At 43.2% G+C, this 68,977-nt stretch overlaps 7 protein-coding genes across 9 annotated transcripts in view; 4 read left to right on the forward strand and 3 right to left on the reverse strand.

Annotated features, from left to right (window-relative positions):
* Positions 1-200: 200 nt before the first annotated feature.
* Positions 201-11,415, reverse strand: LOC114427510 (SLIT and NTRK-like protein 3). Its single transcript, XM_028395609.1, has 6 exons — positions 11,200-11,415; positions 10,771-11,022; positions 10,430-10,545; positions 9,251-10,180; positions 7,887-8,106; positions 201-1,496 (listed from the first exon to the last, which is right to left on the reverse strand). The coding sequence occupies exons 1-6, from the start codon at positions 11,413-11,415 to the stop codon at positions 348-350; spliced, it is 2,883 nt and encodes a 960-aa protein (XP_028251410.1). The 3' UTR covers positions 201-347.
* An 8,036-nt stretch (positions 11,416-19,451) lies between these two features.
* Positions 19,452-35,280, forward strand: LOC114427633 (nardilysin-like). 2 transcript variants are annotated; one of them, XM_028395802.1, is made up of 31 exons: positions 19,452-20,226; positions 20,730-20,976; positions 21,067-21,148; positions 21,740-21,893; positions 22,107-22,180; positions 22,285-22,380; positions 22,545-22,667; positions 23,434-23,491; positions 24,561-24,634; positions 24,814-24,883; positions 25,077-25,154; positions 26,449-26,569; positions 28,172-28,230; positions 28,448-28,502; positions 28,595-28,699; positions 29,129-29,252; positions 29,554-29,640; positions 30,758-30,877; positions 30,981-31,032; positions 31,158-31,308; positions 31,385-31,512; positions 31,634-31,796; positions 31,981-32,012; positions 32,206-32,344; positions 32,433-32,480; positions 32,546-32,598; positions 33,532-33,615; positions 33,852-33,942; positions 34,052-34,168; positions 34,462-34,548; positions 34,630-35,280. In XM_028395802.1, the coding sequence occupies exons 1-31, from the start codon at positions 20,027-20,029 to the stop codon at positions 34,852-34,854; spliced, it is 3,297 nt and encodes a 1,098-aa protein (XP_028251603.1). In that variant the 5' UTR covers positions 19,452-20,026; the 3' UTR covers positions 34,855-35,280. The 2 variants fall into 2 exon arrangements, with proteins under 2 accessions (XP_028251603.1, XP_028251602.1); XM_028395801.1 differs by having other exon boundaries at positions 20,730-21,148.
* An 11,729-nt stretch (positions 35,281-47,009) lies between these two features.
* Positions 47,010-47,639, forward strand: LOC114427942 (protein FAM163A-like). The gene is made up of 2 exons (XM_028396188.1): positions 47,010-47,102; positions 47,262-47,639. The coding sequence occupies exons 1-2, from the start codon at positions 47,010-47,012 to the stop codon at positions 47,637-47,639; spliced, it is 471 nt and encodes a 156-aa protein (XP_028251989.1).
* Positions 47,640-51,028: 3,389 nt separating this feature from the next.
* Positions 51,029-54,093, forward strand: LOC114427576 (rab GTPase-activating protein 1-like). Its single transcript, XM_028395719.1, has 8 exons — positions 51,029-51,482; positions 51,952-52,026; positions 52,129-52,239; positions 52,654-52,758; positions 52,846-52,929; positions 53,020-53,091; positions 53,261-53,530; positions 53,647-54,093. Exons 1-8 carry the CDS (start codon positions 51,372-51,374, stop codon positions 53,875-53,877), a joined length of 1,059 nt encoding a protein of 352 aa, XP_028251520.1. The 5' UTR covers positions 51,029-51,371; the 3' UTR covers positions 53,878-54,093.
* A 174-nt stretch (positions 54,094-54,267) lies between these two features.
* ebi3 (Epstein-Barr virus induced 3) lies at positions 54,268-56,832 on the forward strand. Its single transcript, XM_028395833.1, has 6 exons — positions 54,268-54,583; positions 55,171-55,285; positions 55,537-55,636; positions 55,966-56,083; positions 56,161-56,324; positions 56,554-56,832. Exons 1-6 carry the CDS (start codon positions 54,481-54,483, stop codon positions 56,707-56,709), a joined length of 756 nt encoding a protein of 251 aa, XP_028251634.1. The 5' UTR covers positions 54,268-54,480; the 3' UTR covers positions 56,710-56,832.
* Positions 56,833-56,932: 100 nt separating this feature from the next.
* Positions 56,933-58,475, reverse strand: odf3l2a (outer dense fiber of sperm tails 3-like 2a). The gene is made up of 5 exons (XM_028396168.1): positions 58,427-58,475; positions 57,995-58,105; positions 57,790-57,912; positions 57,577-57,718; positions 56,933-57,278 (listed from the first exon to the last, which is right to left on the reverse strand). Exons 1-5 carry the CDS (start codon positions 58,473-58,475, stop codon positions 56,933-56,935), a joined length of 771 nt encoding a protein of 256 aa, XP_028251969.1.
* A 2,817-nt stretch (positions 58,476-61,292) lies between these two features.
* The window catches only part of crlf1a (cytokine receptor-like factor 1a), an 11,934-nt gene continuing 4,249 nt past the window's right edge, over positions 61,293-68,977 (reverse strand). The window contains exons 3-9 of one of the 2 annotated variants that reach the window (XM_028395590.1): positions 68,309-68,438; positions 67,710-67,879; positions 64,379-64,536; positions 63,249-63,323; positions 63,032-63,125; positions 62,104-62,288; positions 61,293-62,005 (exon numbers count right to left, since the gene is read on the reverse strand). In XM_028395590.1, coding sequence (XP_028251391.1) covers positions 61,982-62,005; positions 62,104-62,288; positions 63,032-63,125; positions 63,249-63,323; positions 64,379-64,536; positions 67,710-67,879; positions 68,309-68,438 — 836 coding nt within the window. In that variant the 3' untranslated portion in view covers positions 61,293-61,981. Of the gene's footprint in view, positions 62,006-62,099; positions 62,289-63,031; positions 63,126-63,248; positions 63,324-64,378; positions 64,537-67,709; positions 67,880-68,308; positions 68,439-68,977 lie in introns of both variants that reach the window. The other variant, XM_028395591.1, reaches the window with a different exon arrangement.

The raw sequence follows: 68,977 nt of genomic DNA on the forward strand, positions 1-68,977 counted from the left end.
ACAGAGCCATGGTAACGTTACGACTGAGGAGGAGAAAAATAAATTCTGTAGTAGCTGCAGCTGAAGTTTTGCCTCCAGGCAGAGATCTGGGATCAGCTATTCCTTGCCAAATACCAACCTATATGCCAGTTGTTGGGAAAATACAAAAAACTGACCTCAGCTCGTTATCCAGGAATAAACATAGTGTGTAGTGTGTAGTCGCGCTCTCCCACAGGCTCCTCTCAAAGCAAACCTCTGTACAGGAGTCATTGTTACAGGATGATTCATCACCAGAGAGGGAGATGATGAGGAGACAGGAGAAGAGGGGCAGCAGAGAAAGTGGAGAAGGGGGAGGAAGAGAAGGACTGTTAAAACTGGTAAGAGCGGTCCAGCACCTCCATGTAGTCTGGCGTGGTCCTCAGTCTGGCTCTCTGCTCTCCACCTTGCTCACCCTGGCTGCTATTGCCACCACCTGCTGTGGAGCTGGCAGTGGTGACTACGAGCGTTTGGTCGGGTCTACTGTCCTGTTTGGGGTCCTGTGGGTACGGGTAGCGGGGTGGCGGCCTCGCGTACTTGTCTGGCAGGTCTCGGAACTCAGGGGTGGGGAGTCTGAAGAGGCAGTCAACCAATTCCACCTTTGGGGTGGGGCCCTGGCTGTCGATGACTGTGGGGCACAGGATGCCGTTCCCATGGAGGCCTGCGAGCGGCCCGATCGCTCCTGTGACAGTGTTGATGGGTGACGAGGTCACCTCCAGAGCCCACTCCCTCTCCTTCTCTGCTGCGGAGCAGTATTCCCCATCGCCCTCTTTTGCAGCTGCAAATGTCTGTTGTTGCGGCGGCCTCTGCTTCACCGCCGTGTCCTGCTCCTCTTTGTAGATGGAGTTGCTACACATGTGTGCCGCCGCAGTAGGGTCAGGACCTTTAGGTGCAGCCTCCGCAGGTGGCAGGATGGTGTCATAGACATGATTGTGTTCTGGTGGAGGTAAAGGCGGTGTCTCTGGGAGGCCGTGGTGATGGTGGTGGTGGTGGTGGTGGTGTGTCTGCTCAGTGAATATTCCACACTCCATCTGGATGCCAGCCAAGTCTACCTCTCCCTGGCGACGGAACGGCAGCTTGTCCCTCCTCCTCAGGGCGTAGGCGATTAGTGCCGCTGCCGCAAAGAATGCAGAGACAAACAACACCAGCAGGCTGAGCACTAACACCGACAGCGGGATTGAATCCTTCCCCGGGGGGATCAGGGGTCCCAGCCCTGTGCCGGGGTAGCCAGCCGATACACCTCTGTCTGCAGCCGTGGAGGTGGCCGTCTGCTCCTCCTCCTCCTGCTCCTGGTCCTCCTGGGGCTCCAGCTCAGGGCAAAGCAGCTCCATAGAGAGGGAGCGGAGGTCTACGCCTTTGGTCTTTTCTGGGGAATGGCACACCACCTCTCCCACCACGACCACAGCGCTGAGGCCCTCCAACCAACGCTTCAGTGAGGCTGCTTCACAGTTGCACTCCCACGGGTTCTGCTGCAGGTCCACCTGGAGAAATACATCACACCACAGTGTAATACCACACTAATTACTGGTCTGCCATGCAATGCAAATTCATGAATCACTTTGTGGAATCTAAACAAAAACAGACCATTTTGCTGACACTTTTGTAAATACATGTTGAAGAATAAGGCAGCAGCTCGCACCCTAATAGTGATGACAACAAGACAAATTATGTTATATCTGTTACCTTTCAGCAGCAGGAGTGTATGGACAATTAGTTTTTCAGTGTTTGCATAGAACATAGATCTCCACAATGACCAGTGGCTCTAAATGATTTTTTAAAATACACAGGCGCTGATTAATGTAAATAAAGCCTCTCTGAGGTTATTAAAGTGCTTACATTTCCTGAATGGCTGTGCACAGGCTTGATATATTCTCAGTTGAACTTGTACCATCCACAAGTGCTCTCTCATAAAAACCTGTTCACGCACGCAGTACAGCGGGTTGTAGGAAAATTTTAGTTTACAATAAAGACCACTCAGAGTTTGCATAAGTGGTTATTCACAAAACGCAGCTGCAGTTTTTTTTGTGCGACGAGCATGTGAGAGTATCACACTTTAACAATAGATGAAATGACTCTCCTCCTGTGCTATAATCCAATAAGAGTGTGCGTAAATCCATTTTCTCATTGCCAGCTATTGATTGCATGTCCCAAAACAAACTGAAATATTCACTTTGTCGCACTCTGGGGAAAAAAAAAAAACACACACAAAACACAAAAGCAGATTATGCACAAAGGGAATCACTTCCATCACATCCTATTGTCTGTGCAACTGATCTCTTCCGGATCTTTAGCAATGACACTGGCAGCAAGAGCTGATATTCTCCACTCTGTCACACTTCCAAGGAGCTTGCATAAATGTTGTCATGCTAATTCAGTTAGGCCATCTCCCTGGCTTGCAGAAAAAGATGGATGCTTTTCCAGATGATTCAGCACTGCTGCTGTGGGAGCCACAGTGCGGCTGCCTCCCCTCATACCTCAACCCAAGAACAACCGGATCCTCTGCTGTGGGAGCTTTATGTGTGGCTTTCATAATGACATAATTGCAACTTGACGAGCAGAAAACAACACTCAGGTGCAGATTTTGAACACTATATTAAAGTTTTAAAGGCTTCTATGTATAAAAAGTGACATTTAAAGCCAACACTGCGTGACCAAAAAATGTCAGCTTGCTTTTTAGTTGTTTTCATAACAACAATTTTACATCTGGCTGAAACTCTTGAAGCATTTTATTGTTTGCGTTCATGCAGATCCCAGGGGCTCTTTCCTCCTCCTCTTTTGCAAGCATCTGTCCAACACATCCAGCACTGTTTACATTTTATACGCCTGGTCACCTAGTGTGTGATTTGCTGTCAACTTGTCCATCAAAACTATGTGGTGATGGGAAATTATGGGCCTTCCTTTGGGCCGACAGGTGCTAGTTGAGAGCAAAAGAAGGAGAGCATGAACCCATTATATCACTTTTCTCTGTGCCTTCTGCACATACAGTATATTAATTCAGTTAGAGAGGGGTGCACTGACCAAAACCAGTTATGCGTGCAAACGTCAAATATATTCATCCCGGCTTAAATAAAGGTGTCAGTTTTAATAAAAAACGGCCGCAGAAAAAGTATATTTGCTCTTGTGGGTTTTTATCATTACGACTAAATGACTAAAGATCAAGCAATAATCGTCTAAAATTTACTCGAGGGCTATAAAAATCTCACATCAGGGGAGAAATTCGGAAAGGTCCTCAGTGAGCCCCTGTGTGTCTTTTAATTGATCACTTTGCCCCAACAGCAATATCTCGTCAGTCATTAGAACTGCTCGTCAGTTCACAGATATAGAGTCAATATGAGCAGGTTTTGGGGAGTTCTGCCGTGCTCTCTTGTTAATGAGACGCCCCTCAGCATCAGCTCGGTGGTGCCTATCCATACTGATGAATCTGAAAATGCATGTATTGAAAATCTGTCTATACAAACAGCACAAAGCCGAAAGAATCACATCAAAGCACTTCATATGTGAACGCTCTGGTTACATATCATCAGTTTATGATGCAGAATCCATTCAAGGAGCTTCTTTTTCTTTTTTGAAGTGTTGTAATTTACTTTCACAAAGCCTACTTGTGCTCTCTTTGCCTGCATCGTACACTCAGGTAGCGATTTCCCATATTTCCCAGAGCGCCTTCAACAACCCCTTGAGAAGGGGCATGAACTTGTTCTATCCAGCAGTTCGTGTTTCATGTAGGTGGCGAGAGAGCTGCGGTAATAGCAAAGAGCAAGAGTTTCTGCTCCATTGAGGCCATTGTCAATGAACAAAATTGGCATCTCGGCCCCTGTGTGTGATCGCGGAACATCAGTGCAACATGGCGAGTGTAGAAAGCAGCCCTTGATCTTTCATTCTGTAGAAAAACAAACACTGACTTTGATGGATATCTGGATTTTCTGTGGACGAAATGAGCTGCAAACTCTCAGTGTGAAGACGTAATGATGTAATAATGTTCACCTGGAGGAAAATACAGTATTAAACAACAGAAGGCACGAGTTCATTCAGGGTTAGAAGGAATCCACAGACTGATAATCAATACTTATGTTATTATCTCTCATTATGTGGCTGCAGAAACATCCCTGTTTTCCATTACATTACATATTAACAAATTATTATCCAGATTCTCTGTCTCATTCTGGTTTTTATTCTGTGTTTATATAAAAAAAAACCTGCTTACACGCACAGAACTTCAACTATATATGATTATAACCACAGGACTTTGTAAACACATACTCAAATATAAAGTCTAATAATACTAATTATGTCATGCCATACTATTATCCACCCCCACACACAATTAAATACAAGAGGCTATCTGGAAATATGCTGTTTATAATGCAAGAAATTCATCTTACAGTGCAGCGGCAGAGCTTAAACTGGGTTTATTGACATGTAAAAAGCTAAATCAGAAGTTCTGAGACAGACGATCAATGAGATCCAAAGTCCATCTTCCATCCTGAGAGATTAGAAATATTTCTGTGCATGCCAGAGGACTGGTCAAACTCCTCAACTACTAAAAGCCTCGTCATTTCAAAAGGGCTTTTACTGAGATACCGTATTTATGCATAAAACACCTGTGGTGACTGTGTTTTTGCTGCACTGTGCAATTTCGGCTAAAATACTGGTTTATGTTACGAGAAAAAAACAACTTGTGTTTGCTGCATAAATATATCGACCACCGCTTTATTGTGTTGCAGGATGTGTGCAGCCAGCTGGAAACAATAACTATTACCACTCAGTGGCACAACAATGCTATATTAGCACAACTTAGCATCATTTGGCTCATTACCACAACGTCGCTTCATAAAGTGCAGTCAACAGTGTTAGTGATGGAAATCAACACTTTTTGCTAGCTAGAATTAGTCTGTGTAGCTTAGCGTGCTAGCAATCACTGTATTGCATTCCTGCCATTGATGGAGTTTGATGAAAAACATCATATCTCATATCTTTGTTGTAAATATGAAGCTCATTAACTTTATAGTTGTTAGCTTCATAAAAATAATGAGGTCCAGGAGGATAAGATAAGGTCTATTATCTATGTGTAAGACAGTCATGGAGCTTTAATATTTAATAGAAAATCATAATTATCTACAGCGTCATATAACATAGGTCATAGATATGAAGGGTAGCTAACATAACCTTGATTTTTATAGCCAGCTAATACACTTAGCTATAAAAATACTTGACACCATTAGAAGCTAATGTCTGTTATATGCAAATTAGGCTGTGAAACGTTGTGGTATTGATACTGTTGCTGGTCTTTAATCAAAGTAGAGGCTGCTCATTAAACTAACTTTGACCTCTGGGGCCACATGTGCATCTTTAACCTGTTTACACACAGCTGTCTTTCTCCTCCAGAAGCCATCCCATGACTCCGTTTGGATCCATGCAGACCTCGCTGACCTCATAGCTGGCAACAAATGTGGTTATCTTTGGACAGAGCCAGGCTAACTGTTTGCTTCAATTTCCAGACTTTATGTTGGAACCAGCACTAACCAGATGCTGGCTGGCTACGTATGATGAACAGATATGAGAGTGGCATCAATTTTCTCTCTTCCTCTAATAGCTCGCCAACTGCTGTTTTGTAACGGGGTTATCACATCATGACTGTTTCTGCAGCGTTCACTGTCTTTCAATAAGCTTTTAACCAGGAAGTACCATACAGGGTTTATCATGACGGAGCTAAAAACGGTGCTGGAAGCTGGCTTGGTCAATGACAGTGATAATTCAGGGAGTCGTGCTCTTGGCCATGAAATAGTCTGGCACGTAACATTGCGACAGGCCATTTTTTTAAATACTGCAACAAACCAAATATAATGTGTGAGCTTAAGAGTGCGGCACTACGGAGAGAAATTAGTCTCAAAATCCTCAACTGGTTCTGTCAAATTTTGGGTATACTCACAAATATGCGCCTGTGTACAATGAATAAATTTATATGCTTATATGTTTTATTTTCAGTTTCACCTTTATAACACGCTGTATGTGCACAGATTGCCTGAAAACATTGATATTTTAAGACTCACGGTCATGATTTCGGCTCCACGCGGCGAGCACACATGATGAGGTGGAACTCTGTTGGGCTTCCTGTCCCTGTTGTATTGGCCCCTGGTGAATACAGCTCTACTCATTCTTTCCTGACTGAATCTTGTTTTTCTATCTGATCACATAATAGCCATGGGCAAGTTTCTTCATTACAGCTGCCAATGACAGGAAACAGCACTCTAATACACAGTATGCTCTCATAACGTAGATTTGACGTGTGCACGCATGTGTTTCTGGGAGACGCTGAGTCACCTAAGTAGATTTTTTTTTATAATAAAATATAAGAAAATTACATTTTCCTTTTAATGTCACACTAACAAACACTTACTGATATTTACATATCAGTGTATGTTAGTGGGTGTAACTGTATAATCCTGTTCTTGATGGTGACACTGACTCTATAAGCTATACATGCTGCTGCTTTATGATTATCACAATGATTCCTTTTTTATTTTATTTTATTACAGCAGCCATAAGCTCAGCCCTGCCTCCACCTGCTTTACCCTTTGATTTTACCCGTGCAAAAACTGGCTCCAAAACCACACACTGGCGCCGAGAGATCCCACTACTTGAGCTTCAAAGAGGCCAGCGGTAAGTCAACAGGTGATATTATTGTCACATTGTTTTCTGCAGTCCACGGGCAGCACTAATGTGGCTTTGTCAGAGTAATAACAACCCTGAATGAATTCAATTACTGTGGCACAGATTTTTAAGCAGCACAATGGAATACGGCCCTCTGTGTGTTTCCTATTTGGTGAATGCTTTAATGCTCTCGGACATCAGAGGTGTATAATAGCCACAGAAACATAATACATTGCTACATGGTTCCTGCAGCTCCATAAAGCACTGTCGTCCTTCCCCCTGAGCGAACAATTAGAAACAGCCTCTGAACTGCCAGCCTCACCCACACTACCTTAGATTGGGAATTTTTCACAGAGCCAAAGTAAAGCGGAAATTCACAATGACATTCAGGCTAATCTACACCCACCTCTGCTCATTCTACTCCAGCTGTCTAAGAAAAGCCTGGTACACTAAATTTGTGAGAGGAGGCAGGATGGGAAAAAAAAATAATCTGTGCATTGCGTACAGCAACCAGTCAGTCACAAAAAAACCCACAAACCCCACAGCGCTGTAGTTTACTGTACTATCGTCTGTTTGCTGCATTAAAAAAACGACAATGCTCCAAAACTTGAGGGGTTCAGCTTTCTCCAGTTTAGCTCCTGATTTATTAAGACCACTTATGCAAATTAAGTCAATTGCAATTTTCCAATTAGAATACCTGAGGCGCAACCGTAGTCCCACATGCCACCGCAGCAGCAGAGCTCTCCAAACAACAGACGACATCGGAAAAACGCAGCTGTTCCAGAGGCCAGGAGATGGAGGACTGCCCGAAGTTTCCAATCAATCCAAAGATTTCAGCCTCTTTTGTTTATTTCATCAAGCTGTGATGCCATAATATGTCTGGGCAATCTATTAGTTCTTTCAATCTCATTGTCTGACATTTGAAATAAATATACTCTGTGTAATTATTCACGATTTGTTTTAGTAAATCAACGGGGGTGATACAATTCAATAATCTCCATGTTTTTTTCCATCTTGCTACTGTCACTCAACACAAATCATGTTATTTGGCCAGAATGTGCTGAAAGCCTCATGCCAGGTATCTGACTCATTTACACACACACACACACACACACACACACACACAAACACAGGTTAGAAGATCACAGTTGTTGTTTTTATGCATCCACCTAACACTGACACCATTATTCAGTAAATACATAGTAACACAGGCTCGCACCAACCTGCACCAGTCCCGTGAGGTGTTCCAGCACGCCCTCCATTGGCAGCTGCAGAAGGTGATTGTTCCGTAGATTGAGGCGAGCCAAATTAACTCTGGAGAACACACCGAGAGGGAGGCTCCGCAGGAGGTTGGCGTTGAGAAACAGCAGCTGGAGGGATGGCATGGAGTCAAAGGTGCCAGGGTCAACTTCATGGATCTCGTTGTACTCAAAATACAGGTACCTGAAGGCAAGAGAGGAGGAGGCAGTGTCACAGTTAAAACTCCCACTGCATCTCATCGCAGTTCTTGTGCATTCAAATCTTTTCATCCAGAAGGTAATTTAACTCTCCTACACCCACAGAATCACAATTACATCAATGAACATTCAGGCTACAAAGTCAAACAGAAATGTGATTGAATCTCATCATTCACGGCTCATAAACTGATCAGTATCAAATCATTGTGAAATTTTACACTGATGACTACTTACACTGGCCTCAGCATGCCTGATTATCAAGTTAAATCACATTAAAGACGCTTTGATCTTTCTTTTTTAATAATAGAGAGAGGCCGGTGTGATGTATAACCAGAGCCTTCCCCCTGCATGCTGGTCATCCAATATAGCTCCACTGCTGAAACAGATCTGGTTCAAATTGCTTCAACTGCTCTCCTACAATTTAGTCGCTAAAAAAGGCTAACGAGAGGTTAAGAGGTAGACGTTTTCAATGTCCAGAGAGGATCTTTATTATTGATTAATAGTCAGATTAATGGCTCTGAAGCCTATCTTAAGATATAGAGACAGCAAAGCTGAAAACCAAGCACTGAATATGAAGGTATCATGACTCAGAGCATGACTGTTTATCTGCTGGCTTCATCAGTGTTTAGCTCACTGAATAAATACAATCACCGTCTGTAGACATACATTATTTGCACAGGAATTATCTGAAGCTTAATCTGACAGCGATACACATATGCGTCACTCTGACAACGCACTTTCATAACAGGCCTTTTTTTTCCGTCCAAAACACAAATTCCAGGCATCATCCCGACGTCTCAGCACATTATCAACACCTCTGTATGCAAATACGAAAAAAGACACATTAATTTTCACGTTGTCACTCATACCAGGCTTACACCTCAACTGAAGCATGCCATCAGGCAGCGTGACTAACAAATGACATTCCTGGGAGAATGGGCACCTTTCATTTTAATCAAACTCCAGCATAATGGTAATCAAAGCGTTCTGCTCTACGTTATACCAGCATTACAGTGAAATGAATTCTCACATACTTATAAACAAATCCCTAAAAATCTCAAAGCTGACATGTGGTTCCAGTTTGTGAATTTGTCTGAAGTGTGATTAATCCAAAAGAAAAATGACCCTACCTCAGATTCTGCAGCCCCAGAAACATGTGCGGGCTGAGTCTCTCCAGGTTGTTCCCATTCAGGTAGAGGGTTCTCAGGCTGTTGAGGCTGGAAAAGGCCCCCTCCTGGAGGTATGAGATACGGTTGTTCCCCAGGTGAAGCAAGTCAAGGCTGGAGAAATTCCAGAAGTCTGTGCGATAGATCCTCTGGATTAAATTTCCACTCAGGTAGAGCTTGCGGCCGTTGAGGGGCCGCGGTGTGAGCTGGGACACATTGAGGAAGCTGCTCTCCTTGCAGTTAACGGTGAGGCCCAGGTCTGTGATGTGCAGGTTGCAAGTGCAGCCCAGTGGACAGATGATGGGGATGGGAGGGCGTGTTTGGTAACCAGCCACTGGGGGATTCTGGTTGGGCATCAGACTGCGAGGTGTTGGCGATGTTCTGGAGGGTCGAGGCCTTTTAGTCGGCCTCAGGTGCCTCTCCCTGTCTTTGCGCTCTGCTGAGGAAGAGGATGATGAAGTGGAGGAAGTGTGAGTGTTCTGGCGGGAGCCGTGCACCATGGAGGAAGGTTTAGTCGGCCTGACTCGACCGGGATGGGAGTTGGGTTTAGAGTTCGGGGGCAAATGCTGAGGCTGTGATCCTGTTGATGGACTGCCGCCCTCTCCTTGCAGCTCTTTATCGGGCAGGTCAGCGCACAGCTCTTTGCGGGGGATTTCCCTCAGGTCCTTGCCATGAAGGTGGAAGGGATATTCACAGGTAACATCCCCGACAACAGCCGTGTAGGGGATCTGACCCAGCCACTGCTGTAGCTGCACTGCCTCGCAGCCGCAGTTCCAGGGATTCTCCTCCAGCTGTAGCTCCATCAGGGAACGGCCAACGTACTCCAGGGTCCCAGCATATGCCAGGCTCTTCAGACGGTTTCCCCGCAGGTCCAAGTGAGTCAGAGACACAGATCTGGTGTGGGAGGAAGAGGAGGGGGGTGGTTAGCTAGGTTAGATGAAAGGACAAAGTGATAGTAGGAGAAAATAAAGCTTCACACATTTATTTTCAGAGAAACTTGCTTTTTTATCTGATTAATCCATCTTTTGTGCTATTAAATATTACACCATAGAAACATGAATTCAATGGTACAGAGACTAACTTTGTCTGATCTACAGATTTGTCCTGACATAACTCAAAAGCTACACTGCAAAATAATGTAACCTGAAGAGATGAGGAGGCAGGACAGGGATCAGGTTGTCATTCAGGATGAGAACCCGCAGCTTGTAAAGGAACCTCAGAGAGCCGCTGTCAATTCGTTTGATCACGTTGTAGTCAGCCTGCAGGTAGGAAAGAGAAAATGTGATGATCATGTAATTGCTTAAATTGGAAAATTGACTGAACCGAAAGCTTCGCAGTCTCCACTTGAAAAAAATGCACAGAGCTGCTGAGAAGATTCTTTCACTCCGGCCACGTGCTCGCTGCTGACTCTGTCTGTCAGAGATGCCTATTGTGATCCTCGCCAGTCTTGCATAATCAACCACAGATTACCTCCTCAAACCTACCTGGAGGTATTCCAGAGCCTCTAAGCCAGCGAAGGTGTCATTCCTAAAGACCTCCAGCTTGTTCTCGTGGAGGTACAGGCGTCTCAGTTTGGCCAGCCCGTTGAAGGATCCCACTTTGATGTCCTGGAGTGCATTGTTGCCAAGGTTTATCGACACTGCGTTGCCAAGGTGCTGAAACCCGTTGCTATAGAGACGCCTCAGAGAGTTCCTCTGGAGGTTGAGTTTAAAAGGGCGGACCCATGACTGTGACACCTGAATGATTAATTAGAGGTCTGATTAGTTATCTTATTAATTACATGAAAGGAACAGTTAGAAACACCCACAAGCCACATTAGAGGGAGGATATTAGAGGGAGGACATAAATAAGATAAATGACAGTGCTGGAAAGTGCTCCACATGCTCATCCACATAAATGAAGAAGAGTGATACCTGGCTGACATTAGTGAAGCCACGCCCATCGCAGTGCACGTGCAGCACGCCTTCTTTGACCTCACACGTGCACGGCTCGAAGCACGGCTCATCCACTTCCTCCTCAGAGTTGTCCACAAGAGGGGTGTGTGTGGAGGTGGGGGTGGGGGTGGGGCTGTGTGATGCCCGGGACAGGCACACACACCCCAGGGCCACTACCAGAGTGACCCACTGCATCCTCCTGCTTCTCCCTCTCAGCTCAACAGCCTGGGGCTACAGCCCGGCATCGGCCCTTTGCCGCACTGCACAGCGAGGCGCAGCGGGAAACACGCATACATTCAGACACAAACACACACACACACACACATACACGCATGGTTAAAAGAGGGCAAACAGCCAGCAGAAGCAGCAGCAAAAGTCGGTTCAGGATGAATCAGATTGATGATACATCAGAAGCATACTGAAGCAGTCAGAAAATAAATGTTAAATCACACAGACTGTAGTGCCACGAGGAAAGCACTACATTATACAGGGATAATGATGTATAGGCCAACTTGAGGCCACTATATGAGCCATATCAACATGTAAACATGTGCATGGTGCACTGGATTCAAGCAGGAAAACAAAGCTTACGATGCAGCGTGTTTACAAAAGAACATGCTAATTTAAAACAAGCTGGACAATCTCTCAGCTGCTACCATTCAAAATTAAAAATTCTAATTCTGACATTGAAAATGCTAAACAAAGGCACGCACATGGGCTATTTCACCTGTGAATCGCATTTTATCTGTTTCAGAGTGGCTTTTTGTTTTGTTGGGGGGGGGGTTAAAAAAAAGAAGCTTGTGATGAATATATTCATCTGTATTCTCAAATGCCCAGTGAAGCTGAAATGTCATGCATGTGTTGTTTTTTAATGTATGCAATATGAATATGGGTGCAATGCAAATCAGATTCATAATGCTTCTGTCTAATGAACTGCTCCTTTTAATAAGATGAATGGCAATCAAGAGAACAGGAGGATGTGGTGCAAAAAAATACCCCATATTATAAATCAGCAAAAAAATATGTTAGGTTATCATCAGCCATCAAGTCCTGTCATAATCATGGTGGTAATGACAGTGGAGCTGCAAATCAAAACTCTTCAAATTGCTCAAAAGGGCTGATGTGAAGGCAGTGCGATGACGAGCAGGAACATGAAGTGAGGGTGATAGTGATGGTGGTGGTGGTGGTGAGAATGGCATCGTAATAACTGAGTTGCAGAGAAAAAGAAGAATTAGAAAAACAGCTGAGATTGTGAGTCTTGCATGGAGATATTTCCTCTTCACTCTTAATGAGATCTAAATTGGATAAAGCGTCTCGATCTGCTCGTACAGTGTTGAACACTGCCATGCGAAATGCAATAATGATCATGATGGTATGGTAGCTGTAATCATACAGCCACAATCTAGCATCAGCGAGTTAGACAAGGAGGCAGCAGTGAAAACACCAAGGCCCGGGAGAGGAAGAGCAATCACAGAGATGATTATGATGGGGAAAGATGAAGGGAGAGGTGGAAACGAGAGGAGGAAGAGGAAGAGGAGGAGGAGGAGGAAGAGGGGAAAAATGAGAACAAGGTGAAGGAATGGAGTAAAGGAGAGACACACAGACAAAGGAAGAGTAATGGGCCGAGAGAGCAACAGAGGAGGAAATCGGTGAGGTGGGAGAGAGAGAGGAGTGGGATTGCATAAGCAGTGAGAAGTCAGTCAAGGCTGCCACTCAGGATGAGAGCTCACAGTGAAACAGCTGAAATCTGATATTGATTACATCAAAGCCCTCCTCTTGCCCTGCACACAATGTACGCCTGCCTCACTGAGAAGCAGCACAGGAGCCAAGTTTCATGCGTGTGCGTTGTGCTGAAAAAAAAACAATGTGAGAAAGGTCAAACCATATCCAAAAAGTGTGCTTTTATAGCCTGCCAAGTACAGAAACAGGTAGACACGTGTGGATGAGTGTGAGCTTTTATAACAAACCCCGTGTACTGCTGCAATACTTGTTGGACAATCTCACAGAAAGCATGTGGTTGGATGAGAAGAGAAATGTTCACAGGACCATCTAGCTCAATGGTGTTTAGCAGATTGGAAAACAATACTGAATACAACCCATTCACATTCCCAGTAGGTCTTCATTTTCCTCCAAGAATTCTATTGTTTATCGCTGGGCCTGAAGCCCCCCTGTATAGAGGCGATCAATACTGAGTCCAGATAGACCACTGGGATCCCTCCTGTTAGATTCTGCTTTGGTGGATGGCCATCTCTCCTTAATAAGAAGAAACACAGTCAACACTCAAGCCTCTTTCTCCAATCAGCCGAGTGGACTAGTCAGCAGTCGGCATAGCTCTGCATCATTATGGTAACAAGAAAGGAAAAGGACTTGAGCGTTGACTTGTGACAGCACAGCAGAAAACTCTGTCTGTGTACGTTTGATTGTCTTCATGTACATTTGTAAACAGGCCTGACACTGACACAGGTGTGGCAGGTTTTCTTCTCTACCCTCCTCTCTCCTCCAGACCTGCACACTGACGCAAGCAAACCTGAGACGACGGTCACTGCTTATTCTTCACCATATTATTCATGTCACATAATTCCAGTGTCTACCTCTCTGTCCTCTCTCTGTCCGTCAGAACACACTCTCACTGAGCAAGCTTTTACATGGGCCCCTGCTCCCAGCACAGACCCGCACTATCAGGCGAGCAGCAGCATCACTGATCAAATGTATAGGGCTATCAGCCTGGATAGCTCACAGCCCTCCAAGAAAATCAATTAGTCCCAAACATTACAGCGCACAAATTGTAATAGTTAGCAGAATTAAAGCATGACCAATTAAACAGCCTAGTCATTAACAGAACCTATTAAGACATTTACCAGGCTATGTATGAAAATCCTTGGCAGAGTAACGAAATCCAATTGCATTCCTCATTGTCTGTCTCTCCCCACCAGCCTCTCTGATCCACACAGCGACGCTTAGCAGAGCAGGGATGCGGGTAATACTCACTCAGTCCACCGCCAAAGAATTAGGGAACGACCGAGAAAACACTTTAGAGGCTGACTGTCGACATGTCGTTCACATTCAGCCGCACTCTTCTCCCTCTCTCCTCTCCTGTAGCGGGCTGAGGCGGATGGGGAGGGAGGGGGACCAGAGCAAGGAGGGAGGGGGGGACGTGATAAGACTGCAATAAGGTGGAGGATAAAAACCGGGAGAGAGAGAGAGAGAGAGGGAGAGAGAGAGGAGAAAAAACCGGTTGGCTTTAGGATGCAGGTCCGCTTCTCCACAGTGCAGCCCGTGGGAGCTGCGGCACTGGACCGCTGAACAGGCGTGCAATGCGCGGAGTTGTAGCCTGCGTAATGATGGAGAATCCTCTCTTGATCTCAAACACAACTGGGTAATTCATAGAGGAGAAAAAAAGGGGGACGCAGGCACCGGAATTAATCATGCAATAAGGCGGCGCGCAACTGCTAGTTTGTATATGAGGCACAAAGCGCACAGGGTGGGTTCCTCCTCACCAGAGGAGCCACTTCAGTTCTTCATCATAAACAGATTACAGAAGACACAACAGAGTCACAGACAATGGGCCCCATAAACTTTCTCCTCACGTTGCCCGCGTGTACAGACTGGTAAAAATACCCCGACTGTTCAGCTATACCGACAATAATTTATAATCTCATTAGTTTATTCATCTCTCCTCTTGCCCTTAAGCACCGACGGATTTCGTGAAACCGGTGTGTGTTACCATGGCGACTCGTGCCAGCTGGCTTTCGTCGCGCACACACATACTGACACGCGCGCGAGAGCGTGCGAGAGGAAGAGAGAGAGAGAAAGAGAGAGAGATAGCACGCACGCAGCATCAGTCAGGAAAACTGTGGTGACTTTTATGAGGGGAACAGCGGAGATTACAGCGAGGCCTGGAAGTCTGCGCGGCCTGCGTCAAAACACCTGTCTTGCCAAATGGAGGTGGTGGGCGCAACAGATGCCGCGGGGACAGCAGTGGAGTCCTCCCACCACTGCTGAATTTAGCTTCCCACACTGGCTAATCAGAGCCTGCTATGAAGCTGCTGCTCCATCGATATTGGCTTTAAGTGGCAGCTATGAGGCCCTTGTGAAGCCAAAGGATCCCCAGTGGACAAGTGGCAGGGCCTCAATCAAGGACACCATGGTAGTGGTGGTGGTGCTGTTGGAAACATGCATTCAATAGCGTTCAAATATCAGTCAGCTGGTTTCACGGCTATAGGAATAGATTTAATAACAACATGTCTTCCGCATTACTAAGCTGAAAGTTCAATTTTCAGTTCAATTTCACATTGATTTCAGTGTGTATTAAGGTGAATCACCTTGAGGAAATGGAGAGGTGCATCTCTCGCATGCTTACCCTCTCCTTTCACTCCCTCCACATACCTCTCCCTACAGCAGTGGAGGGGGGAAACTCTCCCTGGAGATTCCTATCAGAAACAGTAACAGAGACGGTTCCAGTAATATCAGAGAGATGTAGATGATGGTTATAGATTTCAGGGCTCTCAGGTGCATTAGTCTGTATTACAGCTTCCCCACAAGGCTACTTAATGCTTGCATGCAATGGAAACAGGCTGGCAGATGCAGGGCATGAATGCATGCATACAGCCACATGAACTCATGCATTCGTGGAGATTGCTTACAGGCACATACACACATTTTGAATGGCCTGGCAGGGATGCTGGTGTGTTTATAAATAAGCTTCAGTGACGCATGGATTGTTGGTTTAGAGATATTATTTCCATCTTTGTGATTGGTAATGCCATATTTGTGGCAGAGGTGATGTGATCCCAGACGTGAGGTTATAGAGCCAACCTCAGGGTGCAACAATAACCGTGACGGAGAACCTGGGACAAAAACACTCAGTTTTCTCACCATAGCGCTGTCAGTGAACCGTGGAGGCTCCCTAAATTAAGAAAACAAACGGAGAGGAACTGAGAGACGATGGTTATCAGGTGCCATCAGATACCTGGGCGTCTGTTCTCTAGGGGCAGGAGCCGCTCTGAGCACATAAAGTACTTTTTTGGAGTGTTGACGGGGCCTCTAAAGTAGGGGATCTATTTATACTGGCCTAGTGCTGTCTGTGGAGCTGTCCGGTGCTGAAATGGATGGGGATTCATGCTGTTTCATTTCAGCCACTTTTCCTTTCTTCCTCCTCCGCTTTCGCCTTCTCCAAAGCCTTTTCTTTCTCTCTTCTGAATTATTTCTGTCAGATCCCACTTAGATTCCTCATATTTCACTCCCCTTTCTTCCTTCCTTTCCTCATTTTCTTCCTTCTTTACTTTACTTTGATTCTCCTGTGGGCTCTTGTCAATTTAGTCTGGTTTACATGCCATTCTTTCTTTGATTCCTTCTGCTTTGTTATTCCTCTCCTGGCTCCCTCCATCTTCTCTTCCACTGAGGACATATTGCACAAAAATGGTCATGGTTTTTTTTTTCCTTGATTTTATTCACAGCGTCCATTGGGATTTGCTTGCATGCATGAATGCACATACAGTCAGGACTGGAGGACAAGCTGGGCACACTGACAACAGTAAGAGAGTGGACCACCCCCCCCCCCCCCTCCCCTGTCAACCGAACGGTCAGAAATCTCCTTAAAGCTACATTTTGTTCATGTACTGTTGCATCCTCCCTGAACACATGCTCTGCTTTCTTTGGGGCTCATACTGCCCCCAGTCTTTAGTCACTCAGTAGGATGAGGCAATCGGAGAGGCAGGCAAGGGCACCCTGGACTCTGTGGGAAGGAGTAGAAAGCAACAGTAGAGGGACAGAAGGAGCAAAAGGGGAGAAAAAACAGACTGGCTGTGGGAGAGAGCGAAAGAGAGACAATGAGCAGTGGGCATTTGGGGGTTGTGCAGGCTGGCTTGGATGCATGGTGAAGTGTAGAGAGAGTGAGGGGGAGACAGAGGAGCCCACAGATAGAGGGGATAGATATAGGGGAGGAATGGTCAAGAGGGCAGGTGGTTCTGTCATTATCTCCAGATTAAAGCAGAGGGCAACTCCAGAGGACTCACCTCTGATTCACACGGTAGTACTGCAGGCAAGGACAAGCCTCCCGGGAGACATGAAACACACACACACACAAATGAACACATGCTGCAGACACAGTAGTGATTCACAGGATTACCCACAGGCCCATGAACACACACATCATATAACACCCACTCCTCATTTAGCATAACTACACACAAGATACACCGTGACTCACAAGAACATGCCGACTCCCACTCACATGCCACATGCATCGAACACACACACACACATCGTTGAACTAATTAATCAAATCTCCTGTTTTAATTAGGATTCAAATCAGTTGCCATGGGAACCTTGCCCCCTTGGAATCTTAAGGTAAAGGCTCTGCAGCTGCTTTTTTCTCCAATGACTCTACAGGAAGCTGTCCAAGGGGGACAAATTCATAATACCTACGATTCAGCTGGCTGCATCCTCCACTGCATTTTCACACAGACACATTTTTCTGGGCTGGCCTGAGGTGTCCGATGTAAGCTTCAATTTGGGCAAGTCGTAGAAAGGTTGCACAAAAGTAGAGGAAGAAAAAAGGTGGAATTACGACAGTTCTTGTCGCAGCCGTGGATCCAATACAATATGCTTTACCATGAAAAGGCCATACATGTAGGTATTAAAGGGGAGGTTCATGGTGTGCGGAGGCCTGTCTAATCAATCACTAAGGCGAGCCTGCCATTTTGCTCTAAAAGTTTTCACATGGCGATGCACGTAAAAGCACTTTCACACAGTTCTAATAGGCTGCTCATCCTCGCTATTACCGCAGCCTTGCAATTTTCAGCAGAGCAAGAGCTTTGTGCTTGCATGCCTTGTCCCAGAACTTTGAAAAAGAAATCATTCACGGTGTTTTCACAGGGGCTCCATTAGTGATCAATAGTATATGCTGTTAGAATCTCATATTAAAGGGCTTGAGGAATCAATATCCTAACATTTGTGTTAATAGTAATCAAACCGAGGAAACATTTAATCAGCGAATAATTCCTGAGCTCTATTTTCAAAAGTGCAGGTTTTATTGTTCATCTCACATGCTGACAGACGCTTATCTGAGGAAAAAGCCTATAGTGTGACAGAATCATGCTGCCTTCATCTGTCCTGAATGTCTTAATATCTGCTCAGGTGATGGCTGGACTTGATGAATTAAAGCAGGAGAGGGAGCCAAGTGAAGCTATTAGGATACAGGAACTCAGGCGTATGTCTGGCTCGCCGGTTGTCATGGTTGCGGTGTTTATCACCTCTTTCTGCCGACAGAAGCCCAGGGGCAAATCAGATTGGCTTCAGACAGAGAGACAGGGAGGGAGAGAGAGTTAGTGAGTGAGGGGGAGGACATATTGGCACAGCGGAGGGGTGAAATGCCAACACGCTGCAGAGAGAAGGCGAAGGAAGAGAGTTGGACAAATGTCAACAGGGCTTATTCATGATACGATTTTGTTTTTATCCACCTGAGGTGCGAGGATATTGGTCAGGCTAATTTCAGTGAGGCAGTTATTTTATTAGTTAGTTAGTTAGTTAGATTAGTTTAAAGTTTTATTGCTCTTGTTTTAGACAACACATTTTAAGATGTCTTTTTTACTTATTGCAGGCTAAATCTTACACATGTTTTTATATAAAATTTAATGTAGAAATAGAAATCAGGCGGATCTTTAACAGGAGGAATCTAAATGTTGGATCATCCTGAAAAATCACGAGTAACCTTCCCCCTGCCCCCCCCCCCCCCCCCCATCCCATGTGGCCTATGCCTGCCACCTAGTGGCCCACACACCAATCCTCCCTGTCTGAACCCTTGAACAAGTGCATTAAGGGACGGTATGGATGGTGGGTGGCATCATAGCATTATTTCCCTGATGTCTATTATGCATCCATGTGACGAAAAACCTCACATCAACACCATCTCTGAGATAAAAAAACAAAAAAACAATGAGCAATGGTGACATTTACCGATTATGACAAGTGGCCGATTGGACATTCTCAATCTAGCGAAAGATAATCATACACAGATGGCTGGCAGCTGCTTGTATCCAGGTGGCTACTTGTCGCTGCCTGTCCCGTCTCTTCCTTGCAGCTTATTACAGTGTAACCACTCCTGACTGCACGGCGCACACGTGTTATGCGCAAACCCCGCCCCGTTTAACTTTGCAACCAATCGGAGAACGTCTTCATCCAGCACACGCTGCTCTCAGCGAATCAGAGCGCAGCTTGTTGGGGAGCCACTCGCCGCCTCACATGCTGAGGCCCCTTCTGTTGTCAGCAGGGAGGAAGAGGTATGGATACATTGTTATCAGGAAGAAGTACTTGCTCGGTTTAGTTAAAGCTTCTGCCAGCCTGTAGCGTCCGCGTTTCTCCGTGCGTAAAGGACGCTTCTTTGCTGCCTCGCTCCTGGCGCTCTGTGTTGCAGTGCAGATAAGAGGTTCAGGTGTTGCTCTGGTGTGGTCAGGCTGGGTCGGATTTTTAGCTGACATCCAGTTGAATAGGGCGAAACCACCAGACAGTCTGTGTGAATAGCTGTATTGTGGTGTGTGTTGACAGATCAGGTTCAAACCCACAGGCCCGTGCTACAGAGAGAGGGGCAGAGTCTTGGTTGGTGACCGCTGTGTTGGTCACTTTTTAGCTTTGATTTTACCACAGCCGCCTGTCAGCGAGGCTCTTCATCATCATAGCTCTGTCCAGGCTGACACGGTGTGTTGCCCTGCTGAGGAGTAAATCACCGGTGACAGCGAGCTGTCCTGTAGTTTGTAGTCGCGCCTTGCTGTCAGCCTGCAGTGCCAAAGACTCATCATCTCTGCCGAGAATGCCGCAGACAAATAAGTCAAAAAACACTCCGGCGTCTGACACTTCGGGCTCGGTCCAAGCGGGTGGAGATACAGAGCCGGTGTCTAGGGAGGAGAGCCGGGCCGCGGGGGACGCAGGGGGAGGTGGAGGTGAAGAAGGAGAGGGCAACGTTGGAGACAACGAGATCATCAAGTCACCCAGTGACCCTAAACAGTACAGGTAAAAACTCCACTGCAGTCCTACTTAAACCCGTGTTTCACTCCCAGATGCTGCCATCCTCATGTGTATTAAATGATGCAGGTTGAGCTGTTACATGATTTATTTCCTCTATTGTTATTAATATGTTTTCATGCACACTTAGATACATCTTAAGATGCTATTTTTTGTTTCCAACCAAAGTGACCCAAATCCACTAACCCAGATCCATAAAGAGAGATACTGAGCCTCTCCTCCAGCTGGATCAGTGCAATATTATTGTAGTCTGATGGGATGATTTCATGCTTAAAGCACACAACAGCGCCTCAGGCCTCTGTGGGGCAGATACAGACAATCATCTGTGAAAAAACTACAGAACAAGAGAGGCTCAAAGGGTATAAGATGCAGGCTGCAAAGTGATGCTTGATTTAACAGCCTCTTCAAAAGGCAATGGAAGCTGTAAAACTCAACAATACAACAGCGTTTATGGAAACTCTCTGCACTGGCTCACCTTTGACTCTCCTCAGGTACGTCGTGTTAGACAACGGGCTGCGAGCTCTGCTCATCTCAGACTACAGCGGGCCGGCAGCGTCTGGAGATGAAGACTCTGATGGAGAAGATGAAGGCGAGGAAGAAGAAGAAGAAGAAGAGGAGGAGGACAGTGAATCTGGAGAAGAATCTGAGGACCAGTCTGAGGAAGAAGAAGAAGATGAAGAAGATTCTGAAGATGACGATAAGGAGGGGAAAAAGAAGAAAGGAAACGCAGAGAAACAGGTGGGACATGCTGAAATATACTGTAAATTCTGCCAAAGCTTTATGATAGGTTTGCAGGCTGAAACACTGACCTGTCTCCCTGCTTTCCAGTCTGCAGCTGCCCTGTGCGTTGGTGTGGGCAGCTTCAGTGACCCAGGTGATCTCCCTGGCCTTGCTCACTTCCTGGAACACAGTGAGTGATCTCTTTGTGTTTATCATGTTTTCCATCATCTAAACTCACCAGTAAATACTCAGGCAATGATAGCCAACCACAACATTGGACACAAGGCTTTTAGCGTCTGTAGCTGGCTCTGTGCACTTTGTCCAGATGGTATTTCAGCCTCGCCTCCCCTTCTACAGAAACTCACTACATCCAGTGACAACAGCAGATTTTCCCTGCTTGCACAAAGTGCCACATTTTTCCTGAATTGCCTTCTGCTGTACTGATGCTGCACTCAGCAGAGAAATTGTTATATCCGTCTCCTTCACTGATGTGATTGCCGAACATTGTTCCTAAATGATGAGCCTGAAAGGAACCCTTTGCTCATTCTTATGGTCTGTCATCAAAACTGTCACAGCGCTATTTAGAGCTATGTGTACTGCTACAACTGAGACAAAGCTATTATGGCTGAGCTGGAAGAATGATGCCATGCTGCCTGTGTTTGGCTGTTTTTCCTACATAAATACAAATAATAGATATATATTCATACACGGAGGTGGGCTGGGCTTTTCCCTGTTTTATTTACAGCGTTCTCTCCTGCTCTCTTATTCTCTTGTGTTCCAGTGGTGTTCATGGGCAGCGAGAAATACCCCTCAGAGAACGGCTTTGATTCATTCCTCAAGAAGCACGGCGGGAGCGACAACGCCTCCACTGACTGTGAGAGGACCGTCTTCCAGTTTGACATCCAGAGGAAAAGCTTCAAAGAGGCTCTTGACAGGTAAGGAAGGAAGGAGGGGTTTTGTTGTTTTGTTTTCAGAAAGGTCACACTTGAGGTCGACTTCGTAGGTTTAAAAAAGATCTGGGTAGAGATTTTGGTGTAACACCTGGATTATGAGGTGTAGTCGTCATCCTGCTGTTGCCTGAAGTGCATCGGTTTTGTCTTCGCTGTTCCCTGGCTCTGATTGTGGCCTCTGTCCTGTCTTCCTCTTAGGTGGGCTCAGTTCTTCATCTGCCCCCTGATGATTCGGGATGCCATTGACAGGGAGGTGGAGGCGGTTGACAGCGGTGGGTCTCGCTTCCTCTGTGCAACGCACATTTATCAGCTGCATTCAGCAGAATCTCCATCGTTGTCTTACACATTCTCCCGTCTCCCCTTCTCTCTGTCACAGAGTACCAGCTGGCTAAGCCATCTGACTCCCACAGGAAGGAGATGCTGTTTGGCAGTCTCGCCAAACCTGGACACCCTATGGGCAAGTTCTGCTGGGGTGAGTTAGTAAACACAACCACTGGGACGCATAATACACACAGGGCCTCTTTGGGGCATCTTCAGGAATAACAAATAGATGTGCAGAAGCAGAAGTTGAGATCCCTGTGTTTGTAGAGCATGTTTTCCTTATGGAGTTTTATATTTGATTGACACCTGTGACAGGAAATGCAGACACATTGAAGCAAGAACCAAAGAAGAAGAAGATCAACGTCTACAAGCGGCTGCGGGCCTTTTGGAAGAAACACTACTCCGCCCACTACATGACTCTGGCTGTGCAGTCCAAAGGTCAGCAAAATCCACCATTACTACACACCAACAGCAGGTCATTTAGCAGATTGACAGAAATCTAATTAAATTCAATAATTTCATACACTAAAGTGAAATGATGCGTTGAGATCTGTAGATAAATCAATAATTAGAACGATCATTAGTTCTAATAAAGATCCACTTCACCCCTGTTCAGCCAACTGTGGATAATCATTCCTGAATCAGCTCAAATTGCTGTGTTGCTCAAAACAGAGTCAGATACAAAATAACACATTTTGCAGAAATATCACACAGCTAATTAAACGCGGCGCACAAGTAAAATGATGACAAGTGTTGACATTTGGTGCTGAGAAAATAGCATCCTCATGAAACTACTGAGCTGTTGGCCCTCTGTGTAAGTCGGATTATTCCCCTCTAATACTGGGTGAAAACAGTTTTCTCCTAAATATCAGCAAGTGCAAAGTGATGCAACTGTTTCACAGTCATGTCTAATCACATAAAGAATATATATATGTTGAATTATGAAATGTGCCGCTGTGCCACTGATGCTGCCAACATGACATAAAACACCAAATTTGATTAAAGCTAAGGTGTGTAAAGTGTCTTTATTAGCACATTTACGCAGCCAATGTTCATCTGATCAGACGTCGGAACCTTAAGGACACTCGAAACGAGCTTCACAGCATTGAATTCTCTCCAGATCCCAGAATTATAAGTTTCTTTGGCTGAATCATTGAGACGCACTCCATCTCTAATTTATCCTCCTTCGCTGTCTGTCCTTTAGAGAAGCTGGACACTCTGGAGGAGTGGGTGAGAGAGATTTTCAGCAAGGTGCCTAACAAGTGAGTATTGGGAGGAGAGGCTCTCAGTCACTGTGAGATGAGGTCCTGGTGTTTTATAGATTGAGTTTCAATATCTTTTGCTCAAATGTAAATGTCAAGACTTGCTTCCATTCCACCTCTACTGCTTTTTCTTATGGTTTTCCAACATAGCACACCTGAAAGTGGAATTTGTGTTTTTCATACAGGGCTGTTAGCTTTATGATTCATTGCAATACTTTTTTAGGTGGTCAACATACGCGTGTCTGCAGCAAAAAAACAAATAACCTGAAGTTTTTAAGGCTTTCAGTTCAACAATCCTCACATATCTTCTAAAGTCTTCACATCACCTTTGTATGAACTAAATTCAGTTCAAATAAAGGTTATAACGTGCTGTTTCTGTGAGATCTAAGCCTGTAACTGGAGACAGAAGGCAGCTAACTTAAAAAATATTCAAAAGAAATCACATTCACCAAGAGTACTGTTTTCTAAATCCATAAAAAAATGAATTTAAATCCCCACACCCATGGTAACTTTAGTACTTCTGACATTTTCAGATCCTTTTGCACATTATACTAGTAAAAAAAAAGAGGCAGCATAATTAAAAGCTTTTTTGGGTAATTCAGTTCTGACTCTGGGGATGAACATTTGTAGAACACCGTGAGAGCGCAGAGCAGCTTTTACACATGTATCTGCTCAAATAAGGAGCTCAGATTGATATGTAAAAACCAACCAGTGCAAAACTCTGCAGGCAGGCAGCAGCTTGTAGGGCAGAATGTGAGTTTCCAAACAACTTCGGTAGGTGTTTACTTTTTAAGAAGGAGAAACAGTTTGCTGCTAACCCAGTGGGTGAATTTGCACAAATCCATCCATCTTGCTGGGGCTGCAGGTGTAATGTACTTGCAGCCGGACCACCGCCTGTTAGCATCCTGTGAGGAAGTGCTGACAGTTATGAGGCAACCTTTAAACTTTTATGCACACAGAAATAGACTACCAACTTCCAAACGGCCTGCAAACTCACAAAGGTTCTCAGTGAATTAGTAAGTTATGCATCATTGATCTGATTGGAGTTATCCTGTTTTTGTGTTCACAGTGGACTACCGAAGCCAGATTTCTCTGACTTGCTGGACCCCTTTGACACACCAGCCTTCAGCAAACTCTACAGAGGTATTGATACACCATACTGCACATGTCTGCACACACAGTGCAATTTCCATCTGATCAATAGATCCTCCTTTAAGGTCACTTTCCAGTGTTATTTTTACCCCAACCTACTGTCATGTAAAATGACCAGGTTGCTCATTCATAAATGTGTGTGTAATTGTGTGTGTGTGTTCATTTTCCAGTTGTTCCTGTTAGGAAGGTTCACGCACTAAATATCACCTGGGCTCTGCCTCCTCAGGAGAAGTACTACAGGTGAGCCGCATGCAAGGTGCTTTTAGGGAAGATGATAACGAACTGTGTTTTCCAATCACTTAAGAGAAACTGTATGTGATGTGTCTGTGTTTTAAAGCCCTGTCTGCCTCCTGCAGCGTGTTTCCTCTTCATATAAACACAGAATTAGATCAGCTGAAGCTCATTTCTTTTCCTCTTCCCTCCTGTTTTCCAGAGTGAAGCCTCTCCACTACATCTCTTGGCTGATTGGGCATGAAGGCACAGGAAGCATCCTCTCAGTGCTTAGGAAGAAGTGAGCGTCTGTTTGTTTTTCTGATTTGAGGGCACTTCAAAACCCAATTAAAAGCTCTTCGATTTGCTGGGTATACATGAGCTAGGAGCGAGCCCTGAGTGTTTGAGCCCAATCTTCACACTACACACACACACACACTTTGCTGTCCCACTTGACAATGTGATTCATATAGCCTCGTCTCTGGATGTGGTTGTACAAGAGATATTTCAGCCTCTTGTCGCTAAGTGGCAAAGTGATTTGCCAAACCTTGTGTAGTCCCACAATACACAGAGCCCATCCAGCAGTCCCTTTACCATCAGTAGCACTTGGAGCATCTGATTGAATATTCCCATTTAATGTGTGTGTGTGTGCTGTTTTCAATTGTTGATAAATGACAACAGTGCTTGCTGAGAGTACTCTGTCTCTATTCCCAGTTGAAGCTAACTGCAGAGACAGTAGAGTGGTTGTTTTTATTGAGTTCACACGAACCAGACATCAAGGGTCAAGAGGCTGGTTTGAAAGTTTTCGTCCCTCATTGGGAAATTGGGACATAGTGTCTGTAGCTGTGTGTCCCTCACACACGCTGGAAACCACTGATCAGAGGCTTCAAACAACCATGTCAGTGTGTTTGGAAGATTTTATTTTTCAAATAGTTCTGGAGGCTCTTTGTTGGTGGTGCTGCGTTCAGGTTTACAGCTGATCAAAATGTGTAATTGCTTGGTTTTCGGCCTAGGGTGTAGTCAGGCTGACAAAATGCACCAAAAAAGAGGTGTAGAGGGAATCTGCCCTCCACAATGCTCTCTGACAGCTACAGACGTGAGAAGCTGCTTGAGTTTTTCTACCTGGACAGCAGTGTAGCCCACAGGTCCACCGGGAATGTGGATTATCACTCCTGGATTACAGCCTCTTCCATACGCAGCTCAGTGGTCACCATCAATGACGGTGTCCTCCAAAATGCAGACCTGATTCACTTCTGTTCAATTAAGCATCAAACCTTTCAGACCTTGCTCCATCCAGACCACGTCTTTATATAAATGAACTTCATACATTTTTAGTTTGAAGGATTACCCAACTCCAAGAAGTTTCAAGTGTCTGCAAGTTGTTTTTAAGTGAATAACCATGCTGCCTGCAGGGAAGGACAACCACACAGAGAATGATGCAACATGTTTTGTTTTGTTTTGTTTTTTAAAGGCTCTGCTCACTGGGTTGTTTTTGGTAAACAGTCTGCCGTCAGAAAACATGATGCTGTTTCTGTATTTCATCTTTTAATCTGCAGTGTTGATTGACCTGTGTGAATCTGTGTGTGTGTGTGTAGGTGCTGGGCCCTGGCTTTGTTTGGTGGAAACAGTGAAACTGGCTTTGACCAAAACACCACCTACTCCATCTTTTCCATCTCCATCACCCTCACTGATGAAGGTTTCCAAAACTTCTATCAGGTAAAGAGAAAGAAGAAAAAAAGTTGTTCTTTACATTCTGATAATTGAAAATCACCATGGTCCTTTGTGGTTTGCATGATCTGTGTTCAATGGGAGGAATGTTTTCTACACTTAAGCACTTAATGGAAAAAAAAAATGTTTCCGTCAACAAAATTCTAATGATAGCTGCAGTATAAGTGTCAGAACAGCCTTGAGAATGGTGTCTGCTTTGATGAAGAGCACTTGATTGTTGGGTCAGTTTAGAACTGTTTTTTTTTTTTTGAATAATGAAAAGCAGTCAAGTTCTCGAGGATCAATTAGTAACAATGTGGGATCAGGAAGAAGCTTCACTTTGCCTCATGTGACCATCGTGTCTAAACATCTAAAGTTCCATTTAGTTTTCTGTTTTGAGCATTTCAGTGGAGCTTTCTTATCTTTTATGTGCTCTTTCAAGCCCTCTGCTGTCTGCATCTGCACATTGGGGAGGAAGGGACAAAATGCATGTAATAGAAAGTTAGTGTACACCTGCAATGGAGGATGAATCATCCACGTTTACATGATGTACATCACCTGTCATATAAAAACATTGAATGTGTTGTCCTGGGAGTTTTAAAGCAGAGGAACCAGCAGGTGTATGGTGCTAAACATCATCAGCTGACATCCAAATTGCAGTGTGACAGTGGATAAAGGGTGTCAGACACACACAAAGTCCACTTATCATAACAAAGAAGCCTCACTGCGTTCTCACAGGTGCAAGGCAGCAAGTTAGCTTTGCCTCTGTGCAGCACAGCATCATACTCTGTTTGTCAAAACCTATTAAAATACACAGAATGCCATAAATACAAATGATATAATGACAATCCTCTGACTTACTTAGCCTCTTAATTAATTTGCTGTATGCTGTTTAATCTGTACAAAAGCAGGTGTAGCTGACACAGTTTGAAAGGGGGGGGGCACACTTTAATAAGAGTCCAGGGCCAAATAACCTTTCTTTATTTTTCTCTAGTTGCCTGGCAACAGGTCCGTCCAAAAAAAATAAATAATAAAATAAAAATAAAGGCCAGTACATAACACCGCTGTATAAAAAGATATCATGTGTTAATTAGTGTAAGACTGGAGTCTTTCCAGTGTTGGTGCTAGCTAAGCTAATCAGCTGCTGGCAGCAGCAGCTGTAGCTTCAGACCCGGTGTGCTGACACAACAGTAGAATCTGTCATCTAACTCAACACATTTCACCAAAATGTCAAACCACCGCCTTTAAAATGCCAAAGGTGCACAGCCGAATAACCCAGAAGCACAAACATACCTTAAAGTCTCAGAGGGTTTCCTTTCAAGACACAGATGTGCTCATATACTCAGCGCATCGGGGTCTGAAATGAAAGGTGCTTTACTCACTAATGCAGATCTGAATTTACAAAGTTGAATGTGTTAAAAGGGGAAATAATTGTCAGAGTTTTTTTTCTAATGATTCTAATCAAATAACAATTCAACATGATTGACAGCCTCTTTCATGCTCCTGTGTCAGTGTTTAATAAAATGTAACAGTACGTGTAATAATGACTTATTCATCTTACATCCCTTTCATGTCTGACGTCTCTCCTTTCTGCCTGTGCTGTTTTAACAGGTGACTCACTTGGTGTTCCAGTACCTGAAGATGTTGCAGACACTTGGACCGCAGCAAAGGCACTGACACACTCACAAAACGACACAACAACAATCTTACTTTTATAAAAAAAAATACATAAATAACATAAAACACAAGGTTTTTTTGTTGCATTGTTGAGTAAGAAGTAATAAATTCTGCATTATAAGGGATACTGACAGCCTAATGTGTTTGGTTGTTATTTTTTGATCGTTCTTCTGACATCTAAGTTTTATTTTGATCTCTTCGTGCCTTCAGAATATATGAGGAGATTCAGAGGATTGAAGCGAATGAGTTTCACTATCAGGAGCAGGTAAGGATGCCAAGATGTCTGCACGGTTAGATGAATAACAATAGAAATGGAGGATTGTGTTTGTAATGTGATTTCCTCTATCTCTCTCTTAGATTGACCCTATAGAGTACGTCGAGGACATTTGTGAAAACATGCAGCTGTTCCCTAAAGAAGACCTCCTGACAGGCGATCAATTGATGTTTGAGTTCAACCCAGAAGTAAGTAGTTCAGTAGTTCTGGGAGTGGAGCACTTGCTATAAAACGCTATATTTCCTTTTTTTAGATGGAGATGTTAATGAAACAGGTCACTGAAAAAGTGAAAAAAAAAAATATTGAATTTATTTCCGATGAATTTTGTATCTAACACCTTTATGTGGCGGAGCTGTGTGTGCTGCAGTTGTGGCCCTGTCTTGTATCCATGGCTGTTACTCTGCATCGAGCCTTACAGTCTAATTATGGCTTTGCATATTTTCTGTGATGATAAAAACGTCTGCTCAGTTTTCCTGCTTCTTATTGTGATTGACAGCTAAAACTGTTCTCACATAAACAAGTAATTTAAAAACTGAGAGGGAAAAAAATCTCTCTCTTGCTTTGCTGCAAACGTAACTCTACTGTGTGTGTGTGTTTGTGTGTCTGTCTGTGTGTAGGTGATCAATGCAGCTCTGTCCCTTCTCACCCCTGAGAAAGCCAACCTGATGCTGTTGTCACCAGAACATGAGGGCCAGTGTCCCCTCAGGGAGAAGTGGTTTGGCACACAGTACAATGTGGAGGGTGTGTATATGTGTGTGTTTGTTTACTGTCAGTGTAAGTTTCTTCCTTACAATGTAGGCATTGTGAATACATTGTCCTCTTTTTTTCCCTGGTGTGGTGATATTCAGCCTGATATAATGCAGAGCCAGCAGTAGAAATGCCAGCATTAATCTCTGTCCTCTAGATGGTGAACAATAGAGTTGGAGCTGTATTTAAATATATATATAAAACACAAGAATCTAGAGAACAAACACGATAAAGTGTTCAGGTCAATGACTTCAAAACATGAATCACAGTAATGTTTAATTTCACCTTCACGCAGACATCCAGCCAGAGTGGATGGAGCGGTGGACACAAAACTTGGAGCTGAACAGCGACCTCCACCTTCCTGCAGAGAACAAGTTCATTGGTGGGTAGATTAAAAGTGTGCTGAACCCCTGCAAGTATCTCAGAAGTGTCCGATAAGAAGCTCATGATCCAGATGTGGTCCAGCAGTTTTCTTAAGAGATATCGAGCAAACATAACAGAATAATTGATTTTAGTCATTTGTGATGCTTCCTTGCTAGTCACTGATCTATCAGAGGAACTCAGGATTTAACTCTCCTGAAGGATGAGTGGTTTTAAACCACTTAAGAGGAAGTTTAGTTTGTTTTTCGCCCCTCAGTTTGGTCATAATTACACTACTTAAATCCTGTTTGCTTCAATTACACACACAGTTTTAGTGGTTTGAAGCATGTGGATCTCTCCTTCACGTCCAAGAAAATGGTCCACAGCAGGGATTTTGTCTCTTCCATCTAAGGGAAGAGGTGTTGTGGTCTGACCTTGCCAAAACAGGTGTTGAGCTCAAATCCACATTCCTGGGTGGCAGCCATCACCACTGTGTGAACTGGAGCACTCTCCTGCTCGAAGGGCACACCTCTTGTTAGCTTTCCATGTGTAACCTTATTGATATTCTCCTCAGATATCAGAGTAGTTGACCCCTGTAATAGTTAAACAGTTTTCCAGATAAGTCCACCAGCAGCACTCCTGAGGCTGAGTCTTCTTTGCCTCCAGACCTCACAGATGTGGTTTTCTGGGGAACTTGCAGAGTGTTTCCAGTGTTTTGATTGCACTTTTTTTATCTCTGGTTGAAAGTGGTGGACCCAATCATAGCAGAAACTGTTGTTGAGAATGCCAACTCAAGCTGAAAATTGTTATACAAATCTATTTAAGTTTGCAGATTGCATTTATTGAGCAGAGTACAGTAATGAAATGTCATGTTCTTGTCAAACTGATTTGTCCTGACATCATGTTGTGCATTTAAACTTTGGAAAGCGGCAAAAACACAACAATTTTGTTGAATGTTTAGCGGCTTCACTTATTTCCCCAAGGCCTTTCTGAATCATTTATTTTGTTGGGGGGAGGGCAACATCTTTCTCTGAGTTGACACGCTGTTGCAAACTGGGTATATTGAATGGTTGAAACTCACGCATTTATGAAATTGTAACAAGTGTGAATGATTTAGTGTTTATGTGCATTTCGCCCAGCCACTGACTTCACCCTGAAGCCCTCTGACTGCCCAGACACCGAGTTCCCGCTCCGGATAGCCGACAGCGACAGAGGCTGCCTGTGGTACAAGAAGGACAACAAATTCAAAATCCCTAAAGGTAGTGTGTGGATGCCTGTGCTGCTGTGTGCATCAATTAGCATGCGATGTGTCAAGGCATTAATACCATAATGGAGGTCTTGAGACTGTCTCTCCTCTTACAGCGTACATCAGATTCCACATAATCTCTCCGGTAATCCAGCAGTCTGCAAAAAAGTAAGAAAGTAGTATTTGTCCTAATTACATCCCTGTGTTCCTCAGTCCTCTTCTTATTGTGCCTGTTTCCTCACCCTTTTTCCACTCACCTAATTTTTGCCTCCCACCTTCCTGCTGCCTTCCAGCGTGGTCTTGTTTGATCTGCTCGTCAACATTCTGGGCCACAACCTGGCAGAGCCGGCTTACGAGGCTGAAGTGGCCCAGCTGGAGTACAAACTGGTGGCCGGTGAGCACGGCTTGGTAATCAAGGTCAAAGGATTCAACCACAAACTGCCTGTGAGTGAGCTCATCCTAAGAAGCTGCACACACATGTGGAATAAAAAACGTGTGTTTAATAAGTCTGTCTCTGTAGCTGCTGTTCCATCTGATCATCGACCACCTGGCTGATTTCTCTGCTTCCTCTGACGTCTTCAGCATGTTCTCAGAGCAGCTGAAAAAAACCTACTTCAACATCCTCATCAAACCTGAGAAACTTGGCAAGTGAGTTGATTTCCATCTTTACCAAGACTATGTTGCCTTCTAGTGGTGAAATGTTTGACTGCCCTAAACAGAAAAGCCTCCTTCTCTGGCTGTCACACTTTATCTTCTTCTTTGGTGTCAGGGATGTGCGCTTGCTGATCTTGGAGCACTCTCGCTGGTCCATGGTGGAGAAGTACCAGGCTCTGACTGCCGGTCTGAGCAGGGAGGAGCTGATGGAGTTCAGCCGGAGCTTCAGGGCCGAGCTGTACGCCGAGGGTCTGGTTCAGGGGAACTTCAGCAATGCGGTGAGTGGACAGCAGTCAGCGCACTGACAAGTAGATTGATTATCAATAATATTAGCTGATTAGAATGAATGGGTTAATGTGCACGTCTGCACTGACGCTGAGTGTACTTGACATTGCCCTCATGTGTGGTTGATTCTCTCTTATCTCTAACTGTTCATTACCCTTTATTGTATTTGCTCCACAGGAGTCGGTGCAGTTCCTGCAGTATGTCACTGAGTGAGTCAGCTATTAAACTGAATGCACTTCCTAATGAGGACACCAATAGTATACAATCAAATAGATTTGTTTGCCACCAGTAATTCACATCTGCTTCAGTTGTTCAATGCATTGCACTGCAATGCACCTTTCCCTGCTTTAAAACTTTCTTCTTCTTTTCTTCCTCCTTATCTTCCTTCTGTCTCCTATGCAGTAAGCTGCAGTTCTCCAAACTGCCAGCAGAGGTGCCAGTGATGTTCAGAGTGGTCGAGCTTCCTCTGAAGCACCACGTTTGTAAAGTCAAATCATTAAACAAAGGAGACGCCAACTCTGAGGTCACTGTTTACTACCAGGTATACACACACACACACACACACACACACACACACAAGCCTACAGTTGTCTTTTATACACACTAACACACACTCTCTCTTTTTCTAGACTGGCCCCAAATATTTAAGGGAACACACACTGATGGAGTTCCTGGTGGTGAGTATGGATGTTTTATTCAGTCTGTTCACCCCCCCCTCTCTGACTGAGCTGCTGCTTTTCAGATGCACATGGAGGAGCCCTGCTTTGATTTCCTCAGAACCAAAGAGACCCTGGGGTGAGTTCATGTGTCCATGTACACTTTTAACTTCATTTAATTTTGAAGAAGACAATGTTTCATTTAGGTTCACAGCTAAGACTTTTACAAGGACGCTTAAAGCTACAGTTCTAAATCTAGACTCCCCCTTCTGGCTGTGAGAGAAATTACACACATTATAGACATACATATACATACAGATAATAAAGAGTAGGCTATGTAGCTACTACATTTCCCTAAATTATAAATTATCTTGGACCTGAATGTTCTGTACACCAGTTCCAGAGTTATGTCATGCAGCATTTGTTAACATTTTTTTAACCCTTCTCTGTCTCCACTTCCTCTGCTGTTTGCCTCATTGCTGGTTAATGTCAAACTGTACTATCTGTGTGCTAAAGCCTCCAGAAGATGAAAGTTCTATTGCAAAATACAGAGAGATTTACATTAAACGCTTGACCTTTAGAAAATTAAATGGTCATCAACTTGTTGTAGTAAAGTACAATTTAGCATTTATTTACTTTGATAAATGATAATATCTTGATTATATTGATTCTGTGTGTATATATTCAGGACATGTGATCAATAAAGCATCAGTATCTTTTGCAAACTTTTTCAACACACACATTGTTATTTACACGTTATTTTCAGTGCAAATCAGAGATATAGATGGAAGTGTACTTCCTTCAGTGTTTCATGCCTGCATGTCTCTGTCTGTTATTCCTGTGCTCTCTGAAAGCCTCTGACGATCTTGGAACAGGCATGGAGGATTTTTGTTTAGTGTGTCTGAAAACCTCCACCTTGTATTTTTTAAATCTTCCACTCGTAGACTTGAACGATGTTTTAAGTTTTGTACTATTCCTGGCAGTTTTTATTATAGCGTGCAAAGCAGTCAGTGCAAGTCGAGTTACCGTGTCTCTGATCCCGGCTGCCTCCTTTCATGTCTCCCTCCTGCAGATACCACGTCTACCCCACCTGCAGAAACACCTCAGGCATTCTGGGGTTCTCTGTCACCGTGGAAACACAGGCCACCAAGTTCAAGTGAGTCTACAACACAATCGTAACCTTTAATTCGCCCGAAGCAAGACGCGATTTATCTTAACCACTTTCCCCCCCAAAACAACCAAGGTGTCATCTATCTTACTGTTCAACCAAACTCAGACTGGAATTTATCTGTGCAGCCCTGGAAAGAGAAGCCAGTAGAACTGATAAATGACGAAAGGAATCAAATACGCCCCATAGCCTCTAATATATCTCTTACCTCTCATCTCTCTCAGCACCGAGCTGGTGGAGTTGAAGATTGAGGAGTTTTTGGTTTCATTCGGGGAAAGGCTCAGTGCTCTGACTGAGGAAGCCTTTAACACTCAGGTTTGTGTGTGTGTGTCTGTGTTTCCCAATGACAGTGTTGCAGTAAACAAAAAGTAATAGATGTAAAAAGAAGAAGAGTGTGTAGAGACTCTTTGGGTGTGTTATACAGGTAACCGCTTTGGTGAAGCTGAAGGAGTGTGAGGACACACACCTTGGCGAGGAGGTTGACAGGAACTGGGCCGAGGTGGTTACACAGCAGTACTTGTTCGACAGACTCAACAGAGAGGTACGGAACACACACGCACACACGGCTTTATGTGTTACAGTTTGCTCCACATTTTTCATCTATACTCCATTTGTGAAACGTCAGATACACGTTATTTAGTGTGCATTTCTACTTAATAAATTCTGAGATATAATCATACATTTTTCACAATAAAAGCCTTTTAACTAAGATGCTTTTAATTTGAAATCTCTTGTGTATTGCTACAAATCAGAGCATGAGTAAATACAGATGCTGACATCAAAGCAGCAGTTTACTGTTGTTGTGATTGAGAGGTCATTGATGTGTGTGTTTAGATCGAGGTTCTGAAGCAGATGACCCGAGCTGAGCTCGTCTCCTGGTTCCAGCAACACCGAGAAAACAGCCGCAAACTCAGCGTGCATGTAAGCCGGTTCAGCCTTTTGTGTTTATTTTCTATACATATTTATTAGCACGCTACATTCCTCTCTCTTTTTTTTCTAAAGGTGGTGGGATTTGGTGTTGAAGAGAATGATGAGGAAGGTGGTGCTAAAAAAGAAGGAGAAGAAGGCAAACAGGAAGAGGATTTAGGTGGCTCCACTTACGGCGAGGTGTCTAAGCTCACATTTCTTCCTGTTTCACCCAAGGTGGCGGGCGCTATTGCCATCATGGATATTCCTGCTTTCACTGAAGGCCTGTCCCTCTTCCCCTACCATAAGATACTTGAATAAACTCAGGCTCGGGCTGAGCTTTGCCTCTAACTGAGCCACGCTCAGGGACTCTGCCTCATTAGCAATGCAGGAACTAAGTATGTGGTGGAAGGAAGGTTGAAACAGCTTCAGCTCCTCTCTGGACCTGGATTCTGTCTCTGGGGCTCAGCTGTAGGTTTTACTCACACTGTGTGCATAAACATTAAGCCTGGGAATGAGGTTTTTTTTTTTAGCTGTGGAGTAGTCTAATCTGCATTCTCACATTCAGATATTTTACATCCTCAAACACTGGAAGAGGGGGGGCACTTCTTGTTGACTGCCATTTAAAAACACAGCGACCTTCAACCTGCAGATGTGTTCATTTGAGTGTTTGTGTGTGTTATCAGATGACCTGGATCATGCTGTAGTATGAAAGTGTGCAAAGAAATAAATCAACCTTTGAATGAATGAAGCGACCACAGTCAATTTCAGTTCATTTTAGCACACTTATTCTAATATTTACACTCTTTTCACATTTTGTGGGTTTTCCTTTTCTGTAAATGCCAACTTTACTGACACACCTACAATTTCCTTTGCTGAACAGTCTCATTAAATCTGCACCTTGCACACTGCTAGAATCCACACAAATGGCACACAGGGAGGTCACTTCTAAGTCAGGAGTGTTTGCATGCTGGTGACTGAGTGTGCTGTAAATTATACAGCTCTAAATTATATGAAAATTATACGTTAGTCACAGACTCTCAGCCTTATCTTTGAAGAAAAAGGTTGCTGCAGGTACGATGTTGTGTTGGGTTTGTGGCTGGTGACACTTGAATGTAATTAAAAACTAATCTGGAGCCCAGCTCAGCAGAGCGTGTTAACAGAATTGACTAATATGCCCACAGGGATGTCTCATAATGTAGCAAAGACTTCACCTGAAGTAGCCTTGTGTATGAGGATGAGTGTGTGTTACCTGTACAATGGAGAGCAAAGCGGAGCAGTTTCTGTGAACATCCAGACGTTTTTCTATTATGATCATTGCTGCCAACCTAATCTGCAGTGACACCTGCCTTTATCACAGGCATGAGCGTGTTTCTTTCTCTGGTTAAGTTGGGCACTTTTTAAGAGTGACTCATTTTGGAGCCCGCCTCTAGTGGCCATTTGAGGAACTGCATGGCTGTTTTTTCATGTCTGGGTTGAAAAAGGTGACGTCTATCATCTGACCTTCATCAAACCTGAGATTTAGCTTTCATGCTAAATATTGTACTACCTAACATTGCGTGCTAATGTCCAGGTGGTGTAGTACCATTATTGTTTTTAGCATTTATCCGTTTATGTTCGTTGGTGTGACCATGGTGGCTTTACTCCTAATCATATGTATTTCAAGTTTAATTTCATATTATAATATTGTACTTTTTTGCAGCAGTTCATTTAATTAACTACCTAAATTCAGCAGATTCTGACAATATTTATACACAATTTAACCAACACATTACAATAGGTTATACATTAGTAATGAAATAAGATATTATTCTTCCTGAGGGGGGGAATTTATACCTATTCAGCACTTTAATTACTAGCTCTATATTGCCAGCTGCAGTATAATAATAATAATGTTAAAGGAAGCTGAGTAAAGATGAAGTTAAATCTACCTGTGGGAACGATTGTGCTGATGTGCTCTCGTTAATAATCCAATGTGGAATTGTATGTTAGCAGCATGCGGCGCTGCTCAGCCCCACAGTGCAGTCCTGGTGATGACAAACAGATCTAATTAGCTTCCAGTTTTGTGATGTGAGCCGTGCCTCTCTGGTAGATCAGCTATAGTAATCTCCTCTGTGGAGAATACAGGATATTAAGCATAAGCTACTTGTACAACATAACGCCAAACCAGAGAATACAGCAGCCTAAATGGACTTCATGGAAGGGACACGTTGCTGGTAGTTCACATTCACATTGAAACGGGCACCCTAGAGAATCTTCAGGCCTCTTTGAAGGAGCTGCTGCTTTTCCTCTCCTGATGTATCCTCAAGGTTAAAGGACTTGAGCATCTGTTTTCACACTCCACTCACTCACCCTCCAGGATTTCAAATAAAGGTTTAGAGAAATCTCAATCAGGTGGAGGCCAGAACAGACACTTGACTTTATTTCAGTGCTTATAAAAAACACTCTTGGAAGCTATCTGGCCTTTGGAAGATTAGTGATTGTTAGCTCTTGTTTAAAATTCAGGCACGCAGCTTGATGTGTTTGTTTGATCACATCACACAGAATCTGGGTCTTTTTCCTTGTTTTCACAGTCATTGTGTTCTAAACTGTAATACTAGATTTAAGATTACTGCAGTGCCTTATTCTTTATTTAGAAAGTGTTCAGTTTATGATTTCAAACCAATATTTCTAGGAAATATTGCCTATATAGAATTTTTCTTATTTATTTTGTATGCTTACAAAACTGTTCGTAGCCAAACTAGTGTCACTCTGATGCCAACATCAGCAAGCTAGCATGTTTGAATTCTGTTTTTGCCTCCTCTGCACTCCTAGCAGACATGCAGCAGGCCTGCCTTAAAGTCACTGAGCTGCACAAACCACAATATTCTAAACATTCAGACACTAAAATAGCATTTTCAGCAAACTTTTGAGAGAGTTTACCTTATTTTTTGTTACGCTAACAACCATTTGCATGTGTTTATGCAGATGTTACAAAGAAATCCTAAAACTTGTGACATGTACACTTGCATCTTTAAACGGTGCTAACCCTCAACGATTAATATGTCTGAACATTTAGCACCAATGAAACAACAGCAGGCTACTATAAAAATGTTAATAATAAACTGACGTTGGCTGACGTTGATAGTGACAAATGTATCTGTATGAAATGTCATGGCCGTCATTTAAACTAAATTGTGCAATTAATGCAACATAATTAGAGGAAAATCTTTCCAGCAACGTTTGTGTAAACAAGGCATACAGCTTTTAATGTGTGGCTTAAAAAGGGAGCCTCATTTGCAGCAGCTTGTCCATACATCCTCTGCTGCTGTCTGCGCCTTTGAAGAATAAGAGAGCCTTCGCTTTCCCCTGCTGTCTGCCTGTGCAGCAGAGAGCAGCTGTGCCTCGGTGCTTCCTTGGATCAGAAAGTCATAATTCAGCCTTTGGGGTATGTAAGTGTGCCACATGTAGTATTGCCAGTAAAGGAACTCAGCCTGCACTGTCAACAGTAACTGGTGGTCCTGCTAGGAAAGGCTTTGTGACTTTGTTCCAGAGAGTTGTGCTCATGCTGTGTTCTACTGTCAGAAGCCATTCTGTCTCATTCCCTCTCTGTCTCCATCTCTTAGACTGAGTACATAGGCAAAGAGGAAGTGTATCACAAATGCATGCAGACAAGCTTGCCCATGAATCAGAGAAGATTAGATTAGATTTGTTCAGTGTGTGTGCACACACACACACACATGCTCTCCACTTCACCCTGTGTAAACTTTCCACTGCTATTCTCTGTGTCATTCCTGTTGTCATTCTAATTTCATCTGAGGAAGCCTGCCAAGGCAGTAATGAACTCAAGTCATGAGGCGGAGGCCGTGGTGAGTGTGTGTGTGTAGCAGACAGTAAATGAAGGTAAATGGAGTAAAGATAGTGTTAAAGAGAGGGGCTGGCCAAGTTTACCTGTGCTGTTTGTGTGCGCGGTGAATAACATTGTGCTGGTTTTAAATTAATCAGTGCGGCGGGGTGTATCGTCTAAGCTGCTGTAATGTGTCGACTCCTTTATTCAATTCGAGCAGTAATCTTAGAGCTCCCCACTGGCCCGCCTTCATCAGCCCCCTGCTACAAAGCTAGCTTAACTTAGCCACAGAGACACACAAAGGAGGCGAAGAGATGAGCCTTTTTCTGGATCAAGATCATATTTAAACAAGTGTAGTCGGGCTAAATCTGCTCATTATGTGGGTATTATGGTCAAGATGAACCTTGTTTGGAGTTTGATCTTGTTGGCTCCAGCTGCTTTAGGGAATTAGAAAGATGAAGATAGTGTTGTAAAGAGTTGTGGAATAATCCTTTATAGCTAGGCTACATGCATCAGAATGGACTTCAGCACCAAGGACAGCAGCTTTCATTCATCCCAAGCTATCTCTGAGGCTTCAGTGGACGCGTGGTGACTTTGCTTCTTTAGGTAACATTCATAAAATCATTTATATGAGCAGGTTTTGGCAGCTGAAGCAACAACACAGTGGGCGGATTTTTTTATATTTTTGAAAAGTTTTTTACTTTTCTTTACAGATAAAAATACATTTTTGCCAAAATGTAGAAAAACACGTCCACCTACAGTGCACCGGCCTTTTTCAGCAAGTCCTTCATTAACTTTTGCTTTTCAAGTTATCACAGTCTTGCATGTAACAACTTTTATCAGCATTTTGTTTTCCAGATGGTCAGAGGTCACATGGGAGCAGTTTTCACTCCTGAGCATACTTCAAACTTCAGCAAAAGGTTTTTTTTTTCTCCTTTAAATTTCTTCCACTTCTTCCCTGCGGACTTCACACACTCATCCACCTACACTTGCTCCCTAAAGGTCCATATTAATTACAGAAATTCTCCTTTTAACCCTCATTCTGCTGCCCCTCCGCACCCCCCCTCCTGAAATCTTCTCTTCTCTGACACCAGATGTGCAGTCCTGTCTCCAGGCTGTGGACCCAAGGGGCAGGGCTTCCAGCTTCAACATGTGTAATGACGTGTGAGACCAGTGTCCATTGTTTTTGATTGTTGTTTTATTTGATTTTAAAGCTGATCTAATTGTGGTTTTAGGCAGGTGGCAGCACGTTTCTTTACTTCATAAGCAGCCCACGGTGTAATAAGGAGCGTTAAGCGCCAGTTTAACGCTTTCACCTACGCACGGTGACCACCATGGTCTACCCACCTCCACCCGCCCCCTCAGCCCTCTTAGTAAAGTGATATCACACGGTGTTGGTGCTGACACCGCCGCTCCCCTCGCTGTTCATCCCTCCCCGCCCCACCGGGACCGGCGGCAGCAGGTGCCAAACCGCCCCCCTCAAGCCTCTCCGAGGACGCAGCCATGCCGAGCGGTGACACTCAGCAGCCGGACCGCCGCCTCGTCTCATCCGTCTCCAGCGCTCCACAGAGGATGAAGATGCCATGAGATTTCCCTCAGGCCCGCACTGGTACCTGGCTGTGAGTGAACCGGGTGGAAAGAGGGGATAACCGACGGCGGATAATGACGTGATGGTTCCGGTTGTAGCGCGAGCACAGGGGCGCTCCAGGCGCCTTTAATGACCGGTGCTGGGGAGGAAATCACTGGACTTTTATTGTGTGTGTGAGAGAGAGAGTGAGAGAGACCGACCGCAATTCTACTTAAAAGAGACTCTCTCTCAAACAGGTTGCTGATCCATTCTTCAGTCTGAAGGTGAGGTATGATGGATTTATAACCATTCGCCTTTGCGCATGATTTCATCCGCTTAATTGAGTAAAATGAGGCTAATCACTGATGTAATAGCAGCTAAATTGACCTCTAGCTGTCAGTCCAGTTGGATCTTTAGCTTTTAAATTGTGAATTTTGTGAACATTGTACATTTATCCTGAAGAAAATGAGGAGTAGTTTTAACATTAGTTGCAGTAATTTGGCTGCTGGACAGTAAGGTGAGTGGAATCGATTTTAAATTAATTTAATCTGCCTCCATCCTCCTTCTCTGAGCAGTTTATAGCAGACTTTTGGAGGTTTATTTTACACACTTTGCATTTTCTCCTGCAGGATTAGGAGCACTTTCTCATCTCTCATTTCCTATGATTTTTGACAGTGTAAATAAATGAATGAATACACATCCATGCAGTTGACTTTCTGCTCCCACCTTCATTTGCTCATTTGCTGTAGCTGCAGTGCTGACCACTTGGGCCCCGGAGGCGCCACTTGAAAAATCATGGTAATAACTGATGTCCTTTTTCCCTGCTTTCCCAGGGGGCTTTGCAGCACCATAGAGGATGCCATCCCCTAGATGGTGACTTCTACAGGTAATGTCAGCTTTATCTCTGTTTGTTACGGGTCAGAAAGGAGGCGGCTCCAAACCTTTTGTTCCTGCTTTATCTCTGCTCCACACCTCCGGGATCTTTCTCTGAGCAAACTCTGCGAGGGGGAAAGTGTTCACTTGTGTCTCAGCACCTCAAATCATTTTTTATCTCTCTATTTTTGGCACTGAATTCACCCCCCTTGCTCAGTTCACCAGTCCTCTGCTCATGTATTCAAGCATACATGATCCAAAATAAATTACACTGAGGTAATTAGGACACATGGTGCAGCCCCACCACACACACACACACACACACACACACAAAGAGAAGCAGATCGAGTGTGTGCGTTGTCAGTCATATGGAAAAAATGGATGACTGAATTCCGTTTAGAGTATTTGAAAATTAAATCTTCCTCCTCACTACTTGCTGCCTTTGTTCACTCCTGCTCTGGGGGTGGTGAGTGCCTCTGTCCTAGATGTAGATGTGTTCCTCTCCTCACACGCCCAGATGAGTGCTTTTGAGAGGTGGACGAGGCTGAAAAGTCCCGATTTTACTACCTGGCTAAATCGCCCTGTGATGGAAAAATATTGTTAAAGGAATGATACTTGAATAATTGAAGCCCCAGGGCTTTAAATTTGCAGGGACTCGCTGTGATTTCCAGCACAAAGTTGGAGGCTACCTCAACAAAATATTCATATCATTATTTAAGAATGGATATATCAGGGAGCCACTCAGGTACTGTCACTCTCTGCTGCTCTCCCTTACTCTCTTGGCCTGTTTCCCATCTGGGGTTGTAAAACCATCTCTGTGACTAAAAGGAATTCAGACTTATCAATATCCTTCCCTTATTTCACACAGAGCTGTCACTAAATCAGATTTTATTGCACTATTGTCTCTCTCTCTTACACCTGCTTTGACATCATAGAAAAGAAATGCTGATGTCATAAAAACTTAACACAACAACCTTTATGTAACATTTAACATGACGTTGATATTTCCGTTTGTGTGTGTATATATTTCTCAGGGCATATTTCTACATGTTTATGGAGGCGGTGCCGAAAATGTTTTTTTCTTGAAAACAAAACAGCTCGACCTCTGGCTCTTGAGTAAAACTCCATTGTACTGTATGACCCCCCACCTTTCACAACCTCCATCTTTTAGTCCTTAGTTGGGCTTTTTGCAGCTGTATGACATCAGGGAGGACGATCATTAGCTGGTTGTATGCCAATCCACAGAGATCTGACTGATTCATGGCTCCCCAGGCTAGTAATATCTGCAAATGAAATGGTATTGAAACAGTATCAGGTGTCATCCGATAAGCAAAGCCTAGGTATCAATATGAATTCTGCCAAAGTCACATCGTTGTATCTGTACATGTGAGTAGGTCTTCTCTTTCTTTGTGGGTAGCAACCAGTGTTACTTTAACAGAGGCATTTAATAATGTACACAGTAATTAACAGTAATAAAAGATTAAGGACACTAATGTATATTGATTTCTAGGAGACATCCCAAAGGTATAGAAAGAATACAAATGGCTTGCCTAACAGTTGCCTCATTTTTCTGTTTTATGCCATTATAAATGGAGGTTTTCAGTTTTAAGGCTGGAAACTTTTTCTCTCGAACTTGTCTTTAACCTGCACAAAATGTGAAGGTTAATCTAAAAAGACAAAGCTCTTAGAAGGATTTTATTCTCTTCTTTTATTCTCGACGTTCACTGTTTGCATGTCGAATAAACAGATGCCCCTCTCATCTAACTCTCACAAAGAACATAAATATAATCACCAAAATATCAAACTGTTCCTTCACCTTGTAGCTTTGGGTTTCATAATTAATTGTTCCTTTCAAAGCTTCTCTAATTTCCTTTGTTCGCTCACATGGGAGGAAAAAACTCTTAATATCACAACATCATCCCACACAAAACTTCTGAGGGAAGCAGTTGTTTTTACCTTGATATGCTTAGCGGTGTGTGTGTGTGTGTGTGTGTGTGTGCATTTCGCTGACTGTGAGGATCGTTTCATTTCCCACAGAGAAAACAAATTAAAATATGACACCTCTCTCTTCTGCCTCTCATCTTCTGCTTTTCACCGTGTCAAGAGATGACAAACCTGCTAAATATAGTTCTGCAAGCGGAGTGCAAAACCTCTCCACCTCACTTTCTAACATCACCGAGGTCGATATAAGAGGATTTAGTGATAGCCTGAATGAGGTTTAATCATCTTGACAATCAACACAAAAGAGCATTTCAGTGAGTTATGGCAGGGCAACAGGTGAAAACAGTATTATGTTATATGGCAGCAACAGACAAAGGAAGCCTGTCTGATACTTCAGCGACATATTAAAGCTTTGTAACTTAAATTGCATTCAAATTGAGCCACACAGGTTGAAGATGGAGGCGTTTAATGCAACATGGTTGTCTTTCACTCAAGAGTCTGAGGTTCTGGTCGCCATGACACCGCAAGCTGTTTTGTTTCTGATTGCAGCATGGGCTGAAATAAACAATACAATCAATGAGTTGAATTGACACCAGCTTTTACGCCATTTTCTTTCTTTTTATTGACAGTCTTATTGAGTCATTTACTTGCCCAGCCTGCTATCTCTCTCTCACACACACCACTTCACATCATCTTTTGGCAACCCTCAAAATCCCTGCAAATCTCAGGGCTGCACATGTTCTCCACCCCTTCATTTGTGCAGTGAGGATCCTGTGCTTGCTGTGACTGACGCTCACTTGACAGATATACTCTGTATAACTATAAAGTCTGCTGCTCACCTGGGACTGGTAGACGTAATGACTTAAAAGTGGTCTTATGTTGTGGAAATCAGATGCCTGTTGGCTCCTCTGGGGACTGTCTGATCCCCCCCCTTTTTCCTCCTTTCATCCCTGTCACTTGTCCAAGTCAGCAACTGATGGGATTTCTGGAAGATCCGCTGACTTCTTTCAGACCAATCTGAGGGTTTTATTTGTGGTATTTTGTGTGTGTGTGTGTGTGAGAGAGAGAGTGAGTTTGCGTGCCTTGAATCAGACTAGTCCCTCTGGGAGTCATACATGAACAGTGCTGGATAAGATACTCTGACAGCGCTCGAGTTGAGTCTTCCAACCTCTGTCACTTGGCGTCTTTGTCTCTCCAGTCTCTTGGAAACTCACTAATCTGAGGCTTTACCTCAACGCTCCCTTTCTAGCATAATTTGGTTGCATGTTAGTCAAAATCACTTGTTTTTGTTTCTATAAACATTCCATTGCTTTGTCTGTGCCGATACACATCAGGGGGGAAGCCATGATTTTTGCATAAATGTGCCACAGCAACAAGCATCTTTTACGCAGAGGGGGAATGATGTGTGGCTGAAAGAGTGAATGAGAGGCAGAGAGAGTAACAGAGAGGCACGAAGCATAAGGAGGACATGAGCTAGAGAGAGGGAAGAAGAAGAAGAGATGGAGAAATGGGGAGCAGGAGAGAGCGACTTCACATCGCTTTTAACGACATTATCGTGGCCCGTGGTGTATATAATTTAGTACCATGACGCAATGGAAGATACTGCAGCAAGTGAGCTGTCTGGGAGGGAGGCTCACATGCTCATTTCAACACACACCAGCAGCAGAGGTACATCTCCTCCTGTGAGATTCAGGCCCATCCAGTGATTAATGGTGTGACTTATGATCCTATTCCTTCAGTTTTTTGAAGGGATTTCATTTAGACTGTGGCTCCTGAAGCAGCGTTTGTTTGCTGGTTGACATTATGTAAACATATCATGTGCCAGAACGTTTAACCCACTTCATTAGGCAATGAGACTTAAATTTAAAACAAATTACTGCTTTGAGAGGCCCGTTGCCTTTCTGAAATGACACTAATACACCAGTAATGAAGGAGAAACTTGATTATTTTTATCAATATAATTGGCGTGATTAAATGTTTCTCTGCTGAGAAATATCTAGATGTTTTAGTTAATCAACTTGAACAGTAGATAAACATTGTGTTGTAATTACTATAATTGCAGCGCTTAAAACAAGTCATTGTGCCTCAAGTCAGCCATTTAAATTACTCTAAGTTAATGTCAAATTCCTGCATTTTATATGCAGATTTACTTGGTCAGTGTCTCTGCATTCATTTGGGTGTGATTGGGGTTTTGTTTTGATGTGACAGCCGGTACAAAGAAAAAATGGAGGCCACCCTGTTTTATCTTGCACACAGCTGATTTATTGGTCTCTGTCCTGTTTATTAAAAGGTCTTTTTGAGGCTAGACAGTGCATTTGGAGATAATTATGCATGTGGATGCCTTGATTTCTTTTCATTTGCACTGTTTGTGCCGTCTCTCAGCCAATCAGAGCTTCTTGTTTAGAATAATATACCTCTAGAATGGAGAAACTCTAGGAGGAATTTGGAAATCCCATCACGGATTTTGCAGTGTATATTCTCCATTATCTATCTCTGACCTAGTCATTAAACTGTGTGTATATTTTAAATTGTGTGGAGCAAATGTGTGAACTTTCAAGCTCTGTGGATCAGTCAGGAGGAGGAGGAGGAGACCATAATGATGGGAGCTGCACGTACATATTAGGTTTAGTATGCTGCAGCTGTGCTGCACATATGCATATATCATTGTGTCCATATGGCTGGGGTGCACAGTAGGTGCCGCCGCCTTCTGCATCTTAATCCATTCTGAGTGTTTGTTTCTCATTCGAAGCAGGAGTCCCACTGAGATTCATAAATAACAGCTGACGCTGGTTTCCTTCAGATGCTCTGATGTGAGTGTAATTGTGTGTGCTGGATGTTTGCGTTTAAGGGTTTTATGCAGATGTGACTGCTCATGAAACTAAATGAGCATGAGCATCACTTATGCTTTCTATAAATCAAAAATAATTGGTCATTAAAGTTAAAATAATGTAAGTGTTTCTCCTTTCAGTGTTCCAGTCAGAGGTGGTTTTGAGAGAAGCAGTCCACAGGCCTGTCATGGTCTCCTACCTTGTCACAAGCTTCCCTCTCTGCATCCCATGCTGTCTTCTAATGTAAGTGTCCATATATTCCATGTCTTCTATCACAAGCAGGCGATATATTAAAAAATCATTTTTGCTGTCTTTAAGTGTTGAGCTGAAGCTGAGAGGGGTTTAGCTTAGCTTAGCATACAGATGGGAGGAACCTGCTAAACCCGCTCTCTTTGTCCATAGCTATAAAAAAAACACCTATAAATCCTGCTGCTAATAATGGAATAGCAGTGTCTTTATTTGTTTGCCTGTAAACAGAAATGATTATTTGTGGCTTTTTGTGCTGGTGTTGATTTTAATACATCCATACATTACTTTATATCTGTGCTTTGTCACAGTATGTGGCGGTAATCCTGTCTGACATCTGCAATAAAATAGAAATGAAGAGGACACAATAACTCGCCTGCTTGCTGCTAGCACAGTGTGTGGCTATTACACCTACTACTAGTGAACACAATCACATCGCAGGGGATGCAAGACGTGAGGAAACATTCAAACATACAGCATAATGTAATGGGCATGAACTCAAAATAACATGTGTAATAACATCTCCACCGGTAGAAAATGTCTGATCAGCAGTCTATGTGAACATCTGTGAACTTGATAATTAGTGAGCTGTAGAGGTGTTAATGGATATATATAGAACTGAAGACTCTTTATTTTAAGCTTAGATTTTATGCTCAACAGTGTGAATAATTGCAAAATTAGTCCCAAACTAGCTTATTTGCATTCAGAATAGCAGATTTGATTTAGGCCATCTCCCTGTATGTCCAGGCTTTCTAATGGGAATGATCAGATGAGACAGTGGGCATCTACCCAGAGGCTCAAATGAGTCCATGTGTTGTGGAGTCTTACAGATGCTGAGTCTGTAGGTCTGCACTGTCTCCACACTTTACTGTCATGCTTTACATTATCACCCATCTGCCTCCGCGAGACCTGAAACGACCCATCTGTCTGATAACAGCTGCATGATAACTGACTAGTTACAGCATGTTTCATCAGTTGCAGTTACATCACGGTGGTACACGAATATACTAACTCAGCCTTACACTGGTTATCTTTTCAGGCATTATAGAAACCTTTGTTGGACGTAAGTATGCTGAATTTTCTGCAAGGAAAAATAAAATGTGAGCTGATATTCACAGCGGCTTTGTGTTCAAATATTAATCCTGCTCTGTCTCCCTCGGCCTCTCTGTGAAGGGTTTGATGGAGAGCTGGTCGAATGTCAGCGGGAACTATTGTGATATCCGGAGGAATTCTTGCCGGAGTGATACTGCTGTGCATTGTAGCAGTGCTCTGTTACTGTAGACTCCAGGTATCAGTATGTGTGGTCCTAATTGACTTTTATGTAGATCACATCTGGACTGGTTTTAAAGTGCTATCAAACCTCTCGTCTGCTTCAAAAATCAGTTCATCATCAGGATCTTTGATGTTTGAACCTCTTGCTGACATCCTCCTGTTGTCTTCTTTGCAGTATTACTGCTGTAAGAAAAATGGTTCTGAGGCAGACGCTGGCTCCGTCGCAGGACCTGACCCTCACTCTCACTTCCCCTGCAATGCCTGCAACGCCCTCGCCATGGACGGCGCGGCCATCACGCCCATTTCTCTCGATCAGCTGGACGCAGGTTCTCACCACAGCCGCTGCCCTACCTGTTCCCCGTACCCTCTCCGCTCTGGACTCGCAGACGGCATGCGTAACGGAGGGGAGCGACTGGGCTTCCACACCTACTACGAGAACCCATCTGCCTCTCTCCCCCTGTCTGTCAACCCGCAGGGTTCCTCACCTCTGAGGTACTACAGTCCCTCGGATGCGTTTCCTCCCCCGCCGCGTCCCTACAGCACCCAGGTCTGACCTTTCCTGCACCACAAACACACAAACAAACAAAAAAATAACACACTTCTAGCACACGCCCTGTTTGGGACTAAATTCAGGTAGTGGATTAAGACACAGCACAAATGTACACGCCGACCTTACTAAACATGTTCACACACTTCCCAAGATTCCAGGTACGTGATCCATGAACAGAGCCCACTGATGGAGCCCCTGTGTGGGTGACAGATTCATGCAGCAGCCCCTGAGAGCTGCAGCATAAAACAGCATTAGATTAGCAGGGAAACGGTACAAAATACCTCCAGGGTGTGTCACACATGGTGCACACATGCTGGTCAGGGATACATGGGACAATACGTGTAGTATATAGTGTTGCCCCTAAGCCACAGTATTGATCATTTTCCCCTTTGAATGCTTATTCTAAACAGCTGTTGTTCACTCAGTAACATAAATATTTGTTTCTGAATCATTTCCTAATAATTTGCTTGAAGGTATTGTGAATGTAATTCTGTGTTTTAAATGGAATTTGTGGAACTTCTTGAACTTATTGCTTCTAATTGGAACCAAATTACTACAATGTTTTAGGAAACTTTAATTAGGGACACATAATTATAGCCAGATTCTTTCCCCCTTGCCTCACCTCCGAATAACACAAATCACAGTTACCAAAATGTTACGACACAGCAACCCCACGTTTCATCCTCTGACTTATAGAATCAGATCAGTTGAAAAGCTGCCGCCTGTAATCAAAACTAATGTTGACATGTTTGTCAGTCACTTTATATAAAAAGATAAGCGGTGGAAATACAGTTACAAGCAGCCCAGTGACATAAAACAACTGTGTAAGAGCTGTGTTGGTCCATTGGTAGTTTCACAATAAAAGCTCAGATAAAGGGTCCTTTGTTGATGTGGAACAAAGCGATGACCCCCAGGACTGAGAAATAAGTTTTAAAAAAAACCTGCAGGCTAGCTCCAAAAGTCAGTCACTCCCCATAGATACCCATTAAAATGTCCCACTGTACAGCATGTTGATGAAGATTCTTAGTCTTCCAGGTCATAATTGGTAGAGAAGATTGAAGCAAGGTGTCTGGACTTGTAGAGTTGAGCTGCTTGGATGAGCAGCGAAACGTCTTCAAGAAAACTCTACAAGTCCAGACGCCTTGCTTCAATCTTCTCCACCAACTCTACAGCAGAAATAAACATGTTTACAGTGAAAAACAGTTACAAAAGCTGTTTTGGTCTTTGACTTAGAGCCACAACCAGCCTCACACCTTGTTCAGAAGGACTCAGGCCCCCCAAGTGACAACAGGAAAATGATTTTAATTTAGTGTACTAACCTCCAAATACAAACTTTTTAGCTGCTAACAGAAAAGGATCAGGGCAAAATGTAAAGCTGTCATTGTGAAACCAGTGGGCTTTGCACTGTGGACCAGCCCGACTATACCACATGTTGATGTGAAACTTTGCTCAAAGATAAATGAGATTCAAGGTCAGCAGACTGTGTTTGTATTTCTGGTTTCGCACAGTAAATCTGAAAGAGACCTCCCCAGTCACACATCACTGCTTCTTCAGTTTCTGAAATTCTGTCCTACACCCCCCTGCCCCCGCCCCCGCCCTTTAATGGTATCAGGTTTGAACGACTCCTCTCCTCACCTCAGCCCCCCCCACCCTGCCTCGTCCAGCTTACAGTACATGAGGGCTAACAGTTTCTACTCATGGAGCTTCTCCCGGTGGAAAGAGAGAGAGCAGAGGGCTGAAGCCATGTTGCGCATCTTGTTGTGCAACATTTAGTTTGCTTGTGCTCTCATTTCTGAAACTACTGAAAGGATGTTTGTCCTGTAGTGTCTTCCATATACGTTTATTTAACTTCTTCATGTTTACAGACTGAGACGGGTGAAAAGAAAAGATACCATTAATGATCTCAAAGCTTATGTTTTGTATTTATAAGCCATCATATCTGCTACAGTGCGGTGATAAGATGCAGTGTTATGACACAGTATATGCCTGAATCTATATATTTTTAAGGACTATTGTAGTTTTTGTGAGGGGTGTGTCAGGGTTTTTGGTGTAGCCTATTTTAGTGATTATTCTTTTTCCATCTGTCAGAGGAACACAAAGAGAAGAGGCAAATGTACATTTGGAAAGAGAAACACTTTAAAAATTGTGCTAAGAGTGTAACAATATGCCGATTATTATTATTATCGATATCAAAGGCTATTATTTAAAGATATATTTATCACTATATTATCACATCACATTGTTTCCACTGAGCTTAATCGCACCTCCTAAAGCTCCACTTCACATCCTCTTATTGTTGAAAAAAAAGTGCTAAATTATATACAGTATGTGAAACATTTTGTATGGCCATGCAGCCTTGGTGTTCACTGCCACAGTGCTAATATACTCTCACTTAACTGATATGGTCCCCATTAGTGTGGTGAAAGAGGCTTCGTGCTCACCGGTTTCGTTTGCACCACATTGCTGTGTCAGAACTGAACCTTTGATTTGGTTAGGTTCCATGTTTCTGGTTCTGATTGTTAAAAATTGTATTTTTCAGACTGTATTGATATAGAATAAGTTTTGGTATATATCCCTGATACAGTGAAAGAAAAAGAAAAACAACAGCACCATGTTTCACAAAATGTTCCTTTTTTTGAGGAGGAATAAATGTTTATAAATCGGCCTGGACTTTTTTTTTTGATGGTTTGTATTTTCCTACACTGACTCAGACAGTAGATGCACAGGATGTTGAAATCAGCAGTTTCATGGAAAAAAAAACACAGAAAAACCACATGAAAAATCAAACAGAGAAGTGAAAAGTAGTGATACATGGAGGTTTAAAGGAAGGGAAGTGAGACCCATCCGTCATCAGGAATGAGACTTTTTTGTTGTCTTGAGACTTGAGAGCTGTCAGAAAACTGAGAATATGCAGGAGGAAAAAGTGGGAGTCTGATATGGGCGGAGGAGCAGAATCCTCTTTTGTTATTCTGCATTCATGCTCTGGTATTTATCGCTTTACCTGCTGGACCCGTTTGCTTTCTTCTCAGGCTGTTTTAGGCCAAGACAATAATAGAGCCACAGGTCCGCCAACACCCTGAGGAGAAATATCATGAATACCACATGGTTTACTCCCTGACATACACGAGCAGCCGGCAGTGTGACGGGTTCACATGGAAACAAATCACAAACCTGAAGAAATGATCACATGCGCTTATTAGCACTGAATAAATCAGGGCTGACTGATTCATTGGAAAGGTGTGTGTGTGTGTGGGTGTGTGTGTGTGTGTGTGTTGGGGGGGGTGATAAGAAAGGTGAGCAGAGTTGTGGGTGTGTTTAAGGCCGCCTTTCTTTCACACACTCTCATATAAACCCTGTTGAACCTGTTACTGCCCATACACCTGTAACACACACAGCTTCACTTGACACTTGAGCAAAGAGGCTCTGACTGATCAGTGTGTGTGTGTGTGTGTGTGTGTGTGTGTGAACGTACAGCTACACTTGTTGGAGTATCTTTCTTTCTTATTCACCTTTGGACTATAAACAGTTTCCTTGAGCGTGGAAGACTTGGACTTTATCCTGATTATTTCCTGTTTACACTCACACATGCTGGACGGGCCACTCGCCTCCATTAAACACACCTAGTGTCACTCAGGCTGGACGGATTTTTAGCCTCCAACCAGCTTGCTTGGAATTGGAGTCATTAAAATATTCGACTGAGTGGAAGCAGCTCTCACAACTGCATATCTGGACAGTATGATGGAGGAGGTGTCCATGGCGATGGCCTACGATGCCCATGCTATTGACCAGATGAGCGAGGAGGAGATTCTTGCCTGTCTGGTGGAAGAAACAGAACCTAAATTCACGGTAAGACTCAGCAGAGTTATTGCACATCAGTATTCAGCAATGTCAGCCAGTTATTAGTTTTGAGTGTTTCCATTTTAAGCACATTTGTCAGGTTGTTTTTTTCAGTGTTTGTTAGAGCCATAAAGCTGCCTGTGAAAAATGTGATGCAACTAAATGACTTCTTTATTGTTTGTTTTAGATAGCTGAGATATAGATATAGATATTGTCATTTCAGGCATGTATAAAACACTATTATTCCTTCGTGCATCCTAAATGATCATTTCACCCATGAGCTGAGCTTTATCTTATCTTGGGTTTATCATTATCTGGATCTCTTTCTGCATCAGGCCTGTTCTTGATTTGTCATGCTCATCCTACATCTGGCACAATATCTGTTTGGAGGAGATAGTTTTATCAGCTCAGACATGACAGTTTTTTTTCTATCCATATTGTTGTATTTAATTAGCCATGGTTCTCTTTCTTCCCTCAGGTTCCGACAAAGAAGGCAAAATGGAGGGAGAGCCGGCTGCAAATAATGGAAGAGGACCCTTTGGATAAATACCTGGTCAGAGATCCTCCATTCTGTTTTCTTACTTTCTGAATCTTCATGTGAGATGCTGCAGTCTGAGTCTACATATTGGGTTAAGAGTTATTGTGTGGTTTGCAGAAGGAAAACCGTCGCCTGCAGCAGACCAGCCTCCGCTTGGAGCAGGAAAATGACAACCTGGCTCACAGACTGATCGCCAGCAAGGTTGCCCTGAGGAACGCTCTGGACAAGGTAGCACATAATAAATCCCAAATGTAGCTTGGAGAAAGCAGCCAAAATACTAAACTATCATTTAATTAGAATCTAATTTTCCTTGCTTAAATCAGCTTGCTAATGCTGACACCTGTGGTCGTTAACTGAACTGCAGCACAGCTAGCTATCTATACTCTATACTACACTATACTATACTATACTTTTTTTTTAAACAGCCATGTTTATGCACATGTGGCGTAGGCAGCTAGCATTGATCCAAGTTAGCAGCAGGCTTACATAAGCCAGTAATAGAAATGTCAGGTTTTTTTGATTGTTGTCGGGAAAGGTTTTCCATAAACACATATTTAACTGATGATTTCAGGTTTAAAGGGTATATAGCTCTGTGCATGACACTCACCTGTTACATTTGTTAAATGATGCCACCTGATGCAGGCGGAGGACAGAGTGGACGAACTGACCAAAGAGCTTCTACAGACAAGGCATCAACTGCAGGCCACAGAAGATGAGAAGCGAGGAAAAGAGGAGGAAGCTGCCATGGTCAGAATACAGATACGATTGCATAACAGTCATTACAGCTGCAGGCAGGCTATAAAATAAAAGATGTTTTTCTCTCTCTCTTTATAGCTGAAGGAAGTGTTTCGGAGGGAGCTGGAGAAGGCTGAGCATGATGTCAAAAGGTCCTCAGGTATCATTGCAGACTACAAACAGGTACAGAAAACAGACACTTTAAATGCCCCTCAAATGCTACAGATTAGGTTTTGAGTACAGATCCTGAAATCAGATGCTCTTGTCTCTCAGATCTGCTCTCAGCTGACAAACCGTCTGGAGAAGGAGCAGGCTGCCCACAGAGAGCAGTTAGACTCTCTCAAGGTGAGATAAACACGTGCCCTACTTACTTTTACCTCTGACATGTTTCGTCTTCAGTATCATTGTTGGAGGAAATTGTTTTCTGACCCTTTCTAACACCGGTGAAGCCCGGTTGTCATGTTTGGAACAAAAAAAAGGTTTCTTATTTCCACTCTCTCTTTCCACCCCGCAGAGTGCAATAAAGTCCTGTTCCCGCTGTCAACACTTTGTCGAATCAGATGAACCGTTCACTGAGGGTGAGAACTCTGACACGGCAGAGCAGACAGGAGGCCAGGGGTCCACTGAGCAAAACAGGGAGACGGGCAATGAAGCCTCCATGCGGGCAGAGCAGAGGAAAGAGGACCAGGATGAGACGGAGTACTTCAGGACTCACACTAGAGAGCTGGAGCAAGAGCTGGCCCAGACCAAACTCCAGATGGTGGAGGCTAAATGCAAGATCCAGGTAAGAACAGACCATCTGAGTATCTACATGACAAGCAGGTGCTGCCAATGGATGAGAGACATTTTAAGTACATTTTAAAAAACAAGTTCACATTTCCTTCATTGTCTTCATCACAGGAGCTGGAGCACCAGAAGACAACGCTGGCCAACACCCTCCAGGAAGCAAAGAACAGCTGGATCAGTAAGGCCTTTACCTCCCTACGGACCTCCAGCGGGGGGCTTCAAAGCCTCACCATACCCAGAGATGGGGCTCCTTCAGCAGGCTGGCACCTCCACAGCACCTCCCTCTCTGGTTGGAGCACAAAGAAACTTTCATGGCCTCTCAGAGACAACCGAGAAAATGTCTGATCCGGCTCTGACTGTGGCTGCAGGATCAGACCTTTATGAGCTGAATTCACACTTGTGTACAGAATGTATTTATTAGTGTAGTACTGCTTGTGTGCAGTAGATGGTAGTGTAGAGCACATAATGAGCAGAGGAGAGAACCTGAGAGCATGACAGGGACTTTTTCTTCACCACCGTCCAAAAAGAAATGTATGATTTTTTAATAATTAAAACGTCATTTTTGTGTCACGTGAAATTTCTGAGGAGAATTTGTAAAAAAAAAAAAAAAACGATTGCAACATTAAAGCAAGTTTGACTGCGGTTTTGTTTATGACATAATGAAACCTGTTGCATTGGTAGAGAAAAGCGGGTCTTTCTGAAGGAGGTTTTCCTGTGATACTCACCACACTTGCTGTTCCTCTTTCTGTTTCACCTCTGTCACTTAAAACACTGATCAGCTGCTGCACAAACAGAGAGAGAGAGAGAGGAGTCAGCAGGCTGAAGAGAAAGCACCTTGTTATCTGTGAACTTTGACTGGAGCAGACTAACAGAAAAGAAACAGAGTAAAGAACAATAGAGGAGAATAGATTTGAATCCTGCACCAGTGACTGCTCTGAAAAACCACCAATGGCTGCGATGTTTGGCTCGGTGTGTGTCCCTCTCATCCTCCTCATGTGTGTTCTTGGAAGTCATGCAGTGGACTTGCTGAGAGCAAGTGCAACATCAGGGAGTGAGTAGCTGTGTGTGTGTGTGTGTGTGTGTCTTGTTCAGTCCTCTATATGAGGAAAGTGAAGACATTAGGGCTATTTTATTTTTTCATATTTGCAGCTTGCATGTAAAAATAAATCCTATCATTGCTTAAAATGCCTCTGCTCTCCTAGTTACAGGAGATTTATAGTTATTTATCTTTTTATTTATACATTTGTTTATTAGTCATTCATCTGTTGTGCTGTGTAGTGTTTTACTTTTTATTTTTAGTCCGTTTTAATAAAAGAAAGCAAACCAATTAATAATAATAAACTATAAATACTTCAATCTGATTGTGATAAATAATCCCAAATAATATCTGCCTCTCAGAGCCTGAAGCCTAAAGCACATTGAATCAACAGTAACAGAAAAAATCCCTTTTAACAGGAAGTTATGATAATTAATGACACTTTAATGCTTTAATGAGTGAAAGAGGAGAGTGTTGAGCATTTTTGACAATAAGGATCTTCCAGAAGTGATGTCTTACAGAACAGAGAGTGTTGGAGGAAAAATGTTATGAATGAAAATGTCTAATGTTACTTTCGCTGACTTTTTTATTTCTCCTCTTAGATCCTCCCCCCACTCCCACAGTACACTGCAGGTGTGCAAGTTATCCCAATATGACTCTCTGCTCCTGGCTTGAACCTCCTCACTCTGCTCCAACGCATTATGTTGCCACCTACAGGTAAACCTGTCATAACAGCTGCTAATCAAACATTTGAGTGCTCATTCATATATATATATATATATATATATATATATATATATATATATATATATATATATATATACATATATATATATATATATATATATATATATATATATATATATATATACATATATATATATATATATATATATATATATATATATATATATATATATATATATATATATATATATATACGTACGTGTGTGTGTTGTGTTTGTCAGTGAGAGACACAGACAGGAAAGCACCAAGAACTGCCATCTGTTGTCACCCGCCTCATCATGGTCTGATGCGATCTCTGCACCTTCATCCACCTCTGGACAAGTAAGGTTTTATTTACCTGTGTGTCAGAGATCTAATCTGAGCTTCTAACATAAAGCAGATTACAGTAATCAGGATTTTACAGTGTTATGACAAAAAACAGCACAGTGACTGAATTTGGGGAAATCCCTGATCACATTGTGTTTTGTAATTAACTACAGAGGAGTTTCAGATTTAAAACACACACAACAAAATGTGTGGTTCCTGATTATAAGTATGAATGAATTATAGGTGGAATTTCCCTGTTGTTGTGCAAGCCTTAAGGATCAACCCTCCTCTTAAATGCTTAGGATTAGCAAAAGCTACAAATCATCACGTGTGTTTTATTCCAGCTGTGGCACTGCCACCTAACCGACCTGAAACTTCTGACTGACTACATCATCAACATCACAGCAGTTCACTCTGGTGGAAGCAGCTCCCACCTAAAAAGCTTTATGGTGGAGGACATAGGTGAGATGTGGACTCATGTCTGACTGTACAGTACACACTGTAAACAGATGATAATCAAATATTCCCTCTACCTGCAGTGAAACCAGATCCTCCTGTAGACGTGCGGGTTTCCCCTCATAACGGCAGGAGCTTGCTGGTGCAGTGGTCTGCTCCACCTGCGTGGACCAACGTGGACATATTCCCCCTAAAATACAACATCATGTACCAGTTTGAATACAGGGGCAACCCAAAGTTTGTAAATGTGAGAGTAATTTTCATCCACAAAATTACCTAAAACTTTCTGACAAACTCAGCTAAAGTTTGAGGAATTCCCTTATCTGTGAAGTGAGAAACCACAGGAGGACTTTTGTCTTCCTGTGTCTGTTAGAAATTGAATGTATTTTCAATTTAACAGCTTAATAGAACCAATAATCACCTTTATCTTCACACACTAACTGAAACCAATGATGACATGTTTTCTTCCTTTTTAGCTGGGTCCGTTCGAGAACACCAGCATTGAGCTGAAGGGGCTGAGCCCAGGCAGGACGTACCTGTTCCAGGTGTGTGCCAAAGAGCTGCTGGGTTTGGGCGAGTGCAGCGACTGGAGCTCGCCTGTAACATTCACAATACCAAGAACAAAACTGTAGGGAGTCCTGCTCACTTCCACTTCTTTTTTTATTTATTTATTCTTTCTGGTTGAGCTAGCAGTAAGCTGAACTGCACAAATGACTGCACAAAGAAATAAATGGGCAATCCCAATTTCATTGTAATACTGTTGGTTTATGTATGAAAAAAATGGATGTAAAAGTAACATAATGTCAAAATATGAATAAAAAAAAAATAAGGCTTCTGAATTAATCCACAATATTCTTAGTCAGCCACATTCACCACAAGGGGGGTGACAAACTCAGAGTGTCTGGTGCCCAGAGTGAAGGACGGAGGTTTGGGAAGGTGAAGGTAGAACTTCTCTGGGCTGTATGTACCCGGGCCGGGAATGGCAGAGGAATAACTGGGCCTCTTGGTCCGGCTCTGTATGGAGAAGGAGGGCTGGCGCTGGCGGTAAATGTCTGGATTGATGCTGTTGTACTTTGCCGGCCCGGGACTCATGGCGAGATCTTCAGCGGGTGCTCCAACCTTCCTCCGGCTTGAGAAGCTGTAGCTGGCGCTGGTGGGTTTATTGGGAGGCTGACAGCCCAGCAGATTAGGGAGCACATAGCTAGTAGATTAAAGGCAGGAATATTCAGAATGAGAGCAGTGTACAAAGTTCACTCACTGGCACTGTTGCATATTTAATGACAACAAAGAATTTTTGTTGGTGTCAAATGATGCTACTTGAGGGTGGTGGACATCAAGGGGCAACAAAGGGCCCCTTGTGAATACATCAATATATTCACACATTGGCAATTTAACTAGTAGTAAATGGTGCATTTGTAAGGACTATTTTCAGCTGTGGATGAATACATATTGGATGTTCATAGCCACTTATGTCAGTAGAACATTTGTCTGTTTATTACCTGTTGGGTGCAGGTACGGGGTCCACAGAGCGGTATCTGGTTCGGGCTCCAATGGTGTACGATGGAGGTCTCTGGTGAGCGTTGACAGGCGGAGCCTTCTCTGGGCTGTAGGCCCCTGGTCCAGGGGTCTGGAAGGGATTATCTGTGAACAGGTACAGAGACTAGTTCTTGGTCTGTGATTCCTGTCCACAGGATTTGGACACATTTTGTTACCTTTGCTCACTATGCGCCTTCCTCTGCCTGAAATGGAGTAGGACGGCGTCTCCATACGGCCAAATCGTGTAACCTTGGCGTCAATGTGGTACCTCGGTCCTGGGCTGGAGTCCACAGAGACCACTAAAGCCCACAAACCATCAGTCTGTTAATACTGATTGAAAAAACTTTTAATAGCGTAGCTTTCTGAGAAATTAGAACTCACTGGCACTGCTCATGCGGCTGTGGAAGGAGTACGCCGGGCTGCTAGGCTTGGTGAAGTCATGGTTGATGTATCCAACTGTAGGGGGCAGGTTGTAGCGTCCAGGACCAGGGCCTGACACCAAGAAAGAAGAGGACAGTGATGAAAATGATGCAACAGATTGAGCAGTATAGCACACCCACCACTCTCTGGCTCCGGCTGTAATGATTTCCATATGGAGCTCTTTGACTTATTTTCTATGGTTATGCATTTTAACGTGCTTCCTCTGCTTGTTTGGGAAATGAATTCTAAACAAAGTAGAAATCTCAAACAAGTATGGTGCAACGACTGTATAATGCTGTCGGAGGTTTCATAGCAAGAAACAGTTCAGCTATAACACAGTCCATGTGGATGTACACACACACACACACACACACACACTTTGCTCCAACTGACCTCTTTCTCGGGCAGAGATTATTGGCCGTCTCTTCACCACCTCCTCCATTCTCTATCAGCCGTGTTCTTCCCTCTTTTCCTGCCGCTGCTCGTCCTTCTTTGGTTCTGTCGTCACTTCATCCACATCCTTTTTTTCATGTGGCTCTCTCCAGGTAAGCTGCGGCCTCCCACACTGAATTATTCATGACCCTGAGGTGTAGAAATCCTATCTTTGACCTGCTACGTTCTCCACCTCCTTTTTCTCCAAGGTTCCATCAGGCAAAAAAAAAGAAGAAGAAGAAACCCTCCAGAGGAGGACCAGAGGAGGACCAGTGATTGTTCAGGACTGAATCAAGGTTTAAAATCAGCATCATCATGCATTCACAGGGAAAGTTAATCACGTCAATTACATGTAATGTGGTTCATTTGACATCCTATTCCAGGGTGTTGGGTTACAGCACTGCAGTATGCGAGGGAGGGGGACATCACAACCGCAGTATGCATGCTGTAAGTAACAACATCTCAGATCGCACTACGCTATTAAAAATGAAAGGACTTACACTGGTCTTCTGTTTCAGATGGATATTTGACAACCTGGGAACTGCTGTAATGACTACCATGGACTGGTGAGCATTAAACATCAACCACTGATTCTATTGTATCACTAAGTACATCTGTTAGATGTAAGCACATACATTATTGTTAATGGTGTAAAACTACTTGTTTTAGCAGGACATTAAGCTCTTTAAGCACGCTGAACTAGCCCAAACTGGATCTGTATGTGGACAAAAACACAAAAACTGGTTTCTTGGTGCAACTATTTGACATTCTTATTCTTATTCTTATTTCAGAAAATGTGTAGCTGAGCCAAACCACGCATATTATGGTTTCACAATAAAAGCTCAGATAATATGGGATACTTGATGTTTTGGATAGAAGACAGGACGTGTGATAGATGACTGGCTCTTTGTGAACATTTTGAATTTTGGACATGTCCCTCCAGGACAACAGCAGCAGAACTGTGAAAAAAAGTGTTGTTTTAAATACCTATGTATTATTTCTGTATTGATAACACATCTCTTCTGCTATCAGGACTGTTCCCCAAAAACACAAAAGCTCCCCTATGAGTCGGCGTGGCTGCAGGATGGAGTCCTTCCAGCAAAGATAGTGGTCAGGTAAATATTAATTTATTCATGCTTTCTCATTCTAATAATTCCGTCCCTGAAAGCACAGGTAACTAAAGTCTTTAGAGCAGAGCCATGAGCAAGAATAAAAACCTCACACTGGTTAAATATTAAGCAGCAGTGACTGAGTAACAGGACTCTGCTGCCAGAGGGAGATGAGCTCTCTGACAGGAAACACATCCAGCGTGTCGGGTTTCACAGGTAAACACTGCAGACAATACAGAGAGAGGTGTTCACAGATGTACCTTATTGTTGTGGGACAGGCAGCCTGGATTCACTCACATCAGGCAGCGTTCTGTGCTTTAAGGTTTGCCTCATAAACACCTACAACTCAAAGCAGTGAGCTCACTTAAAGGTAGATCTGGCTGACATCCGTCTTCAGTGTGGAAAGTATTTGTACTTCGTTACTGTAATTTTTTATGTATTTACATAAAATAATAGTGCATACTTTATACGTTTACTCCATTACATTTTACATTTTATGTTACATTTGATGAACACAGTGCTGGACTGATGTGAGGTCAGACTCTGCATGGAGATGGTGTCATGCTGCCAGCTGTGTTTCTATAATGAGCCTCAGTCATGATACCGGTGCACTGGCTCAGTTAGCTCACTATTTAGCTACTGTCTGCTAACACAAGTCCATCCATTATTGTCTGATTAACATTAATCATAACATTAATCTAAAGCAGGAATACACAGTAAACATGGTGAATGCCTGTTTTTATTACCAGGCTCTCTGTTCACTTGATGCCCACAGCCTGCCTCATGACACACAGACATGTCCATAGCCGCTTCTGGTACTGAAAATGTAGATTACGGTACCTAAACATTGTCAATTTTAATTTTAAGATGATTTCTTTGATTATTTTATTGATCAGATATTGTTTGCAATGAAAATCATATATATGTATTCGGTGCATGAGTACTTTTACTTTTAATACTTTAAGTACATTTGAAAGTAAGTATTTAAGACTTTTACTTAAGTGGGATTGTTGATGTAGCACTTCTACTTTTACTTGATATATTTTGCTGGATAATTGTACTTTTACAAAGTACCAAGCTTCAGTACTTCCTCCACCACTGTCCGTGTTTTATGCTGAGAGAATCCATGTCAATTTACTAAATCCATTATCAAAGCATGTAGTCTGCATGTTCTCCTCCACTTCTGGTTTAGGTCTAAGTAGAACTGGTTATTTAAGGCATTGTCCATATCCAGCTGCTTTCAGGTGTTTGCCAAGATGTGAACTATTGTCTCCAAAAATTAATTTTCTAATAAGTATAACAAACTGTTGCAGAAACAAAGAAATTAAAAAAGCATTTAGGGTCATATCTTGTTAAATTGAAGTGTTTTTTTTCATGAACACTACATCACAGAAAGACGTTTTGATAATTCTGTGATAACCTGTGCCTGAAAACTGGAGTTAAATCCAAAAAGACGTCCTGTGGCGTCTCACTGACCTTTCACCTTTCATCTGCAGTTGGTTTACATTAAAGTTGTTAATATATTTTATATTTTTAAAGAAATCTTTGGAAATAAGCATCTTCCACTGTGTCGTTGCTTTCATGATTATATTTGTTTTCACCTTATTTCTATGTAAATCCTGTTGCTTGGACGTGTGTCTGCTTTGCTATAACAGTGCACACACAGCTGTTTCCTGAACATATATATTTATACAACACCATTAGAGATTGATTGCAACTTCAGTCATCGTACAGTCTTTACTAACTAAACATAACTTAAAAATTAAAACTTTATACTTTAAATATGCTGGTACAATTCAGTACAAAAATAAAGGCAGTGAAACGTTTCCATACACAAACACCATCAGTCACATAGTGTCACTCAGAAAACAGAGGAATCCTGGGTGGACCTGTTTGGCACATTATACAATATAAAACAAAGCATGAATTACAAATACTGTATGATAATCTGTAACTTTGTACACAGTGAAGGCTTTGTTTGACTGGAGTATCCATGGATGCTGAACAGCCACTAGATGGTGCTTTGGATCCACAGGAGAAAACCCCAAAAATGTCACAGAATACTTTTAAAAACAAAGAAAAAAATGCTCGATCAACATCTGTCTTTGCTGATGTCCGAGTCGTTCATGCTACAATGTGAAAGCAGAGACGTCCACGCAGTATCCGTGATGAGTTCACCTTCTCAGTCCTTTTTTTCTAGTGCTCATATCGACTGGAACAGATGCACAAATTGGAGAAAATCCCACAGTTTTTCTTTGGGTGTCCTCTCACGGCACAAATAGTCCGGCGCAAATTGTCTTTATAATTCCGATATACGAATACAATCTCTTTTTCTCTCATATAGACACTCACACAGACAAAAACACACACCCGCTCAGTTCTTTTCTGCTCGTAAAGCCAGCATGTGCTATGACTTATCCCCTTGGAGAACCTACATTTAGAAGAGACAACATTTGTTACACATCAGTTTTTACATTGTTTTGTGTACATGTGCGTCTTCATCTCCCTGCGTTACTGATGCTTACCTACCTGGTTGCGAGCTTTGTGGGATTTCTGCATCAGCACTCTCCACTGGTCGTACAGCTTCATGGACATACTGCTGCAGCCGTAGGCGTGTTTCCGCACCCAGCCGAAAAACTGCTTCAGCTCCCTGCGCAGGGTGGAGTTGGAGTCTCCACTGGACTTTGAATCACAGGAGCCCGACATCATTCTCTCTGCAGGGACAAAAAAATAAAAAACAAAGACAAGGAGGTGGAATTAAAGTGGCTGGATGGATACTGGTGCAATTTAAAATCATCCAGAAATTTCCAGGAAAAAAGGCAAAAGAAAACACAAACTGTGATGATTATTCATTAGTCTGAGAGCTTTTATGGGGTATAGTTGATGGAGCTAAATTAAAACAGCAGAAGAACCAACATACTATGTAGTTGATGTGATAATTTCTGCATCAAGAAAAAGAAAAACAACAAGACAAAAGTGTGAAGTGAATCCTCCAAGCAGCTGAGAAAAGCCTTTATTTCTCTTGGCCCCAGTCGGTCTGCTGTTTTTTTTTCTTTTCTTTTTTCCTTTGCAGAAAAACTTTAGTTTTTATGAACTGGGTTGTGTTTTCATAGCTGTGGTCTTTATTTCGATCAGTTGTGATAACATTTTACACAGCTGGAGGGAGCAACACCCACACTGCCCATGACTGTGTGCACGGAAGCGCAGACTTTACATTTTTTTCTCTTCATAAAGAAATGACTGCTACAGAAACCTTATTTGATTTGCTAATACAATACAAGACAAAATAGACAGTCTAAAAGGCGTGAAGCAGCACCGACTTCTCTGTGCCAGTGTGAGAGGACTGTGGGGTACCAGGTACACTGTACTATGAGTGTTTTTAGTGCTGCAAATTGGCTCTTAGAATTGACCAAAATGACCAGAAAAGCTGAGATTGGGACTCTGAAAGTGTCCTCACCACTGTGGGGTGTGGAGGCAGCAGTGGGGTGGCTCCACTCACTCCAGATCCCGGCTTTGCGAGAGCCGTAGATGCCCACAGGGTTACAACGAACCTGGAGAAAACACAGCATTTATTAACACCGGCCAAGTATATTATTATTATTATTATTATTATTATTATTATTATTATTATTATTATTATTATTATTATTATTATTATTATTATACCAGCATACCTGGACAAAATACACCGTTCCGGGTCTCAGTCCAGCCAGCCTACAAGAAGTCTGATTCCCGACATCATCCATAACCTACAGGACCAAAGACACAAACAGAAGAGCTGAGCGCTGGAGGTCCGACCGCAGTATTAAATACCAATGGGCATAAAGTAAAACACGGGGCAGAATCAAGATGCAGAAAACACAACCGCAAACCATGCACAGACCCAAACATGCATGAACACCACATTGTTTTGTGGCTCCTGATCAGCATGTTTATGAAACTATTTTAATGCAACTGTGCCTGCTGGGAAAAATCTGTTCTCTGTTATTTATTACAGTCAGAGCTGGATATGCTGGGACGCACACACACACACACACACACAGGTACCTGAAGACAGAGAAAGAATGTCTCAAATGCTGCAGTAAATAATCTTGTCTAATAATCCTGACTCTCTCTGGCATCCGGTCTGTAAACACTTGTTAAGAGGGACTCCAACAGAAAGCAGAACATGGAAATTACAGGCATCAGAGTGGGCTAACGACATGATGTGGAGGAGCCAAATAAGCAGAAGTTACAGCCGAGCGTCTTTACAGCCATATTGAAGACATTAACAGCTGAGATGTATCCCTCCATTCCTCAGCATGACCTCATGATTAGGGCCGGTTCAGAGGGAAATGGCGCTTTGTTTTCACCAGCAGCCCTTAAAGCCACTTGAATCCGAGTCTCCTCCTGCTGAAGTGTTATCATCCCTCCTCCGCCCGCCGCCTCTCCACTCCTCCTCCTTTTCTTTTTCCACTTTGCAAGTAAAGACTTGCTTACATTACATCGGTGTAATTCCCCCTTAATTACAGGAGAATCTTCACTTCTTACCCAGAGGAAAATGATTTCTGGGAAGCACTGTCTGCACGGCTGCAGATCTTACACTGGCTTTTTCATTCATTAGAGGCTTGTATACAAATGCATACAGTGGCTTTGGCCTCTATTTTACCTGCTTCACCTCTAGATTTATGACTGATTAAAACGTTTGACCGGCCCAGCTATTAACTCATCTGACAGAGGAGGCCTCAATCAGACCAGATCAGAGGTGATCAGGATGAGAAACAGCTGGAAGGACTCATAAACACGTCTCCTTTTCGTCCTTTACCTTCCAGTCTTGGCTGTCCTCCAGCCTGTAGCGGATCTGGTATTTGGCCTGGAACAGGAAGTCTTTGAGAGCAGGTGGAGCCTCCCAGCGAACACTCAGCTGATCTTCCAGCTGCCCGACACGACTGACAGTCACACCTGATGGAGGATCGGTGGTCACTGGAAGAGAATGTTTATGAACATATATCAGCTTTCTTCGTGTTCTGTGCTATTTGCTAAGAGAAAAGGTGCATTTTGTAAATATGTGTACCCTAACATGGAACGTTAACATCCAGAGAACCAAGAATTTTAACAACGGCTTGCTTAGCAAGCACTGGAGATTAGCTAGGGTTGGTTTTTAGCTTAGCATTAACCCCTTGCATGCCTCTGCTTCCTCACAGATCATCATGCAGGCTGGTTGTTGGATGATTTCTGTTACGTTGATGTGGCGTATCGAATGTGAAATCTTTTAGAGCACTTTTCATCTTTGAATCTTGCAAAACTTACACCAAAATGTACAAGTACAATAATTACATAGTGGCAGCAAAACAATTCTAACACTGAATCCTAAAACAGGCAGGATTGCTTCATTTTATCCATAAACCTTCAAACTCTTAGCTTCAGGGCTTCTTCCTACATCCTAAAGTTAAGTTTGCAGGGTCATCAAACCCTTTCGGTTTCAATTTAAAGCAGTAGGGGTGATGTCTTCATGTGTAACAGCACATTGTAGGATCGTTCAGCGTTGGCGGAGGTCTGCGGTCTCTGGGTGCTTTTTTAGTTTCTTGAGAGTTGACTCGTGTGAGCCGGAGGAGGCTTTTTTCATCTGACAACGATTATAGTTTCAACAAACAAAAACACTCGGTGACAGGACCATTATTTCAACTTTACTCTCATTTTGTTTAGGAGCTTTGGAGATGATTTCAGTATCAACGTCGTCGTTTCTTTAAACAAACAAAAATAGGGGAGAAGAAGATGGGAGAGACTCAGCAGAGGGGAAAAGTGGGGGTTGACACGAAACCTGGGGTTTAACAAGTAAACTGAAGATGGCGGCATCTATCATCGGAAAAAAATTTTTTTACAGAAAAAGTGGTCTAAAACTGTAAGAGTGAAGAATCTAAAGCTCAGGTAGTGCTTAATGCAAATCATCTGCAATAAGATAGAAAATCAAGGTATTTATGAACTACAAACTACTCAAATAAATTAAAAATTAGATTATTCTATCAAATGCAAGTTGGGAAATTGTTGGGTTGGTTGGGTTGGGTTATTATTTTCAATTTTAGGCAAAAGAACAGCAGGCAGATGTGTTTAGAAAATGTTTTTTGCCATTTACGCATTCACAACAGCAACAAATAAGCTTTAAAAACAGCTTGATTAAGGTCCTCTTATCGATATTTATTAGAACATTTTCAGTAATATGTATAAAGATCATTAATTTTAAGATAATACTGCTAAAATAAAAGGACAATAATAAATTAAAAATTAAAATGACTGCAGCCACATGCTCTCCTTCTCTTCCACTGGATGCTTAGACAATGGTATTTATCATTTAAAAAAAGAGCAGAGCCATTTGTCCTCAGATAAAAGCTTTCCCCTGTGCATTACATGCATTTGGCGGTAGAAGTCAATGAGACATGGCACCTCACAGATGAATCATTACTAACATATGTCGCGTCATTCCTCAACACGTCATTGTTTCGGAGTCAGACAGCCGTACAAGTTCCCTCTAGCCTGTCGGCTTGCGGGGCTCCCCGTGTTTGAGGAATGCAGAGGTGTTTCCGCCTCGCCTTCATAACTGATTGGACATGACCGTCGTGACTCACGGCACCTCGAGGCAGGTGTGGTTGTTTTATGACCCACTGCTGTTGTGGAAACTGAATGAAAAGGACGGCCGGAGAGAGACAAACCACCCACACACACTGTCTCCCTCTCAGTCTCTGTGCCTGCCTCTATACTGTTACCAGGCCCTGCCCGGCCCTCGGGGTGTGTAAACAGGTGTGTGCGTGCATACATTAGTAAAAAGAAAGGGATTACAGCGTGATGGTTTCCTCGCCCGTGACGCGCTCGCCTCTGAAACTCTATATGGTCTTCTTTCAGTGCACCGTTACGACTGAACCATGTGAAGAGTTCCAAGCTAATCAGGTTGTATTATTTCAGGTCCAAGTCTTAAAGCCTCAAAGCCTGAACTCCTCGGGCCTCGGGGGCCTGTAGCCACCTCAGAGACAGGATTAGTTTGGAGGATCAGCCTGGAACATTCCAACCCTACATAAAAGGGGTTTAGCAAGTGATTTTCTGTGTGTGTGTGTGTGTCCAGTGAGCATTAGTAAAGAGAAAATGAGCTCATCTAAAGCGAGGGCGTTTCCAGTCATCACACACCTACCGCTGCCCAGGTGTGGGCAAGCATGTGGGTTAATAATGAGAGGAATTCAGCCTTGCTGCATGCTCCGTGTGCTCGAACTGCGCTAACCTAAGCAACAGACAGCAAAACAAAGCTTTAAAAGGGAACACTGCTCAGTTCTTATCAGTGTGAAGCCAGATGAGCTCTGAGCAACCTACTCTGAAAGTCAGAAGTCACAGAACTGGAGCCAATGTCCTGTCCGCGGGAATACGAGACGACGATATGAAGGGATGTGATTCTGCTTTTTTTTTACAGCTAAAACTAAAATCACGAACGCCAAGAATGAAACGCTTAACTGACACTTTCCCTTCTTGTTAAGATTATTAAATAACTTCTTCCACTCTGGGCTCGCAAAATGTGAATATTTTTACATTTCTGTTAAAGAGGGAGGTTAGAATCCAAGCTAGTCTGGCTCTGTGCTAACTTAAAATCACTGCTGCTGGCTTAGAAAAAAATAGATCTGGCACATAACTCTCTGTCAAAACCACAAATTGTTGTTGTTACACCAGTGCTTTTGTATAGTTTGAAGAAACGTGATACAACGTGCTAATTAATAAGTTTTAGAGGTGCTGGGAGGCATCAAATTCAAGTCTTGTCACACTTTTTTAATGCTAAGCTAAGCTGATGAGAGAGGGGACAGGGATATTCTCATTTTACTTAAGGCCAGAAAGCAAATCTGTGTATTTCTGTGGAATTAGATTACCGTAACAAATCAAGTTGATTGTTTGGCGCTCTATTTGCTTTGTTTGTTGTCTTTAATTTTATGTGTATAAATTGTGATGATAAGCTGTAGATGTGTGTAACCAGGGAGGAGACGCTTCGTTTTAAGTAGCCAAAAGCCTAAAACCTTGATAACCTCTGCCCTGAGGCCTCATCCACACTGAGACATTAAGATCTAAGCCCTGTAAGAACAGTCATTAAAGCAACAGGGTCAGAGTTCATTCCTTCTCACACTCACCCACGTCTAGGATGTCAAGGGTGATGACATCAGAGGTGGCCCGGCCCAGCTGGTTGGAGGCCTCCACCCAGATTTCATATGGTGTGAAGAGGTGCAGGTCCTGCGTGATGCTGCAGGAGTACGGCTGCGTGTGAGTGTAATCCTCACACTCTTTCTCCGTACCGTACCATCTGAGAGGCAGAAAGAAAAAAGAAACTTCTGAACATGCTGCTAACACACAGCTTGGTGTGTCATGTGTTGTTGGTTATGTGTGTAACTGGCACTGGAGTTTTTTATTAAGTCTTTATTTACAGTAATAAGACATCTCCATGCAGCTGGTGTGCCCGTGGGCACCGCATGTCACGGCGTTTCCCTTTCAGTGCCGATCAGATTATTTAAAAATGTGAATAGAGCTTTACAGGCCAGATGAAACTCATTTACAGAAATGCATTGTTCCCAGATGAACCTGTTTTTCTAATTCTGGAGAATTTGACCCTTTTTTTAACTGTAAAATGGCGACCAGTGCTGTTATTAACAATCTCAGACCATTGTTGCTGTTCTCATTGGTCATCATTCTGCCTTGGTTCAGTGGATACTTGCTGCAGTCTGCAGGTGTATACCTGAGTTTGTACTTGAGCCTGTACTGCGTGCTGATGTTAGTTTCTCCTTTCCCTCCTGGAGCCCAGCTGCACGTCAGGTCTTTGGTGTTCCTGGACCAGCAGGTCAGATTGACCGGCTTCTCTGGAGGCACTGAGGTGGAGATGATGGAAAGAAGCAGAAAGAGAAGAAGACGGTGGAGAAAGAAAGAAAGAAAGAAAAAAAGAAGGTGGAGTGAAAAGTGGAGGTCAGTGAGGATACATAGTTACCTCCAGTCATTACTTCAGCTGTTTCCTACAGAGTGTAATTCACACACCAGTGATGTTCCTCAGAAATTGCAGTTTCTTTCTTAATTGCTCTGTGTGTGCGTGTGTGTGTGTCTGATTTGGTCAGACATGGGATTCCTGCCAACATTCTTTGTCTCTCAGAACACAGGGTGCTCAGCACTAGTGTCACACAGAGATTAAGATCCAGACTGCATCTGTGTGTGTGTGTGCATGGAAGGTGTCTTTTTTTGGTTACATTTTTGTGTCTCCTCAAAAGCCATTTTTCATCTCATCACCTCTTAATGTTGTTTCTCTGTGCAGGAAGAAAAAAGTGTGTGAACGTGTGTGTGTGTGTGTGTGTTTTAAAGCCATCATTTAATTTCAAACCTCGTGAATGAGGACATTTTTGGAAAGCGAGGACATTTT

The sequence above is a fragment of the Parambassis ranga genome, chromosome 22, assembly GCF_900634625.1.
Source record: "Parambassis ranga chromosome 22, fParRan2.1, whole genome shotgun sequence".
In the NCBI taxonomy this organism is placed as follows: Eukaryota; Metazoa; Chordata; class Actinopteri; family Ambassidae; genus Parambassis; species Parambassis ranga.

Excerpts from the sequence above, each read along its gene's own strand:
- LOC114427942 (XM_028396188.1), top strand. The coding sequence starts at position 47,010 with ATGTCAGCGGGAACTATTGTGATATCCGGAGGAATTCTTGCCGGAGTG. Across the intron at positions 47,103-47,261 it reads TCTGTTACTGTAGACTCCAG|TATTACTGCTGTAAGAAAAA; the intron begins GTATCAGTATGT and ends TCTTCTTTGCAG.
- LOC114427576 (XM_028395719.1), top strand. The coding sequence starts at position 51,372 with ATGATGGAGGAGGTGTCCATGGCGATGGCCTACGATGCCCATGCTATT. Across the intron at positions 52,027-52,128 it reads ACCCTTTGGATAAATACCTG|AAGGAAAACCGTCGCCTGCA; the intron begins GTCAGAGATCCT and ends TGTGGTTTGCAG. Across the intron at positions 52,930-53,019 it reads TCATTGCAGACTACAAACAG|ATCTGCTCTCAGCTGACAAA; the intron begins GTACAGAAAACA and ends CTTGTCTCTCAG.
- LOC114427510 (XM_028395609.1), bottom strand. The coding sequence starts at position 11,415 with ATGCAGTGGGTCACTCTGGTAGTGGCCCTGGGGTGTGTGTGCCTGTCC. Across the intron at positions 11,023-11,199 it reads GCTTCACTAATGTCAGCCAG|GTGTCACAGTCATGGGTCCG; the intron begins GTATCACTCTTC and ends TTAATCATTCAG. Across the intron at positions 8,107-9,250 it reads CTGGGGCTGCAGAATCTGAG|GTACCTGTATTTTGAGTACA; the intron begins GTAGGGTCATTT and ends TCTTGCCTTCAG.
- LOC114427633 (XM_028395801.1), top strand. The coding sequence starts at position 20,027 with ATGCCGCAGACAAATAAGTCAAAAAACACTCCGGCGTCTGACACTTCG. Across the intron at positions 22,381-22,544 it reads TATGGGCAAGTTCTGCTGGG|GAAATGCAGACACATTGAAG; the intron begins GTGAGTTAGTAA and ends CACCTGTGACAG. Across the intron at positions 29,253-29,553 it reads CACACAGTACAATGTGGAGG|ACATCCAGCCAGAGTGGATG; the intron begins GTGTGTATATGT and ends ACCTTCACGCAG.
- odf3l2a (XM_028396168.1), bottom strand. The coding sequence starts at position 58,475 with ATGGAGGAGGTGGTGAAGAGACGGCCAATAATCTCTGCCCGAGAAAGA. Across the intron at positions 58,106-58,426 it reads AATCTCTGCCCGAGAAAGAG|GCCCTGGTCCTGGACGCTAC; the intron begins GTCAGTTGGAGC and ends TCTTGGTGTCAG. Across the intron at positions 57,719-57,789 it reads AAGGCGCATAGTGAGCAAAG|ATAATCCCTTCCAGACCCCT; the intron begins GTAACAAAATGT and ends ACCTGTTCACAG.
- ebi3 (XM_028395833.1), top strand. The coding sequence starts at position 54,481 with ATGGCTGCGATGTTTGGCTCGGTGTGTGTCCCTCTCATCCTCCTCATG. Across the intron at positions 54,584-55,170 it reads AGCAAGTGCAACATCAGGGA|ATCCTCCCCCCACTCCCACA; the intron begins GTGAGTAGCTGT and ends TTCTCCTCTTAG. Across the intron at positions 55,637-55,965 it reads CTTCATCCACCTCTGGACAA|CTGTGGCACTGCCACCTAAC; the intron begins GTAAGGTTTTAT and ends GTTTTATTCCAG.